This window comes from Microcaecilia unicolor, chromosome 7, assembly GCF_901765095.1.
Source record: "Microcaecilia unicolor chromosome 7, aMicUni1.1, whole genome shotgun sequence".
Classification (NCBI taxonomy): Eukaryota; Metazoa; Chordata; class Amphibia; order Gymnophiona; family Siphonopidae; genus Microcaecilia; species Microcaecilia unicolor.
Window position 1 is genome coordinate 95,409,701 of NC_044037.1, and position 72,089 is coordinate 95,481,789.

Sequence of the window (72,089 nt, forward strand, 5' to 3'; positions counted from 1 at the left end):
CAAATTACTGAAGTGGTAATTCAGGATTTGGACTCAAAATTTGATAAAATGTAGAACAAATGATGTCTCTTACTCAGTCTTTGAAGGACCTTGGAAATCAAACAGCCAAATTGGAACATTCAGAGTCAGCTCCCCAGAGGATATGGTTGGCGTAGTTATGGTGCATGGCGTAGTTATGGTGGTATGGCGTAGTTATGGTGCATGTTATGTTTAAATATATCTATTGGTCAATAAGAATTGGTCAGTACTAATTACAAATACCATTAAACACCCATAAAACTGCAATAACAACAATGAACAAAAGAAGTGCAAGAGCTGACCAAACTTTTAGTACAAAGAAACAACCCCACCCACCCACCCAATGTGACCAAGCAGTACACCATGACTCCAGAATAGAACCCTAAACCCATTAAAGATTCAATAAACTACTGCGAGCTACACGGGGAAAGAAAGTCCAAAAATGTTCCCAAATAGTGCAAAAAGCCTTCCTAGGTTTACAGTACAGGCTATCAAAAAATTGACATTCCATGAAACATAATTGAATCATATAACTTATCCGATGGGCATTGTTGGGAGCTTCTGCAGAGATCCAGTAAAACAGTACAGTCTTTTTGACAATTAAGATAGCACATTGAAGGAACCCTTTATATCCTTTAGGAGCTGGAGATGCATAAGGAGAGTGGGTCACAATACACAAGGATGTTTCCACATGTGGGTAATCTGGGCCAGGAGATGGTACTAAAACTGATGTACCTTAGAACAGGCCCAAAACATGTGTCCCAGCGAGACATCAGGATAGAACATTTGGGACAGCAATAATGTATAGCCATATCTGCCTTGTAAGCCCATCAGTGCACTATGTGCAATCTCATAAGTATTTTGTAATGCAGTTCCCACAGTGTCATGCTTTGAATCCACAGTTTACTAGTCTGCAAGCACTTCTTCAGCTGAGATCCAGTTAATGTGATGCCCAAATCGTGGGACCATTTAAGTGTCAAGGGACTGTAGTCAAAAGCAGGGATGTGTTTCTTCAGAAAAGCATGGCGAAACCATAGAAGCACAGGTAGTTGCGAATCCAAACAAAGTGGCCATTTTGCTAAGCCATGTAAGCATATACACATGACCAACATGCGCCAGAATGGAGTTACTACCTGGCTACTGTGTGGCTCTTGCATTTCATTTTTGGCACATGTCCAATACGTGCAGCTGAAAAATAATTTTTATTTTCGGATGTGCTTATCGGATGCACATCAACTAACATTTGACATGCGTATTAGATGTAGGTCATTACATCTCGTAGGTCATTACAGCCCGATTACCGTGTAAGACTATACCGCTAGGTTATTGGCTGGAGGTAAGGTCACAGACCCAAAATGGATGCGCAGCAATTTTGATTTTGCTGCACATCCATTTTCAGCAAAAATATTTTTAAAAGCCTTTTTTACAGGCGCGCAGAAAAATGAATTGGCATACACCTAGAACCCACACCTACACTACCGCAAGCCATTTTTCAGCACACCTTAGTAAAAGGACCCCAAAGTGCTACAACCAATGCATTTTTTTATTGTCAAAGTTAAGGCTGATTTGGACAGTGAGTGAACATAGTGTCGGAGTTGCCAATACACAAAAACATCTCAAGGAATCTCAAATTCTCTACATAAGGCATCCAGTGAAGACAGAGTTCCATCATCCATTAAAGCTTGGCAAAGGTAGATGAGACCCTTGAACGCCCACTGTTGAAAAGTAGAATCTGGTGGAAAGTCTCCATTGCCTCAAATAGGCAGAAAGAGTGTCATGAACAAGGGAACCTGGAGGAGAGAACACACCTTATACACCTCAAGACTTTTACACAGTACCAAGCCTCTGCATTGTCTGAAAATGGTCAGGTCTGTAAATGTCAGGTTCATGGTGCAGACCAGTACCTAAAATGTAGTGCCTTATGTAGTGTTTTAGCCCTACGCACATCATTACAGCATACGCTTAACGAGTTGTGCACCTAAATTCTAATCAGTGCTAGTTAGTTGGCATTATTGCTTGTTAAGTGCTGTTATCAGCGCTTATTAGCTTATTAAGCCAATTAAGTTGCACGCAGTGTTATATAATCCACACTGATTTCTGCTCGGATCTTTAGACGTGCTATAGGATTCGTGGAAAGCACCTGAAAGGGCTTTTAAGATGGGTATTGCCCAGAGTAATGTTTGTCTTAAATGTGGAGTAAGGGGGTGGGGTCGACTTGGGGCATTTGTTTTGGTCCTTTGCACCTATACATCTCTTTTGGTAGTTGGTGAATACTCACACTTATTACATTTTGCAATTACTTCTGTTGCTTACATCACAATTTTTTTGGTTCCATGATTTTTCCACTATTCACTCCTCTGTGACAGCTAATGTAAACAGTTTACTTTATCTGTTCTTGTTAGTAAAATAGAATATTCTGGTACAGTGGAGGCAGGAGCTTCCTCCTTCCACAATTCAGTGGCTGAATTTTGTTTATGCTATGATGGTTTTAGAACATTGTAGAGTGGGGTGACATTGCTGTGTCTGAGCTAAAGTTGACAAACACAACAAAAAGCACCAAGGGCCTTCAAAGAAAAGGGATCAAGTCTTTAATGGTATACGTTGATGAAACAATACTTAAATGGACCCGACAAGGTCCGTGTTTCGGCGCTTAGCGCCTGTGTCAGGGGTCTATATTAAACATAAAAACAAAAAAATTTTTTACAAACATAATATATACACATGCATATACATACATATGTAATAGGAACCATGATCATTGTGTTTTATTTGCTATTTCTCCGAGGACAAGCAGGCTGCTTGTTCTCACAACTGGGTTGACATCCACGGCAGCCCCCACCAATCGGAAGAAAACTTCACAGGCGGTCCCGCACGAAGGGAACGCCCACCGCACATACGCGGCCGTCTTCCCGCCCGTGTGCGACCGTTCCCTTTCAGTTTTTTTCTATTCCGCGCTGGAGAGAAACGTGTTACCGTCTCTCTCTCTGTCAGCCCCGGAAACCGGATAGTTTTTTCTACTTTCGAACGCGTTCGCGTACTTTTTTCTTCTGTAAAAAAAAAAAAAGAAAGAAAGAAAAAGTTTGTCCCCGTGTCATCCTTTAGCCACGGGGGCGACTCGTTGTGGCCTTGTGGCCGCGCGGTCGTTTCTTTTTCGGGTGTGCTTTTCACCGCCACCATCGACGACTTTGACTTTGCCGACGCGATTTTTCCGTCGATGTCCTCGAAGGTCCCGAGCGGATTCAAGAAGTGTGGTCGGTGCGGCCGGCAGATCTCGCAAACCGATACCCACGCTTGGTGCCTCCAGTGCCTTGGGCCGGAGCATAATACCAAGACGTGCACCTTGTGTCTCGGCTTGCGGAAGTGGACACAGGTGGCGAGGCAAGTTCTTCGGGACCGTCTTTTTGGAACTTGCGCCGGCCCGTCAACGTAGACGGCATCGGTGTCGACGGCCGGATCTTCGGTACTGGTACCGATGTCGACGAAATCGGCACCGACGATGGCACCGACCCCAGGAGTACAGGTACCGTTGGCCCGCTGGCCTGCCGTCGATGGCGGGGGTGAGCGGCTGCTCGGGCAATCGGCCCCGGCCACTCCCTCTAACCAGGGCCATTGGGACCGAACCTTGACAGACCCGATCCCTCGAGGCCGGGGGGGGGGGGTTCCACCTCCTCATCATCCCTGCCACCGAGCACCGATGATGGACACCGAAAGAAAACCAAAAAGCACCATCATCGGTCGCCCACGGCGCACGGGACTACGAGCTCCGGCGCCTCGAGAGAGGAGCATTAAACCTCGGTGGAAGAGGTATCGCTGAGTCAGTCCGTCGGTGCTTCGGTACCGTCTCCTGGACCCGAGCAGCTTCCGGCACCGACACCCACACCGGCCCCCCTGCCTTTTCCGACAGCGGGCCTTGACGAGTGCCTCCAAGCCATCCTTCCAGGGATTCTGGAAGGGCTGATGCACCATTTGCTGGTGTCGGGGGTGCTTGCGCCCCCGGCGCCGTTGATGGAGGCGCCGATGTGCTCTAGCCCGATGCCGAAGCCTCCGACGCCGCTTGCGGCACTGGTGTCGACCGCCACGCAGGTGGAATCCCCGTCGATGGAGGTTGCTTCATCCCCGCTGGCGCGGGAGTCCACCGCTCGACGCCATCATCGAGGACGTGGTTCCTCGCAGTCGAGACGGGCACGGTTCAGGTCTGAGCTGCAAGAGCTCATGTCCGACAACGAGGAAGAGGCCTCATGGGGGGAGGAGGAGGACCCCAGATATTTCTCCTCCGACCCCACTCCTTCACCGGAGAGGAAGCTCTCGCCACCTGAGAGCCTCTCCTTTGCCTCCTTCGTCAGGGACATATCTATTTGCATTCCCTTCCCCGTGGTCTCTGTGGATGAGCCGAGGGCTGAGATGCTCGAGGTCCTCGACTATCCATCACTACCTAGAGAGTCTTCCACGGTGCCGTTGCACAATGTCCTCAAAGAGACACTGCTTCAGAACTGGCTGAAGCCATTATCTAACCCCACCATCCCCAAGAAAGCGGAGTCCCAATACAGGATCCACTCTGACCCAGAGTTGATGCGGCCCCAATTGCCTCATGACTCGGCGGTCGTGGACTCTGTTCTCAAGAGAGCACAGAGTTTGAGGGATACCGCCTCGGCGCACCCGGGGCAGGAGTCTCGCACTCTGGACTCGTTTGGGAGGATGGCCTACCAATCGTCCATGCTCGTGACCCGCATCCAGTCATACCAGCTCTACACGAGCAATCACATGCAGAACAATGTGAAGCAACTGGTGGACCTGGTCGACAAGCTCCCTCTGGAGCAGTCCAGGCCCTTTCAGGAGGTGGTCAGGCAGCTGAAGGCGTGCAGAAAGTTCCTGTCCAGGGGTATCTATGACACCTGTGATGTGGCATCTCGAGCTGCGGCCCAAGGTATAGTGATGCGCAGACTCTCCTGGCTGCGTGCCTCTGACCTGGACAACCGCAGCCAGCAACGACTGGCGGATGTCCCTTGCCGGGGGGATAACATCTTTGGCTAGAAGGTCGAGTAGTTGGTGGACCAACTGTACCAGCGGGAAATCGCTCTCGACAAGCTCTCCCACCGGGCACCTTCAGCATCCACCTCAGCAGGTGGACGTTTTTCCCGGGCCAGGCAGGCTGCGCCCTACGCCTACAACAAGCGTAGGTACACCCAGCCGGCCTGAAGGCCTCCTCAGGCACAGGGACAGTCCCAGCGCGCTCATTCCTGTCAACAGCGTGTGCCTAAGCAGCCCCCTGCGCCTCCACAGCAAAAGCCGGGGACGGGCTTTTGACTGGATCCACGGGAACATAGCCGCCATCAAAGTGTCCATACCGGACGACCTGCCGGTCGGGGGGAGGTTGAAAGTTTTTCACCAAAGGTGGTCTCTGATAACCTCTGACCAGTGGGTTCTCCAAATACTGCAGTGCGGATACACCCTGAATTTGGCCTCCACTCCACCAAATTGCCCACCGGGAGCCCAATCCTTCAGCTCCCTTCACAGGCAGGTACTTGCAGAGGAACTCTCTGCCCTTCTCAGCGCCAATGCGGTCGAGCCCGTGCAACCCGGGCAGGAAGGGCAGGGATTCTATTCCAGGTACTTCCTTGTGGAAAAGAAAACAGGGGGGATGCGCCCCATCCTAGACCTGAGAGGCCTGAACAAATACCTGGTCAAAGAGAAGTTCAGGATGCTTTCCTTGGGCACCCTTCTACCAATGATTCAGAAAGATGATTGGCTATGTTCCCTGGATTTAAAGGACGCTTACACTCACATCCCGATACTGCCAGCTCACAGACAGTATCTCAGATTCCGTCTGGGGACACGGCACTTTCAGTATTGTGTGCTGCCCTTTGGGCTTGCCTCTGCCCCACAGGTGTTCACGAAGTGCCTCGTGGTGGTCGCGGCGTATCTACGCAAGCTGGGAGTGCACGTGTTCCCGTATCTCGATGATTGGCTGGTCAAGAACACCTCAGAGGCAGGGGCTCTCCGGTCCATGCAGTGCACTATTCACCTCCTGGAGCTGCTGGGGTTTGTGATAAATTACTCAAAGTCCCATCTCCAGCCAGTCCAATCTCTGGAATTCATAGGAGCTCTGCTGAATTCACAGACGGCTCAGGCCTTTCTTCCTGAAGTGAGGGTCCACAACCTCCTGTCCCTCGCTTCCCAGACCAGAGCGTCTCAGCAGGTCACAGCTCGGCAGATGTTGAGACTCCTGGGTCATATGGCCTCTACAGTTCATGTGACTCCCATGGCTCGTCTTCACATGAGATCTGCTCAATGGAACCTAGTTTCCCAGTGGTGCCAAGCCACTGGGAATCTAGATGATGTAATCCGCCTGTCCCTCAGTTGCCGCAATTCGCTGCACTGGTGGACACTTCGGACCAATTTGACCCTGGGACGTCCATTCCAAATTCCGCAGCCCACGAAGGTGCTGATGATGGATGCATCTCGCCTGGGATGGGGAGCTCATGTTGATGGGCTTCACACCCAGGGACTATGGTCCCTCCAGGAACAAGATCTTCAGATCAACCTCCTGGAGCTCCGAGCGGTCTGGAACGCACTGAAGGCCTTCAGAGTTCGGCTGTCCTACCAAATTATCCAAATTCGGACAGACAATCAGGTTGCAATGTATTACATCAACAAGCAGGGGGCACCAGATCTTGCCCCCTGTGTCAGGAAGCCGTCGGGATGTGGCGTTGGGCCTGCCAGTTTGGCATGCTTCTCCAAGCCACATACCTGGCAGGCGAAAACAACAGTCTGGCCGACAGACTGAGCAGAGTCATGCAACCGCACAAGTGGTCACTCCATTCCAGAGTGGTACGCAAGATCTTCCGAGAGTGGGGCACTCCCTCGGTGGACCTTTTCGCCTCTCAGACCAACCACAAGCTGCCTCTGTTTTGTTCCAGGCTACAGGCACACGGCAGACTAGCATCAGATGCCTTTCTCCTCCATTGGGGGAACGGCCTCCTGTATGCTTATCCTCCCATACCTTTGGTGGGGAAGACCTTACTGAAGCTCAAGCAAGACCATGGCACCATGATTCTGATAGCGCCTTTTTGGCCCCGTCAGATCTGGTTCCCTCTTCTTCTGGAGTTGTCCTCCGAAGAACCGTGGAGATTGGAGTGTTTTCCGACTCTCATTTTGCAGAACGACGGAGCGCTTCTGCACCCCAACCTTCAGTCTCTGGCTCTCACGGCCTGGATGTTGAGGGCGTAGATTTTGCTTTGTTGGGTTTGTCTGAGGGTGTCTCCCGAGTCTTGCTTGCCTCTAGAAGGGATTCCACTAAAAAGAGTTACTTTTTCAAGTGGAGGAGGTTTATCGTCTGGTGTGAGAGCAAGGCCCTAGAACCTCGTTCTTGCCCTGCACAGAACCTGCTTGAATACCTTCTGCACTTATCAGAGTCTGGCCTCAAGACCAACTCAGTAAGGAATCACCATAGTGCGATTAGTGCTTACCATCATCGTGTAGAGGGTAAAGTCATCTCTGGAGAGCCTTTAGATGTTCGATTTATGAGAGGCTTGCTTTTGTCAAGGCCCCCTGTCAAGCCTCCTGCGGTGTCATGGGATCTCAACGTCGTCCTCACCCAGCTGATGAAACCTCCTTTTGAGCCACTGAATTCATGCCATCTGAAGTACTTGACCTGGAAGGTCATTTTCTTGGTGGCAGTTACTTCAGCTCGTAGAGTCAGTGAGCTTCAAGCCCTGGTAGCTCATGCTCCTTATACCAAATTTCATCACAACAGAGTAATCCTCCACACTCACCCTAAGTTCCTGCCAAAGGTGGTGTCAGAGTTCCATCTTAACCAGTCAATTGTCTTGCCAACATTCTTTCCCAGACCACATACCCGCCCTGCTGAATGTCAGTTGCACACATTGGACTGCAAGCGAGCGTTGGCCTTCTATCTGGAGCGGACACAGCCCCACAGACAGTCCACCCAATTCTTTATTTCTTTCGACCCCAATAGGAAAGGGGTCGCTGTCGGGAAACGCACCATCTCCAATTGGCTAGCAGATTGCATTTCCTTCACTTACGCCCAGGCTGGGCTGGCTCTTGAGGGTCATGTCACGGCTCACAGAGCCATGGCAGCGTCAGTAGCCCACTTGAAGTCAGCCACTATTGAAGAGATTTGCAAGACTGCGACGTGGTCATCTGTCCACACATTCACATCACATTACTGCCTCCAGCAGGATACCCGACGCGACAGTCGGTTCGGGCAGTCGGTGCTGCAGAATCTGTTTGGGGTTTGAATCCAACTCCACCCTCCAGGACCCGATTTTATTCTGGTCAGGCTGCACTCTCAGTTAGTTGTTCTTTGTAGGTCAATTTCTGTTATGCCCTCGCCGTTGCGAGGTTCAATTGACCTGGGTTCGTGTTTTGAATGAGCCTGAGAGCTAGGGATACCCTGCTTGTCCTCGGAGAAAGCGAATGATACATATCTGTAGCAGGTGTTCTCCGAGGACAGCAGGCTGATTGTTCTCACCTACCCTCCCTCCTCCCCTTTGGAGTTGCGTTTTACTCATTCCTTTGCTTGTCATTCAACTGAGCAGGAACAGTCGTGCACGGGCGGGAAGACGGCCGCGCATGCGCGGTGGGCGTGCCCTGCGTGCGAGACTGCCCGCGAAGTTTTCTTCTGGTTGGTGGGGGCTGCCGTGGATGTCAACCCAGTAGTGAGAACAATCAGCCTGCTGTCCTCGGAGAACACCTGCTACAGGTATGTATCATTCGCTATATATGTATTTCATTCTCATATACAAAGAACCTAAAGAACATATACAAAACATATACATCTAATAGTTTCCAAAATTCATTTAATTGGAACCATAATGTGTACTGAAGTCAACCTCCTGGTTTATATCAGGATACATAAAATCAATATCACAAGGTGTATTAGATTGTAAGCTCTTTGAGCAGGGACTATCTTTCTTCTATGTTTGTGCAGCGCTGCATATGCCTTGTAGCGCTATAGAAATGCTAAATAGTAGTAGTAGTAGTAGTAGTAACGCTCAGACACCAGAGAGAGAGGGGGGGCTGAATGTGGCTGAAAGAGGGCATTGTACAGCATTCTGCCAGCTCTGACCTACTGCTCATCTGAGTACCAGGGAGACTCTTTGCCAGTGGGGCACAACCTCTGATCTGCAGTTAACTGTAAGTAAAGGTACTTATTCAAATAAAGGACGTTTTCAGCGAGATTAGTCTTCAGGTGTCAACTGGTGTGCCAATGTTATATAGCAGCAACAAGTCCTAGAGGCTGTATGCAGGTCCCTGGAGCCGTTTTAGTGGGTATCGCAGTGCACTTCAGCCAGGTGGACCCAGGTCTATCCCCCCCTACCTGTAACACTTGTGCTGGTAAATGGGAGGTCTCCAAAACCCACTATACCCACATGTAGGTGCCCCCTTCACCCCTAAGATCTATGGTAGTGTTGTACATTTGTGGGTAGTGGGTTTTGGGGAAGGGGGTTGTGTGCTCAGCAGCCGTGGTAAGGGAGCTATGCATGTGGGAGCTGTTTCTGAAGTCCACCGCACTGACCTCTAGGGTGCCCAGTTGGTGTCCTGGCATATCAGGGGGGCGAGTGTACTACGAATCGTGGCCCCTCCCATGACCAAATGGCTCGGATTAGGACATTTTTGAGCTGGGCGTTTTTTTTTCCATTATCGCTAAAAAAAAATAAACGCCCAGCTCAAAAATGTCCATTTTTTCGAAAATACGGTCTGTCCCGCCTCTTCACGTACCCATTTTCGGAGATAGACGCCCATGGAGATAGGCGTTCACGTTCGATTATGCCCCTCCACATGTGTTAATTGAATGTGCTGTTCAAATCATAATGGCAAATATCTATCTCTAGGTACAAATAATCAAACATATATAAGAAAAATATTAAATAACTCAAAACTTATAGAACACTTGTGTTTCTCACGAATCTAGATGCAAGTATTTATAGTAGCTCCTTGGCTGTGGTATGTGCTCATGGCTAATCGCATGCAGACACATATACCCTATGATGCTTGTATTCATACAAAAGAAAATAGGCACCCACTTTCCTTTATAGAATCTGCAATAGGATAGTCACTACTGATGGTGTGGATAACATGAGGAAGGTCTTAGTGAAGCTAAAGGAATGGTCTGGAATTTGGCAGCTTAAATTTAATATTAAAAAATGCAAGGTCATGCATTTGGGCTGCAAAACCCTGAGGGAATGATACAGTTTAGGGAGTGAAGAAGAACTTCTGTGCATGAAAAAGGAGCAAGACTTGGGTGTGATCATATGTGATGAGGCCAAACACGTAGAAAAAGTGACAATGAAAGCTAGAAGGATGTTTTAGTGCATAGGGAGAGAAATGACCAATAGGAAAAAGGAGGTGATGATGCCACTGTATAAGACCCTGGTAAGACCTCATTTAGAATATTGTGTACAATTCTGGAAAACGCATCTTCAAAAAGATATAAACAGGATGGAGCCAGTCCAGAGGGTGGCTACTAAAATGGTCAGTGGTCTTCGTCATAAATCATATGGGTATAGACTTAAAGATCTTGATTTCTTTACTTTGAAAGAAAGGTGGGAGAGGGAAGATATGATCAAGGCATTTAAATACCTATCCAGCTTATTTTCGAAAGTGATCGCCGGCCATTTCCTGAGATAAATCAGGAAATGGCCGGCGATTTCGGAAAAGCGGCGAAATCGGTATAATGGAAAGCGGCGTTTTTGACAGCATCGCTGCTTTCCCGTCGCTTCGCCGGCAAAAGTTCAAGGGGGCGTGTCGGTAGATTAGCGAAGGCGGGACATGGGCGGGCATGGGCGTGGCTACCAGATGGACGGCTTTTGCCGATAATGGAAAAAAAAAGCGGCGTTAAGCAGTATTTTGCCGGCTTTACTTGGTCCTTTTATTTTCACGACCAAGCCTCAAAAAGGTGCCCCAACTGACCACATGACCACTGGAGGGAATCGGGGATGACCTCCCCATACTCCCCCAGTGGTCAGCAACCCCCTTCCAAACTAAAAAAATAAAACTAAAAACCTTTCTTGCCAGCCTGTATGCCAGCCTCAAATGCCGTACCCACCTCCATGACAGCAGAATGTGTTTTATCCTCCGACAGCCTTTCCCTGGTTGCGATGTGGCTCTCGGGTGTGACACCTTTTCTGTTAGGTGCCCTGCAGAGTCACATTACCAATGCATTGTGTTGGGTGTAGGGTACTGGGCTCTACTCCCATGGTGCTTTTCCCCCCTGCCAACCAGGTCAGAGTGTGCCCTGTTTTGTTTCCTGTTGTAGTCCATGCGGTAGTGGCCATTTTTGTAAGCCAGTTTTAGTTCCCTTTCCTGTGTTACCCACGTTAGAGAACGTAGTTCTTATCTTGCATGGTGCTGAAAGAGGGCATTGTACACCATTGTGCCAGCTCTGACCTACTTCTAATCTTAGTACCAGAGGACTCTTTGCCAGTGGGGCACAACCTCTGATCTGCAGTTAACTGTGAGTAAACGTGCTTATTTCAAGAAAGGACTTTTTCAGAGAGATTAGTCTTCAGGTGTTAACTGGTGTGCCAAAGTTATACAGCAGCAATAAGTCCTAGAGGCTGTATGCAGGTCCCTGGAGCAATTTTAGTGGGTGCAGAACATTTGTGGGTAGTGGGTTTGGGGGGGGGGTTGGGGGGCTCAGCTCCCAAAGTAAGGGAGCTATGCACGAGGGAGCTTTTATGAAGTCCACCGCAGTGACCCCTAGGGTGGCTGGTTGGTATCCTGGCATGTCAGGGGGGCCAGTGCACTAAAAATGCTGGCTCCTCCCATGGCCAAATGCCTTGAATTTGGCCGGGGTTTGAGATGGCCGACATAACTTTCCATTATCTCTAAAAAACGAAGCCGGCCATCTCAAACCCCGGCCAAATCCAAGGCATTTGGCTGGCCGGAACCGTATTGTCAAAAAAAAGATGGCCGGCCATCTTTTTTGAAAATACGGGTCTGGCCAGCTGTTTGCGGCACCGCCAAAATACATCGCCGGCCATGTATTTCGCCGGCGCCGTTCGATTATGCCCCTCTATGTGACATAAATGCACAGGAGGCAAGTCTCTCTCAATTGAAAATAAGCTCTGGAACAAGGGGGCATAGGAGGAATGTGAAAGGTGATAGACTCAGAAGTAACCTGAGGAAATACTTCCTCATAGAAAGGGTAATGATTTAATGGAACAGAATCCCAGTGGAAGAGGTGAAGAGGAAAACAGTATCTGAATTCAAGAGTGCTTGAGACAAGTGCATAGGTTCTCTAGGGGAGTGATAGGGAGAATAGACGGCATGGATAGGCAGACTGGATAGGCAATATGGAGGGGCATAATCGAATGGGGATGACCATCTCTAAGGGTGCCCATCTCTAAGGACAGCGCCATGAAGGGGCGGGGCATCCACTATAATCGAAACAAGATGAACGTCCATCTTTTGTTTCGATAATACGGTCGGGGATGCCCAAATCTCAACATTTAGGTCGACCTAAGAGATGGTCGACCTAAATGTTGAGATTGTCACGCTTAGAGATGGGCGACCTCGGTTTTCGTTGATAATGGAAACCGAGGACACCCATCTCAAAAACGGCCAAATCCAAGGCATTTGGTTGTGGGAGGAGCCAGCATTCGTAGTGCACTGGTCCCCATCACATGCCAGGATACCAACCAGGCACCCTATGGGGCACTGCAGTGCACTTCACAAATTGCTCCCAGGTGCATAGCTCCCTTACCTTCGGTGCTGAGCCCCCCAACCCCCCCCCCCCAAAACCCACTTCCCACAACTGTACACAACTACCATAGCCCTAAGGGTGAAGGGGGCACCTACATGTGGGTACAGTGGGTTTCTGGTGGGTTTTGGAGGGCTCACATTTACCACCACAAGTGTAACAGGTAGGGGGGGGATGGGCCTGGGTCTGCCTGCCTAAAGTGCACTGCACCCACTAAAACTGTTCCAGGGACCTGCATACTGCTGTGATGGAGCTGGGTATGACATTTGAGACTGGCATAGAGGCTGGCAAAAAATGTTTAAAAAAATTTTTTGGGGGGTGGGAGGGGTTAGTGACCACTGGGGGAGTAAGGTGGGGTGATCCCCGATTCCCTCCTGTGGTCAACTGGTCAGTTCGGGCACCTTTTCAAGACGCGGTCCTGAAAAAAAAGGGACCAAGTAAATTGGACCCAGTGCTCATGAGGGACGCCCTTCTTTTTTCCAATATCTGCCGAGGATGCCCCTCTGTTGACCAGGCCCCCGTCCCTCCTTCGGTATGCTGCCAACATGCCCCCGGGAACTTTAGTTATCTCCATGAGGGGAAGTAGTTGAGGCCACCCAAAATCGGCTTTCAATTATGCCGGTTTGGGCGACCTTGGGAGAAGGACGCCCACCTCCCGATTTGTGTCGGAAGATGGGCACCCTTCTCCTTCGAAAATAAGCTAGATGGTCTTTATCTGCCACATTTTTCTCTGTTTCTCTGTCTCTTTTTCTAGGACATGGCGTAGTACCTTGTGGATCTTCCTGCTTCTCTTTATGCTGTTGCTGATGACTCCCTTACAGCCCGGTTTTGATTATTGGATTTGGGCGACCTTCTTTCACGGGGACGCCCATGTCCCATTTGTGTCGCTTTTTGGATGCCCTTTTCTTTCGAAAATACCCCTGATGGTCTTTATCTGTCACATTTTTCTCTGTTTCTCTGTCTCTTTTTCTAGGACATGGCCTAGTACCTTGTGGATCTTCCTGCTCCTCTGTCTGCTGTTGCCTCTTCCCTTCCTCTGGGTAAAAACAAAACAAAAAAAAGATCTCTTTTTTTGAACTTTTCATTTGTTATACAAACTCAGAGTACACACACATTTACACTTTCTTTGGATCAGGTGTACATGGTGCTAGAATATTTCTGCACTACTAGGGGTCATAGTAGGAGACTATGCTATAAATGTAAAGCTGATTCCAGGAGGGAGACTTTTTGGCAGGTCCCAAAGCAGTGTAATATTTGTAGTCCATGATTCTATCAATTGTAATCAGTGCTGCAGTTCCATAACAACCAGAATGAGGTTCTCAGAAATCCTGAACTGGACAAAAAGTCTCCCTCCAGGAATGGCAGCTCTGTAAACACAAACTTTTCTTACCTATGTAGACAGTTATGGAACGCATTGCCGTGCAACATAAAAACTACTTATGAACCAACTAACTTTCGCAAATCCCTGAAGACCCAACTCTTCAACAAGGCATACCAACTATAAACATACTATCTCACCACCTTATCTACTATCTGCACTGATATTGCTTATATCTGCTTATTTAACTTACGCTTACATTATTCTTCATGACATCCCCAACTACCTATTATAAGAACTGTTTTCTACTTATACCTATCTGTTCAATTTTGATTACGCTACTCTGTATACAACACTAACTGTTTTTTTCCAATCAATTTCTACTAATAATGATACATTGTAAGCCACATTGAGCCTGCAAAGAGGTGGGAAAATGTGGGATACAAATACAATAAATAAATAAATAAATTTGGGCACCTATGTTATCTTTATAAAACATGTAATAAGCATCCTTTTTGACATCTCCTATAAGCTGTATGAAATTAATACCCATACTCTTTACTCATCTTTGAAATGTTGCAAACAAATGCTGTGTGCAGCGTTTTACTAATTCAGGAAGAAAAATAGTTCTCCTGGTTGTTTTCCATAATGTTTCTTTCAGTTTCTTATTTCTCATGCTATAAATCAAAGGGTTGAGCAGTGGAATTGCAGTTATATACACTACAGTAAGCAATTTGTTAAGGTCCATTGAGTAAGAAGTCTGAGGTCTCAAATACACACCAACGGAAGTTCCATAAGATAATAGAACGACTATGAGGTGAGAGGAACAGGTAGAAAAGGTTTTTGTCTACTTGTAGCAGAGTGGATTTTTAATACAGCAGAAATAATATACACATATGATATAATTGTTAATATGAATGGGGACAAAGCTAAAAGTGAAGCTTCAATATAATTTATAGTTTCAATGACATAGGTCTCTGAACATGACAGAGTCATCAATGCTGTGATGTCACAGAAGAAATGATTAATTTCATTGGCGCTACAGAAAGATGATTGAGATATTAAAGTAACTTGAGGGACTAGATCTAGAAATCCAGTCATCCAGGAAACAATGACTAGAATTATGCAGACTTTCCTGTTCACAATCATAGCGTAATGCAAGGGATTGCAGATGGCAACATAGCGATCATAGGCCATGGCGGTGAGAATGTAGAACTCAGTAACCGTGCAGGCCAGAAACAGGTACATCTGCATCATACACTGCATGAAAGAGATGGTCTTATTCTGTGATATGAGCATTGCTAACAGTTTAGGCACTGTGACAGTCACGTAACAGATTTCTAGGAAGGACAAGTTGCTGAGAAAGAAGAACATGGGGCTGTTTAGATGGGAATTGGAGCAAACTGTGAATATAATAAGAAGATTTCCTGTGAAAGACATCAGATAGATAATCAAAAACACAAGGAAAAGGAGGGGCTGCATCTCAGGCAACTCAAAGAATCCCAGAATGATGAATTCTGTAACCTTGGTGTGATTCATTTTTTCTATTTCTCCCATTCTGATAGCTGTTGGAATAAGGCAAAACAGAAGATTCAAACTAATATATCTAAAGGCTTGACATTATAGCAGATATGAGTGGAGAGGTACTAAGAAGCTGCAGAATGAATACACTTGTCAGTCAATAAGAGGAATGTGAACTGTATGTGGAAATGGTTAGAGAACCAATGAAATGACTAGAGAAGAAGGCTAAAATGAGCAACACTTAAAAAAATTAAAAACAAAAAGTAAAAAGAAAAACATTAATTTAAAAATAATAATTACAAAAACATCTCCTTAATTAGCTCTACTGACACCTAGATTAGAAATGTATTTATTTGAAAGCTTTTGCAGTCTGTAGACAGAAAACAAGAGAACACTGAAGAATATCAAACAGGTACTAGGGTTGGGCAGCCAGAATGTTGTTTCTCGTGTCAATTACAGGAATCATTTTTTCTGAACATTTTGGTAATTTCCTATGATAGTGCATGCTCTTTAGAAATACTACACACCATGTGATAAGAGGGTGCACTCTTTTCCTAATTGAGCCTGCATGTGCAATCATTCATGTATGTGTTTTGGTTTCACTATTGGGAAACATTGTGGACTCTTTCTGAAATAGTGAACCCTCTTTCCATATATGTTCTAATTCTATATATGGTGCTGAAATTGCACGTGCAAATTTGGATATACACCCAATTTGTGTGCAACTTAATTGAAAAACAAGCCAATTAGCGCAGTTATGGGTAAGATATTCCACAAAACTGATCTTGCAAATGAACAAGCATATGGTCTTGTTTCTGCAGCAGTTTCATGCACTGCTTTCAATGGTGGTATAGCCTGGAGATTTGTGAGGATCATACAGCACATCAACTGCATAGACATCATCACAAGTTATAAAACATGCATCACAGTTCAATTCCAAAATTTAATTTACTTTCAAGAAAATATTAATGTAATCCCTGTTAGGTAACAGTAGGACATTTGATCATATAGTGCCCCATTTACAAAGCGGTGGTACCCGGCGGTAATCTTAGTGCTGGGTTAGCACTGGAGCCCTTACCGCCACCTCAATGAGTGTCAGTAAGGGCTCCCCCCCCCCCCCCCCCCCCCACACACACACTAAAATAGCTGTGCAGCAAGTGCTTCACTTGCTGCATGGCCATTTCTTAAAAAAAGAAAGACATTTTACCTGCTGCAGTGAAAGGGGGCCTCAGTGTGCATCAGAAATACACACCGATGCCAACGCAGGCCCCCTTTTGCCACAGCTTTGTAAAAGAATCTCATGATGCCTGTTTATTTGGAATACCATTGGTTACTGAGGATATATATAGGATAAAAGGCATATTATACATTACAGCCAGAGTATCCACATTCATTAACAATTGCATATATTCCCTTGCAGGCTTTAAGATCTTTACAGGATCATAGACAAGAAGTACCTTCTTTACGAAGTGCAAGGTTAAACTTAACCAGGTCTCGAGCTTTCTTTTATTTAGCTCCTTCTCAATGGAATCAACTTCCAAATTTTGTTAGCCAAGAGGAAATTTTTAGAACTCTTAAAATTTTTTAAAGAGGCTTTTATTATGGATAGTAATTTTAATGAACGAGTATATTACTATTTTTTATTTTATTTTTGTTACATTTGTACCCTGCGCTTTCCCACTCATGTGAAATATAAAACTTATGCACTTTATAATTTGAGTGAAAGTTGTCTATATGAATGAATAGAGGTCTTTCCTATCACATTATAGTTATTTTTAGTTTTTTGATATATGTTATTGTATTTAATTGTAAAACACTTTGGTCTGCTTAAGTTAGGTAGTACATTAAATTTTAAATAAATATAAACATAAACATTAGGTCCCACAGTTTCATAGCTGTACATGACTTTCCTGCTTATAATCGAAAGAGAAAAATGTCTATATTGCAACCCAAATCGGGAGATAGACGTTTATCTCCCAAAAATGAATAAATCGGTATAAGCCAAAGCCGATTTTGGACGTTTTCAACTGCACTCCGTCGCAGATGCGGACAAAGTTGATGGGGGTGTGTCAGAGGTGTGGCGAAGGCGGACCTGGGGCGTGGTTATCGGCTGAAGAGAGATGGGCGCCTTTCGCCGATAATGGAACAAAAGTATGCGTTTGTAGCTAGAATTTAGGGCACTTTTCCTGGACCCTGTTTTTTCACGAATAAGGCCCCAAAAAGTGCCCTAAATGATCAGATGACCACCGGAAGGAATCAGGGATGACCTCCCCTGACTCCCCCAGTGGTCACTAACCCCCTCCCACCACAAAAAATGATATTTCACAAGTTTTATTTTCACCCTCAAATGTCATACCCACCTCCCTGGCAGCAGTATGCAGGTCCCTGGAGCAGTTGTTAGGGGGTGCAGTGGACTTCAGGCAGGTGGACCCAGGCCCATCCCCCCCCACCTGTTACAATTGTGCTGCTTAATGCTTAGTCGTCCAACCCCCCCAAACCCACTGTACCCACATGTAGGTGCCCCCCTTCACCCCTTAGGGCTATAGTAATGGTGTAGACTTGTGGGCAGTGGGTTTTGAGGGGGATTTGGGGGGCTCAACACACAAGGGAAGGGTGCTATGCACCTGGGAGCTCTTTTACCTTTTTTTGTGTTTTTGTAAAAGTGCCCCCTAGGGTGCCCGGTTGGTGTCCTGGCATGTGAGGGGGACCAGTGCACTACGAATCCTGGCCCCTCCCACGAACAAATGCCTTGGATTTATTCGTTTTTGAGCTGGGCGCTTTCATTTTCCATTATCGCTGAAAAACAAAAACGCCCAGCTCACACATTGTCGAATAAAACATGGACGTCTATTCTTTTGCGAAAATACGGTTCGGTCCGCCCCTTCACGGACCCATTCTCGGAGATAAACGCCCATGGAGATAGACGTTTTCATTCGATTATGCCCCTCCATGTGTTCAAAATATAGACACGGAAAGATATACTCACTTTTTTGTAGTTAAGTTTGTTGCAAAGAATCTTTTCTTCTGATAGCAAGGACTTGGATCAGGCAGTTGTATTTAAGTGACTTCTGGGACCTATGAGACAAAAAGCCCTAAAGAATTTCTAGGCTTCAGGTGTGCAGCATAAACAAAAGTATAACAATTTAAAATGTATATGATGACAGCATTGCACAAAGATGTATTTTGCTGACAGAGCTTAAAATTGGCAAGGGGGCTTAATGAGTTACTGAATGGCTGAAGAAATTCTTAATGGACAGTGAAACTGAGGGGGGAAATTCATCAAGCAGCGTAAGGGCCTTAAGTTATGTTATTTGGGCCTAAATGTAATTTATATTGCCCTAATGCTGCTTGACCAAAAATACCACGGTGATATTTGAATTGCTGTGGATTAGGAAGTAATGAGATGTAAAATATGCAAATGCATATCATTACTAAGCACATGCCCTACTGCGACTTGCAGTGAAACACCACAAGTGTGTTATGGCTCAAAAAGCCTTCTGGTCATTTCATGAGGAAATCACCTCTTTCTTCACAACTAAAGTAGGGTAGAGGTCCCTGGTCACGGGGCTGGTAAGCAGCTGCAATAGCGTCTCTGGCACTATACAAATCCACATTAGAAGCCCACATTTTTAAGGCTGCTTTTAACTCACCTGATTAATATCCATTTTGCTTTATTCATTCCCATAATAAATGACGCTGAACCCCCCCCCCCCCCCCCCCCCCCACACACACACACACACACAAACTCAATTTCTTATTTATCCTGATTGTCTGCCTTGGATAGAAATGGTAAGTAGTAGAAGTAGTAGTAGATACTATCTTTCTTACAACCTAGGGTTCTCTAGCATTGACTGAGGTTAGTGAAAGGCAGTGGTGTATCAAGGGGGGGGGCAGTGGGGGCGGTCCGCCCCGGGTGCACGCCGCTGGGGGGGTGCCGCGCGCCTGTCTACTCTGCTCATTCCGTGCTCCCCCTGCCCCGTAACAGGTTTCTTCCTGTTCCGGGGCAGAGGGAGCATGGAACAAGCGAAGCAGACAGGCGAGCAGCACCCCCCCAGCAAGTAAAAATGCACCCGGGAGGGTGTCCTTTCGCCGGGGGTGAGGGAGTCGCGCTGCACCCAGGGGGGGGGGGGGGGCGCATCGGCGATCCACCCTGGGTGTCAGCCGCCCTAGGAACGCCACTGGTGAAAGGGGTCAACTACTTCCAGGGCAACCTCTAGAGTATGCTTTAGATGTTAACAATTGTGTTTTTAGCAAATTTCTGCGACATAGATATTGAATTTGGAGTTTTAAATCTGAGCAGCTGCTTCTGTTTCTTTTTTTGTCATTTGAGTTCTCTTGAAAATTTGATCACAGTCTACAAGTGCAGTCAACTCCTGATGAAGGCTTGAAAGCTGAAACATGGCCTATGTTGAGTGAATCTGTCTGGAACTGTGTCTCTGCACTCAATTTTGATCAAGACTGAATATACACCACCTTGGATCAACTTGGCACTTGCCATTTCTATTACTGAGGTTGGCGTACCCACTCATGCTTATTTTCGAAAGAGAAGGGCGCCCATCTTCTGACACAAATCGAGAGATTGACGTCCTTCTCTCAGGGTTGCCCAAATCGGCATAATCGAAAGCCAATTTTGGGCATCCTCAACTGCTTTCCGTCGTGGGGATGACCAAAGTTCCCGGGGGCGTGTTAGCAGTGTACCGAAGGTGGGATGGGGACGTGGCTAACAGATGGGCGTCCTCGGCCGATAATGGAAAAAAGAACGGCGTACATGATGAGCATTTGGCCGACTTTACTTGGTCCCTTTTTTTCAGGATCAAGTCTCAAAAAGGTGCTAGAACTGACCAGATGACCACCAGAGGGAATCGTGGATGACTTCCCCTTACTCCCCAGTGGTCACCAACCCCCTCCCACCCCCCAAAAAAATTTAAAAAACATTTTTTCCAAGCCTCTACGCCAACCTCAAATGTCATACCTAGCTCCATCACAGCAGTATGCAGGTCCCTGGAGCAGTTTTTAGTGTGTGCAGTGCACTTCAGGCAGGCGGACCCAAGCCCATCCCATCCTACCTGTTACACTTGTGATGGTAAATGTGAACCCTCCAAAACCCACCCGAAACCCACTGTACGCACATGTAGGTGCCCCCCTTCATCCCTAAGGGCTATGGTAGTGGTGTACAGTTGTGGGGAGTGGGTTTTGGGGGTTCACCACTCAAGGTAAAGGAGCTATGTACCTGGTAGCCATTTCTGAAGTCCACTGCAGTGCCCCCTAGGGTGCCCGGTTGGTATCCTGGCATGTAAGGGGGACCAGTGCACTACGAATGCTGGCTCCTCCCACGAGCAAATGCCTTGGATTTGGTCATTTTTGAGATGGGTGTCCTTGGTTTCCATTATCGCTGAAAACCGGAGATGACCATCTCTAAGGTCGACCTAAATGTTGAGATTTAGGCGTCCCCAACCGTATTATCGAAATGAAAGATGTACATCCATCTTGTTTTGATAATACGGGTTGCCCCGCCCCTTTGCAGCGCTGACCTTAGAGATGGGTGCCCTTAGAGATGGTCGACCCATTCAGTTATGCCCCTCACTGTCTCATAGTCAGATTTAAGCTATCCAGAAACTCTTCCATCTTCCCTTTCTTTTTCCACATAGTTATGGGGTTGAGAACAAACAAAACCCTAGCATCTCGGGCTCTATATTCTTCAGCTCCCTCTTTAACAGAGCAAGGATAAGCCATTTGGCCCTCAAAATTGTGGTAGTTGGTAGTCCTTCTGTGGGAAAATAGTATCCCATGACTTCCACAATGTGTGATAGTGTATATATTCCTTCATTCTGTAACCATAGCACCTAAATATAAGTACCATTTGTGTGCTAAGATCATAGAATACTAGTACATGTGTATGCTCAGCGATATTCTAGAATGTGAGTGTGCACGTTGCATACTGCATAAATGCAAGGGGGTGTTGACAGGATAGGGGCATGGGTGTGTTAAAATTGTGTAATTCCCCTGCTAGATTGAGTTTGGGAATTTCCCCATGGGATTACTAGAATTGGTGTAGAACACTCCAGATTCACTGGGGGGAGGGAGAACAGCATGAGTGGGAGGGTTAAGAGCCCAGACCAGAGGGAGGTTTAGGAGAGAATAAGTGACAAGGGATGCGTCACAATCACAGGCTTTGAACAAACAGGCATGAACTCTGGAACAACTTGAGCACTTGTTCTACTGTCGTCGAGCGGCAGCAGGAGGCAAACCTCCCCCAAGCAGGACTGTACAGGATTCAGGATGCACTTGGTTTAGCTGGAATCGGATTCAGGAACGGGCTTGGCTTGGCTGGAACCAAATGCTGGATCGGACTTGGCTTGGCTGGACTGGAACCAAATGCTAGAACAGACTTGGCTTGATTGGACTGGAACCAAATGCTGGAATGGACTTGGCTTGGCTGGAAAAGGATTCAGGAAACTTAGGCACAATTCAGTATTTACAAACAAGGTTGGCAGGAACAAGATTCAGGACACTCAGGCAGGATTCAGGATTTACAAACAAGCTTGGGAAGAACAGGATTCAGGATACTCAGGCAGGATTCAGGATTTACAAACAAGCTTGGCAGAAACAGGAGCTGAAAGCAAACAGGGCAGAGACAAGCAGGAAGGGGACTGGAGCTGAAGACAAACAGGGAGGACAAAAGCAGTATACAAAGCTGACCCACACAGACAAACAACAGAACTATGGCTGAAGCTAAGGAAGAGGGGCTAGAACAAGCAAGGCAGACTAGGCAGAACACAAAGCCAACCCACACAAACAACAGAACTAAGGCTAAAGGCAGAAGTGCGCACAGGCACGCAAATTAAGAAAACAAGACACAGAAGAGCCCGCAGACACACAGACTAGAATAAGGCAGAAGTGCTACACTGCACACAGACTAACCTGGGGACCTTTGGCATTGCAAAGGCACCGAATGAAAGTGCACCACTTCCTTACAACCAGGATAAAGACAGCAAATACACTGAACCCAAGGTGAGGCTTGAAACACACAGGAAGTAGAAACCCTACACACTGAACACCAAAGTGAGGCTTCGAACACACAGGACAAACACAACAATGCAGATAGAAGCCAGCTCATGAGCTGACCAGCAGAAATAAGGTGAGTCAAAAGAGGAGTCACGGCCACAATCGTAACAGTACCTCCCCCTCAAGGCACCCGTGTCCCCACGGGAAATTCAGGTTTCCAAGGGTAACTGTGGTGAAACCTACTGATGGATTTCAAAACACGAACATGGATTACTGGACTGGATGTAAAGTAGTGATTGGTATTTGTTAGTTTTCTCAAATTTACATCTGCTGTCTTTATATTTTGCACAGTACTAGGGGACATTTTCTGTTTCTGTGGTGTTGCATTGTATACAGAGTCTGGCATCTAGGGGGTTCAGTTTAATTTTTGTCTAAATAGAAAGTTTATGATTACTTATTCTACAGTGGATTAGGGTGTACCTGTGTTTGTGAAAAAGACATGGCTTTCAGTTGGCATTGACTGTACACGATCGACGATCTGTATTATTCTGTCTGGTTTCGTTTTACAAGAGGTGAATTGATGTTCTAGTGCTCACTGTAGTGTTTAAGATGCTTTCCTTTTCCTTGTGTGACTCTTAGACATTACTGCTTATGGTATGGTAGAATTGCTCTATAGGTCCTGAGTGTTGTATTTTCAGTATGCCCAGTACTTTATTTTGGAGGGAGGTGTTAAAAAATGACCAGCCCCGGGAGTCAACTACCCTAGGTATGCCACTGAGCTAAAGGAATGGTCTGGAATTTGGCAGCTTAAATTTAATATTAAAAAATGCAGGGTCATGCATTTGGGCTGCAAAACCCTGAGGGAATGGTGCAGTTTAGGGAGTGAAGAAGAACTTCTGTGCATGAAAAAGGAGCAAGACTTGGGTGTGATCATATGTGATGACCTTAAGGTGGCCAAACACATAGAAAAAAGTGACAATGAAATCTAGAAGGATGTTTGAGTGCATAGGGAGAGAAATGACCAATAGGAAAAAGGAGGTGATGATGCCACTGTATAAGACCCTGGTGAGACCTCATTTAGAATATTGTGTACAATTCTGGAAACCGCATCTTCAAAAAGATATAAACAGGATGGAGCCAGTCCAGAGGGTGGCTACTAAAATGGTCAGTGGTCTTCGTCATAAAGCATATGGGGATAGACTTAAAGATCTCGATTTCTGTACTTTGAAAGAAAGGTGGGAGAGGGGAGATATGATCAAGGCATTTAAATATACAGGAGGCAAGTCTCTCTCAATTGAAAGCAAGCTCTGGAACAAGGTGGCACATGATGATTATGATTATGAAAGGTGATAGACTCAGAAGTAACCTGAGGAAATACTTCCTTATGGAAAGGGTAATGAATTTATGGAACGGAATCCCAGTGGAAGAGGTGAAGAGGAAAACAGTATCTGAATTCAAGATTGCTTGAGACAAGTGCATAAGATCTCTAGGGGAGTGATAGGGAGAATAGACAGCATGGATAGGCAGACTGGATAGGCAATATGGAGGGGCATAATCAAATGGGGACGACCATCTCTAAGGGCGCCCATCATATAATCGAAACAAGATGGATGACCAAATCTCAACATTTAGGTTGCCCTAAGAGATGGTCTACCTAAATGTTGAGATTGTCAACCTTAGAGATGGGTGACCTCGAATTTTCACTGATAATGGAAACCGAGGACGCCCATCTCAAAAACGACCAAATCCAAGGCACTTGGTCATGGGAGGAGCCAGCATTCATAGTGCACTGATCCCCCTCACATGTCAGGATACCATCCAGGCACCCTAGGGGGCACTGCAGTGGACATCACAAATTGCTCTCAGGTGCACAGCTCCCTTACCTTCAGTGCTGAGCCCCCCACCCCCCCAACCCACTCCCCACAACTGTAAACAACTACCATAGCCCTTAGGGATGAAGGGGGGCACCTACATGTGCATACAGTGGGTTTCTGGTGGGTTTTGGAGAGCTCATATTTACCACCACAAGTGTAACAGGTAGGGGGGGATGGGCCTTGGTCCGTGTAGTACCTTGTGGATCTTCCTGCTCCTCTGTTTGCTGTTGCTGCTGCCTCTTCTCTTCCTCTGGGTAAAAACAAAACAAAAAAAAGATCACTTTTTTGGAACTTTTCATTTGTTTATACAAGCTCAGAGTACACACACATTTACACTTTCTTTGGATCAGGTGTACATTGTACAAGAGTATTTCTGCACTACTAGGGGTCATAGTAGGAGGCTATACTATAAATGTAAAGGATAGGGATAGGGAGAATAGACGGCGTGGATAGGCAGACTGGATAGGCAATGTGAAGGGGCATTTTGAAAAGTTTGTCCAAGTATGAATGAAGACACCCTCGCAAAGTCGGCCAAAATCAGGTAGGTATAATCGAAAAATAGTATGGACGTCCTTAGATATTCCATTATCGCAGTTCAAAACGCCCAAATCAGGTGCGCCCAAAGTATAGGAAAAATCCAGAACCACAACTTCCTTCGGCGGTTCTTCGAGAAAGATGTCCTTATTACTATACTTCGGACTTCTCTGATCTACCTGGTTGTTCCACAAGTGCAGCGCATGTAGTCGCACACATCCAGGTACGGGAAATATAAGGAACATTCATAAATGCAAAGTCCAATAACAAAGACGTGTTTATCACAGAACTGCAGAAGGACGTCCATCTTACTAGGCCTGCTGAAGGACGGCGGGCCTGTAAGAGGGACGTCCTTCGGCAGTTCTGTGAGAAACACGTCCTTTTTACTGGACTTTGCACTTATGAACGTTCCTTATATTTCCCTACCTGGATGTGCGCAACTACATGTGCTGTACTTACGAAACATGGAGCTATGGAAAATATAAGGAACATACATATTTTATTGTGTAAATATGAAGAGGTTCGCACACTTGATAATGATCCATATAAGGAAGGGTCTGCACGTGTGAATATGTACTCATCCAGGCTCCGCATGCGTAGCGATGGCCCATGCACGTCATGGACGTTCACTTGCTGACCCGTCCATATATGGGATTGTCATCCATATATGGAAGTGTACACATAGGGACGTCCATCACGCATGGGCATCTATATAAGGCAATGGACATTTTTCAACGGTTATTCACTGAGAAATATGTCTCTTAGACGCGAGCCAAACTTCACCATTGCTGAGAGTCTGCTCTTGGTGCAGCTGTGCCTGAGGCACCGTCGCAGGCTATTTATGTACCACCACCACCTGCCTCCCAGGACTGTCTCAATAAGAGCCTGGAGTCATATAAGAGACAGCTTACAAAGGTAACTGTTTGTTTCCTCCCCCCCCCCCCCCCCTAGTCCTGGTCTATCAGATTCCCCTCCTGTAGCTACACATATAAGAGCTCCCTCAGCAATGTAAGCACTAACTGTAGTCTGCATTCAAGGGTAATCAGTGATATGTGCACATGCACATTCATTAATAGAATCTATGTACTAGAAAGGAAAACCATTCCCACAGCCTTACAATACTGCACACAAACGGTAGTCTCTGCCCTCATGTCCACCTCAATGACATCACCTGTACCAATGTGAATTTGTGTTGTGAAGGCAAGCAGGGCCATCCCCTGACTCCTGGAGTACAAAATTATATCTTGCAGACATTTTGGTATGCGCAGGGATTTAGAGTCCCTGAGGTGGAGGTACCACCGGATACGGAGGGACAACCCTGGCCTTGTCCGGAGTGTGCGACGGCACCTCAGGGCTCGACGTAAGTATTATAAACGGGGCACCTGTAGTCCTTTGTAAATGAATTTATTGAATAATGCAAATATCATGTTCAGTTTCCATGTGGCTAATAGGCAACTAGTAAGTCATAACACCTCTGTCCCAGTTCAAGGCCTGAGGTTGCAGCTACCCTTCCATGAGTGTGGCTGTAACTTTCAACTAACCTCCTCTGAGATGCCTCACTTCTGTATCCCTCTTTCTGGGGTGGATATGGTTTCATGGCATTCTTGCCTGATGTCCTGCTCTTAGTGGATGTTATAGCATGATTTGAAAGTAATGTAAAGAAATAGCGCTTCCACCCCATCCTCCCCCCCCCAAAAAAAAAACAAAACAAATGGTCATCCTACCATAGACACAACTCAAAATGCTAACATGGTGCTGAGGAATGAGTGTTCCCTGCCAACACATCTTTTAGTGTATTCCTTTTTCAGATCAGCCTCCAGGGGTCCCTGTCATGTCATCTCATGCATCTCACATCCCATGTGTCTAGCCCAGGGCTCACCACTGACCCCACCTTTCCCCATTCCTGCCTCATGCCAGCCAGCTACTGCACTATGCAAGCCAGGTTGATTGTGCTGATCTCAAGGACAATCCTTTTACATACACAGGGCGCCAGCAGCAGGAGCAAGAGCAGGGGCAGGAGGAGGAGGCAGGACTGCCTGCTTCGGTGGTGGAGGAGGAGGAGCAGGAGGAGGAGGCTTGACTGCCTGCAGCAGTAGTCGAGCAGGAGGACCCCTGGCATTATATGCCTCCCCTCAAGGAGGAGGGTCCAACACCTTCATCCCTCTCTACACCATCCCCAGCACCAACCCCATCACCATCCCCAACCCCATCCCCAGCCCCAGCACTGCGCCTCCTGCAGCAACTGGTGAATAGCCAAAACCAGTTGCTGCAGGAGGTGTCAGCGATGAGGCTGGAGATGTCGGCAATGTGGCAGGCTAATGAGCAGCACTTCAGGACGCAGAGGCTGCTCCTGGTGCTGCTCGTTAGCCTGCTGCAAAGGGCCATGCAGGGAGGAGGACAAGGCCTCCCTTGAGAAACTTTGTAAAAAAACAAAAAAAAAAACCAAATTGTACATAGTTCTATTTTTTGGTTTGTTAAATATGTTTCATATTTTTGATATAACAGGGTGTGTGTCTCTACTTTGGCACTACATATTATCAAATGCTGGGGTTGATTTGAAAGGAGGCAGCAATCTGGGTTGCATGACAGGTGAACTGCGACAGAGAAACTTTAGTACATATATGTGATAAGTGTGGCCATACAGAAGGCCACCTGTTCCTTCCAAACTGCATGGCTGTATGGTAAGGGGGGGGGGGGCTGGGTGGGCATTTCTGTTGAGGAACACAAATGCCCATCCAGCCTCTCCCCCCCTTACCATAGAGCCCCACAGCACAGAGTTGTGTAAATAATTGGTATGTTGTCTAGCACTAATGATCTGCCAAGTAGAAACTTGGAGATAACCATAGGTAGCGCATAGACGATGTTTGCTCTCTGATCACCAGACACCCTTACCCACAACTAAACCACATTGGTGAGGGCCAGGAAAGAGCTACAAACAGCTTGGTCATCTTTTCACATTGAATGTATCAGCAATGGTATATAGTGCTGAGGAGAAAAGGGAAAACAACGGTAAAAGCATTAGATGGATGTTTACTTCATCACAATTGCAATATAATACATCAGGTACAGAAGAGCACGGCTAGGGGAATTATAGGCACCGGGCTGTAGCCACCTGCAGGTAATTTAGAATAGGAACTGTAGCCAGAACCCTTCTCCCTTACTATGACTTAAGGGCTCAAGGCCGTGGTAGGCACGCACCTGTGGCCACCTTGAAAATAGTTTGTAGGATAGAATTTAGAAATGTTGTTCCATAACTATATATGCTTCCCCCTCCTCCCCACCCCCAGCAACCTTGAGAATGGGTGGGCACTTCATAAAAGGTGACTGGGGTTCACCGCATAACAAAGGATGGAACCTAGCGGGGAGACACATGAGGTGGAAAGCAGGAGAAAAACTACCTGCTGCGGATACCCTCGAACCAGTTGAAAATAAAGGTAAGATTTGAATGCAGAGAACATAGAGAGAATGGGGAGCCCTTGACCATGAGGGATGTACGCATCCATTCTCAGGGCCTTTCCCCCTCCCCCACCCCACAGGCAGCCACAACTGTGTCCAATAGAGAACAAAACATCTGTACAATGAATTGGATAGAAACAATCATGGCTCTCAAAGTGCAATGTATTACTTGACCAGCTGTCCTGCAGGATGCAAGAAGTGTTTGTTTAACACCTACATAGCAGAAAGGGAAGAGGTGGCTGAGAGGTATGAGCTAACCTTGAACTTGTGGTACAAGATTCTTTGCATCGCATTGGTACAATGGCACCAAAGCAACCACCCACCCACAAGGGTAATTTCAGCGACCCTGAAATTGAACTGCTTGTTCAGGAAATCCAGAAGAGGCACATGCATCTCTTTGTTCCCGCGGGCCAGATGCTGGCTGCTACAAAGAAGCAGAGAGAAAGGGAGGCAGTAAGGGACCAGCTCAACCGGTCTTCCACTGTGGCAGGGATGTGGAAGACTGCAAACGGAAGTGGCGGTGATGTCAGGAGGAAGGCTGACGCCAACCCCCCCTCCAGCAGATGAGACAAAAAAAAAACAGGTGTACAAAAGCATACAGTGGTAAAAACAAGGTTACTAAAACTGAAGCTAAAACACTTTGAAATACCACCCCATAAAAAAAACCCCTCTAAAGTGCAAGCACAGAGAAAGCCGTTTTAAAGAGCCGCCAATAAAGGGAATGCAAACTTCCAAATGGGAAGAGCAGCTGCGGACGTTTATCATTATCACCCTTAATCGAAATGAGGACACCCAAAACACAGAACAACTGGGGACGCCCATAGTTTCCTACCTATAATCGAAATTAGGATGCCCAAAACACAGAGCAGCTGGGGACGCCCATAGTTCCCTACCTATAATCGAAAATAGGACGCCCAAATCACCAAAGCAGCTGGAGACATTTAGGGATTTTGTCGATAATCAAAATTAGGACGCTCATCTCAGGTACACCCATCTCATTCTCACATGGGCGTCCCTGAGAGAGCATTTAAGCGCCCTTCTCTGTATTTTCTATTCTTTGCATCGCATTGGTACAATGGCACCAAAGCAACCACCCACCCACAAGGGTAATTTCAGCGAACCTGAAATTGAACTGCTGGTTCAAGAAATCCAGAGGAGGCACATGCATCTCTTTGCTCCCATGGGCCGGAGGCTAGCTGCTACAATGAAGCAAAGAAAATGGGAGGCAGTAAGGGATCGGCTCAACGTGGTCTTCCACTGTGGCAGGGATGTGGAAGCCTGTGAACGGAAGTAGCGCCAGCTGAGGCGTGATGTCAGGAGGAAGGCTGGTGCCAACCCCCCAGCAGATGACACCGCTAACCTAACCCCCATTGAGCGAATCATTCATTGGCTCTTGCCCCAGGAGGGGATCCATGGCATTGGGTCCCTTGACATATCAGCACAGCCTGAGGGCTCAGGTAGGTTGACCATTAGGAAGCTGGGGTATCTGTTGTGCTGCACTACACAGATACCCCAGAAACTCCCAGTGGCCAGAAAATATAGAGAAGCAGGTGCACAGGGATGGGGTTGTTCCTATGGGTCCTGGGCTGCAGGAGGGGTTTGATCTGGTCACAATGGTGCTGAATGGCAGCCCTATCAAAGTGGTACCTAGTGAGACACTGCAGGTCAGTGAGGTCTAGGAAACTGCTATGCAGTGGTGTGCTGGAGCCGGCTCGCACCGGCTCGCAAGAGCTGGTTGTTAAATTTTTAAAGCTCTTGCAAGCCGGTTGTTGTGGCAGGCGAGCCGGCTCCCAGGGGCAGCGCAACCCGGCGGTAAGTGAGGTAAGCATGGCAGGAGGGCGCCACAAGCCATGCTTACCTCATCCCCCACCGTTCCGGGGGGTTTAAATTGATGATTTACTAATTACCTCCATCTCAGCAGACACAGTCAAACCCCCTCTCTAGCCTTAACTTCGTTCCCGTCAGTGTCCCGCCTTCTTCTGATGTCATTTCCTCTTTCTGTGAGGGCGGGACATTGACGGGAACGAAGTGAAGGTTAGAGACGGGCTTTCACTGCGGCTGCTGCGACGGAGGCAGGGGAGCAAGGAGAATCGTTGGGTGGGTATGGATGGCTGGAGGGGGACAGGGGAAAGGAGAGAATCGCTGGGTGGGTATGGATGGCTGGAGGAGGAGCAGGGGAGAGGAGAGAATCGCTGGGTGGGTATGGATGGCTAGAGGAGGGGCAGGGCAGCGCAGAGAATCGCTGGGTGGTTATGGATGGCTGGAGGGGGGCAGGGGAGAGGAGAGTTGCTGGACATGGATGGAGCAGAGGGAAGGGAGAGAGAAGAAATGCTGGACATGGATGGAGGAGAGGGAAGAGTGAGGAAGGAGATGAGGGAAAAGGAAGAGAGGAGAAAAACTGCACATGGATGAAGAAAATAGGCAGAAGCTGGATCCACTGGACAGTCAAGTCTGCGAAGGACCAGAAATGAAGAAGAAAGGAGGAAAGGAAAGAAATAAATGGAAAGGAAGCCATGACAACGGAGTTAAGAGGACCGATAGCAGCAGAATCGGATACTGGGCCAGCATGATAAGAAAAACAAAGTCACCAGACAACAAAGGTAAAAAAAAAATCATTTTATTTTCATTATAGTGTTTGGAATATGTCCATGTTGAGAATCAGGTGCTCAACATTAAAAGTTTATATTTATTTACTTATTTATGGCATTTTATCCCACATTAAACATGAATTAGATTGGAACCTGGGATCATAAAATATTTTTTTCCTGGAGCAATGCATTGCCCCCCCCCCCCCCCTCTAGGCTCTCTCCCCGGCTATAGCCAGCTCTGCAATTTAGGGGGAGGGGTACAGAGGTGGATGGGGGGGTGCAGAGGTAGACCGGGGAGAGAGCCTGTTGTTAAACATTTACCAGCACACCACTGCGTGCTATGGGACCTTAAAACTCTGGGGCATGAGTACCTCCTGTGGTGCCTCCCCTTTTCCTCCAACATGTAAGCCACCTGTGCATTTAGTGCCTCCATTTCCCCACACTACAGGTGCAATGCAGTGACACCAGTGCTCACCTCTCCCTACCAACTTGGTAAAAGACAGCAGCAACAAACAGCTGACACTCTCTCACCACAAACAATGCAGTCACACACTGCAAGCACTCTCTGACCCAGTACAAACTCTCCTGCCACACCCTCTAGCCACTCACTCTCCAAGCAGCAAATGACAGTCTTCACAAACAGGCTGCAGCAGTACACAGGACAAAGACAAACAGAGACTACAAACAGGTAAGGGAATGAATTATGAACTTGGGGACAGTGAATGGAGAGGGATAGGGAGAGGGGATGGGGGAGATAGAGGAAGGAGTAGTGGTATCTGGGTTTGGGGGCTAGAAGGGGTACGGAAAGCTGAAAAGGTAAAACACAAATGAATCAGGTGAGGGGGGTAAACGTTCCGGCGGCACACAGACAAAGGTAACAGATACTGAACAAACTGTCAGCTTTCTCTCTCAACAACGCTCTCGCCACTCTCCAACTACAAAAAATCGCTAATGGGTCTAAAGACGACTTCCCCCTTACTCTGGTCACTGTTATTTCAGGTCTAACTAAGGACACCCAGGTTCCGACCCATGCAAAACCATTTCGTAAGCCGTTGTACTCTGGGGGCGCCCATCTCGTAACACCGCCCATGACACGCCCCCTATGGGGAAGACCATAGATGGGCGTCCTCGCACTGAGGACACCCTTATGGCCCGGTTTTGATTATTGGATTTGGGTGACCTTTTTTCACGGGGACGCCCATGTGCCTTTTGTGTCGCTTTTTGAACGCCCTTTTCTTTAGAAAATGCCCCTGATGGTCTTTATGTGCCACATTTTTCTGTTTCTCTGTCTCTTTTTCTAGGACATGGCCTAGTACCTTGTGGATCTTCCTGCTCCTCTGTCTGCTGTTGCTGTTGCCTCTTCCGTTCCTCTGGGTAAAAACAACATAAAAAAAAGATCTCTTTTTTTGAACTTTTCATTTCTTTAAACAAGCTCAGAGTACACACACATTTACACTTTCTTTGGATCAGGTGTACATTGTGCAAGAGTATTTCTGCACTACTACGGGTCATAGTAAGAGACTATCTAGCTTATTTTCAAAGGAGCTCGCCGGCCATTTTCCGACACAAATCGAGAGATAGCCAGTGATCTCCTGAACCCGGCCAAATCGGTATAATCGAACGCCGATTTTGGCCAGCGAAAAACTGCTTTCCGTCGCGGAGATGGCCAAAGTTAAAAGGGGCGTGTCTATAGAGTAGCGAAGGCGGGACGAGGGCGGACAGGGGCGTGGTTGCAAGATGGCCAGCTTCGCCCAATAATTGAAAAAAGAAAGCCGGCCCCGACCAGCATTTGGCCGGCTTCACTTGGTCCCTTTTTGTTCACGACCAAGCCTCAAAAAGGTGCTAGACCTGACCAGATGACCACCGGAGGGAATCGGGGTGACCTCCCCTTACTCCCCCAGTGGTCACTAACCCCCTCTCACCATAAAAAAACACTTTCAAAATACTTTTTGCCAGCCTCTATGCCAGCCTCAAATGCCATACTCAGGTCCATCTCAGCAGTATACAGGTCCCTGGAGCAGTTGTAGTGGGTGCAGTGTATTTCAGGCAGGCAGACCCAAGCCCATCCCCCCCTGTTACACATGTGATGGTAAATGTGAGCCCTCCAAAAACCCCACAAACCCACTGTACCCACATGTAGGTGCCCCCCTTCATCCCTAAGGGCTATGGTAGTGGTGTAGAGTTGTGGGAAGTGGGTTTGTGGGGGGGGGGGGGTGGGGGGCTCAGCACACAAGGTAAGGGAAGTATGCACATCGGAGTTATTTTTGAAGCCCACTGCAGTGCCCCCTAGGGTGCCAGGTTGGTGTCCTGGCATGTGAGGAGGGGTAAATGCAATATGACTGCTGGCTCCTCCCATGACCAAATAGCTTGGGTTTGGCTGGATTTAAGATGGCCGGGCTCGGTTTCCATTATGGCCGGAAACCGAAGCTGGCGATCTCGTCTATATCCGACCATCTCTAAATCCGGCCATCTTTAAATCCTGCGATCTCAACATTTGATCTAAATGTTGAGATTTGGCCGTCCCCGACCGTATTATCGAAACAAAAGATGGCCAGCCATCTTTTTCGATAATACGGTTGGCTCTGCCCCTTTCTGGGGCTGGCCCTGGAGATGGCCGCCCATGGTAATGCCCCTCCATGTTATAAATCTAAAGCTGATTCCAGGAGGGAGACTTTTTGGCAGGTCACAAAGCAGTGTAATATTTGTAGTCCATGATTCTATCCATTGTAATCAGTGCTGCAGTTCCATAACACACCAGAATGAGGTTCTCAGAAATCCTGAACTGGTCAAAAAGTCTCCCTCCAGGAATGGCAGCTCTGTAAACACATATGGGCACCTATGTTATCTTTATAAAATATGTAATAAGCATCCATTTTGACATCTCCTATAAGCTGCTGCCTATGAAATTAACACCCATACTGTTTACTCATCTTTGAAATGTTGCAGCATTTTACTAATTCAGGAAGAAAAATAGTTCTCTTGGCTGTTTTCCATAATGTTTCTTTCAGTTTCTTATTTTTCAGGCTATAAATCAAAGGGTTGAGCAGTGAAATTGCAGATATATACACTACAGTAAGCGATTTGTTAAGGTCCATTGAGTAAGAAGTCTGAGGTCTCAAATACACACCAATAGAAGTCCCATAAAATAATAGAACAACTATGAGGTGAGAGGAACAGGTAGAAAAGGTTTTTTGTCTACTTGTAGCAGAGTGGATTTTTAATACAGCAGAAATAATATACACATATGATATAACTGTTAATATGAATGGGGTAAAGCCTACAAGTGGACCTTCGATATAATTTATAGTTTCAATGACATAGGTCTCTGAACATGACAGAGTCATCAATGCTGTGATGTCACAGAAGAAATGATTAATTTCATTGGAGCTACAGAAAGATGATTGAGATATTAAAGTAACTTGAGGGACTAGATCTAGAAATGCAATTATCCATGAAACAATGGCTAGAATAATGCAGACTTTCCTGTTCATGATGATGGTATAATGCAAGGGTTTGCAGATAGCAACATAGCGATCATAGGCCATGGCGGTGAGAATGTGGAACTCAATAACCGTGCAGGCTAGGAACAGGTACATCTGCATCATACACTGCATGAAAGAGATGGTCTTATTCTGTGCTATGAGCACTGCTAACAGTTTAGGCACTGTGACAGTCACGTAACAGATTTCTAGGAAGGACAAGTTGCTGAGGAAGAAGAACATGGGGCTATGCAGTTGGGAATTGGAGCAAACTGTGAATATAATAAGAAGGTTCCCTGTGAAAGACATCAGATAAATAATCAAAAACACAAGGAAAAGGAGGGTCTGCATCTCAGGCAACTCAAAGAATCCCAAAATGATGAATTCTGTAACCTTGGTGTGATTCATCTTTTCTATTTCTCCCATTCTGATAGCTGTTGGAATAAGGCAAAACAGAAGATTCAAACTAATATATCTAAAGGCTTGACATTATAGCAGATATGAGTGGAGAGGTACTAAGAAGCTGCAGAATGAATACACTTGTCAGTCAATAGGAGGAATGTGAGCTGTATGTGGAAATGGTTAGAGAGCCAATGAAATGACTAGAGGAGAAGGCTAAAATGAGCAACACTTAAAAAATTTAAAAACAAAAAGTAAAAAGAAAAGCAATAATTTAAAAATAATAATTACAAAAACATCTCCTTGTTTTAATTAGCTCTATTGACACCTATATTAGATATTTATTTATTTATTTATTTGAAAGCTTTTGCAGTCTGTAGACAGATAACAAGAGAAGAAGAATATCAAACAGGTACTAGGGTTGGGCAGCCAGAATGTTGTTTCTCATGTCAATTACAGGAATCATTTTTTCTGAACATTTTGGTCATTTCCTATGATAGTGCATGCTCTTTAGAAATACTACACACCATGTGATAAGAAGGTGCACTCTTTTCCTGATTGGGCCTGCATGTGCAATCCTTCATGCATGTGTTTTGATTTCTCTATTGGGAAACGTTGTGGACTCTTTCTGAAATAATGCACCCTCTTTCCATATATGTCCTAATTCTATATATATGGTGCTGAAATTGCATGTGCAAATTTGGATATACACCCAATTTGTGTGCAACTTAATTGGAAAACAAGCCAATTAGCGCCAGTTATGGGTAAGATAGTCCACAAAGCTGATCTTGCAAATGAACAAGCATATGGTCTTGTTTCTGCACCAGTTTCATGCACTGCTTTCAATGGTGGTATAGCCTGAAGATTTGTGAGGATCATACAGCACATCAACTGCACAGACATCATCATAAGTTATAAAACATACATTACAGTTCAATTCCAAACTTTAATTTAATGTAATCCCTTTTAGGTAACAGTAGGAAATTTGATCACATAATGCCCCATTTACAAAGCGGTGGCACCCGGTGGTAATCTTACTGCTGGGTTAGCACTGGAGCCCTTACCGCCACCTCAATGAGTGTCTGTAAGGGCTCTCCCCCCCCCCCCCCCCCCCTCCACTGAAATGGCTGCACAGCAAGTGCTTCACTTACTGCACGGCCATTTCTTAAAAAAAGAAAGACCTACATTTTACCTGCTGCAGTGAAAGGGGGCCTCAGTGTGCATCAGAAATACACACCGATGCCAACGCAGGCCCCCTTTTGCCACAGCTTTGTAAAAGAGGCCCATAATGCCTCTTTATTTGGAATGAAAATCATAAAATCTATATAACACTCCTGCTATACTATCTGTAGGTGAATGCACAACTATGATATATGCTATTATAGATTAAATAATTTATAAAGTAGCCTCAATGGCCCAGGGAACCATATTATTAGGACTCCACTGAAATGGCCAGCATCATGGGCTCCTCCTCCTTTCCGAAAAAACCACTAACACCAAAAAAACTCCCTGTCATGGGGAGAAAAAGGTTTAGTGGATAAAAAACGGAAAGAGGGGTATTATATTGAAGTATCAGTGTAAATGCATCACACTGCAGAGGGTATTAAACGGAAGTAAAGAATTTGTACAATTACTTCTTATACCTCGTTTATCGTGAGCACTAAAACAACATGCCACCACAGTCTACAAGTGTCTAAACCGGAATTTTTAACTAGAGAGAACCTGTAAATACAATTCTTCAAAACAAATTACTTATCTTGAAGCGTGCTTTATGTGGCCATTTCAAAGTTCAAATCGTCAGGTTCCTCATATATCTCTGTCCTTAGGTTTTAGACATAAATGTATACTTCACATTGTCTTCAGTCTCCAGTTATCTCGGTGTTGAAGTAAAAATATATCAACGTGGGTAGTATATGAAAAAGTCTTTATTTTCACTCGCAGAGTCTACCAAAATTATCTCAGTGGAGTCCTAATAATATGGTTCCCTGGGCCATTGAGGCTACTTTTTAAATTATTTAATCTATAATAGCATATATCATAGTTGTGCATTCACCTACAGATAGTATAGCAGGAGTGTTATATAGATTTTTTGATTTTCACTACGATATTACACTCTTGACAATTTGAGATTTTCCTATCTTTATTTGGAATGCCATTGGTTACTGAAGATATATATAGGATAAAAGGCATATTATACATTACAGCCAGAGTATCCACATTCATTAACAATTGCATATATTCCCTTGCAGGCTTTAAGATCTTTACAGGATCATAGACAAGAAGTACCTTCTTTACGAAGTGCAAGGTTAAACTTAACCAGGTCTCGAGCTTTCTTTTATTTAGCTCCTTCTCAATGGAATCAACTTCCAAATTTTGTTAGCCAAGAGGAAATTTTTAGAACTTTTAAAATCTTATTGAAGATGTTGTTTTTTAAAAGATGCTTTTATTATGGATAGTAATTTTAATGAAGGAGTATATTACTATTTCTGTGAAATATAAAACTTATGCACTTTATAATTTGAATGAAAGTTGTCTGTATGAATGAATAGAGGTCTTTGCTATCACATTATAGTTATTTTTAATTTTTAATATATGTGTATTGTATTTAATTGTAAAACACTTTGGTCTGCTTAAGTTAGGTGGTACATTAAATTTTAAATAAATATAAACATAAACATTAGGTCCCACAGTTTCATAGCTGTATATGACTTTGTGATCAAAATATAGACACGGAAAGATATACTCACTTTTTTGTAGTTATGTTTGTTGCAAAGAATCTTTTCTTCTGATAGCAAGGACTTGGATCAGGCAGTTGTATTTAAGGGCTTTCTGGGACCTATGAGACAAAAAGCCCTAAAGAATTTCTAGGCTTCAGGTGTGCAGCATAAACAAAAGTATAACAATTTAAAATGTGTATGATGACAGCATTGCACAAAGATGTATTTTGCTAACAGAGCGTGTAAGTAAGTAGATAGACAAGCTAAAACTGGCAAGGGGAGGGGAATTGCAAGGTTCAGTAGAAAAGATCCAAGCTGAACTTTCAGATAAAGTAAAAAGTTTACAGCAAGAATCAGAACAATTTTCCGAATTTAAGGCGTCTGTAGTAAAAGATAAACTTTTCATACATAACAAAATTGAACAAATTGAGAACTACAACAGACGCCTAAATTTAAAGGTTTTGAATTTTCCAAAACTTCCTGGGATTTCACCGCTGGACATGTTTAAAAGATATTCTACGGAGGTATTAAAGTTGCCACAGGAAGCTTTTCCCCCCTATAAATAAAATTTTTTATTTGCCTCAGAAGAAACAAAAGTTACCAGGTGAACCAGGTGAACCAGAAGTTATTGAAAATAAAATTTTGGACTTGGCGAATATATCGGAAATATTAGAACAAACACTGGATGCTGCTTCGCAGAGATTGACATTGTTAATTTCATTTATTTTTGAACAAGATCTTAATACAATACTGTGTTTATATTTCCGAAATTCATCTATTTATTTGCTGGTGCCAAGGTTTGGATGTTTCAAGATGTTACTAAAACAACTCAGCAGAGAAGAAAATTGTTCTTGGAGATGAAACAAAAAACTTTGGAAGTGGGAGGATCTTTTCTATTGGCCTACCCGTGTAAATGTATAATTCGCCTAGGTTTAACAAAATATGTTTTCTTCTCGCCTGACCATTTGAAAGTCTTCTTAGATTCCATGAAGCTTGATAATGTATGAGTTCGAGAGTTGCATGAAGCCTTACCTTGTTAAGACTATATTAAGATCTTCTCTAATATGTGAGAAACCCCCCCCCCTTTTTTTTTTTTTTTTGCTGGTCTAAGGAAGCAGAATAATTTAATACTTCTGAATTTTAGAATAATGGCTATAAATATTATTCTATGTTAATTCTTCTTGTTTCAATGCATCCATTATTTTATATATCTTTTTTTTCCCTATATGGTGCTGTGTTTCATTGACATTGTAATAAATTACTTGTCATTTAACTTCAAAATTCATAAATTAAAAAAAAACTGGCAAAGGGGCTTAATGAGTTACTGAATGGCTGGAGAAATTATTAATGGACAGTGAAACTGAGGGGGGAAATTCATCAAGCAGCGTAAGGGCCTTAAGTTATGTTGTTTGGGCCTAAATGTGACTTATATGGCCCTAATGCTGCTTGACCAAAACTACCACGGTGATATTTGAATAGCCATGGATTAGGTAGTAATGAGATGCAAAATATGCAAATGCATATTATTACTAAGCAAATGCCCTAATACGACTTGCAGTGAAACACCACAAGTGTGCTATGGCCCAAAAATCATGGTAAAATAACCCTTCTGGTCATTTCATGGGGAAATCACCTCTTTCCTCACAAGTAAAGCAGGGTAGAGATCCCTGGTCACGGGGCTGGTAAGCATATGGAATAGCGTCTCTGGCCCTATAAAAATCCACATTAGAAGCCCACATTTTTAGGGCTGCTTTTAACTCTTAACTCCTTACTCACCCGATTAATATCCATTTTGCTTTATTCATTCCCATAATAAATTACCCCAACCCCCCCCCCCCCCCCCCCCACACACACACACACATACACACACAAACTCAATTTCTTATTTATCCTGATTGTCTGCCTTGGATAGAAATGGTAAGTAGTAGAAGTAGTAGTAGATACTACCTTTCTTAAAACCTAGGGTTCTCTAGCATTGACTGAGCTTAGTGAAAGGGGTCAGCTACTTCCAGGGCAATCTCTAGAGTATGCTTTAGATGTTAACAATTGTTGTGTTTTTAGTACATTTCTGCAACATAGATATTGACTTTGGAGTTTTAAATCTGAACAGCTGCTTCTGTTTCTTTTTTTGTCATTTGAGTTCTCTTGAAAATTTGATCGCAATCTACAAGTGGAGTCAACTCCTGATAAAGGATTGAAAGCAGAAACATGGCCTATGTTGAGTGAATCTGTCTGGAACTGTGTCTCTGCACTCAATTTTGATCAAGACTGAATATACAGCTGTCAATAAAGAAATTGTTTTCACCACCTTGGATCATCTTGGCACTTTTCATTTCTATTCCTCAGGTTGGCATACCCACTTACACTTATGTTTGAAAGAGAAGGGCGCCCATCTTCCGACACAAATCGGGAGATGGCCATCCTTCTCTTAGGGTCACCCAAATTGGCAAAATGGAAAGCCGATTTTGGGCGTCCTCAACTGCTGTCATGGGGATGACCAAAGTTCCCGTAGGCGTTTCAGTAGTGTACTGAAGGCGGGACGGGGCGTGGTTAACAGAAGGGCGTCCTCGGCTGATAATGGAAAAAAGAAGGGTGTCCATGATGAGCATTTGGCCAACTTTACTTGGTCCCTTTTTTTCAGGACCAAGTCTCGAAAGGCTGCACGAACTGACCAGATGACCACCAGAGGGTATTGGGAATGACCTCCCATTACTCCCCAAGTGTTCACCAGCCCCCTCCCATCCTCCCCAAAAATTAAAAAAAACATTTTTTGCCAGCCTCAAATGTCATTCCCAGCTCCATCACAGCAGTATGCAGGTCCCTGGAGCAGTTTTTAGTGGGTTGCAGTGCACTTCAGGCAGGCGGACCCAGGCCCATCCCACCCTACCTGTTACACTTATGGTAGTAAATGTGAGCCCTCCAAAACCCACCCGAAACCCACAGTACCCACATGTGGGTGCCCCCCTTCATCCCTAAGGGCTATGGAGAGTGGTGTACAGTTGTGGGGAATGGGTTTTGGAGGGCTCACCACCCAAGGTAAGGGAGCTATGTACCTGGTAGCCATTTCTGAAGTCCACTGCAGTGCCCCCTAGGGTGCCTGGTTGGTGTCCTGGCATGTAAGGGGGACCAGTGCACTACAAATGCAGGCTCCTCCCACGACCAAATGCCTTGGATTTGGTCATTTTTGAGATGGGTGTCCTCGATTTCCATTATCGCTGAAAACCGGGGATGAACATCTCTAAGGTCGACCTAAATGTTGAGATTTGGGCGTCCCCAACCGTATTATTGAAACAAAAGATGTACATCCATCTTGTTTTGATAATACGGGTTGGCCCACCCCTTTGCAGCACTGACCTTAGAGACGGGCGCCCTTAGAGATGGTCGTCCCCGTTCAATTATGCCCCTCACTGTCTCATAGTCAGACTTAAGCTATCCAGAAACTCTTCCATCTTCCCTTTCTCTTTCCACAGAGCTATGGGGTTCAGAACAAACAAAACCCTAGCATTTCTGGCTCTATATTCTTCAGCTCCCTCTCTAACAGAGCAGGGATAAGCCCTTTGGCCCTCAAAATTGTGGTAGTCCTTCTGTGGGAAAATAGTATCCCATGACTTTCACAATGTGTGATAGTGTATATATTCCTTCATTCTGTAACCATAGCACCTAAATATAAGTACCATTCGTGTGCTAAGATCACAGAATACTAGTACTTATGTATGCTCAGCGATATTCTAGAATGTGAGTGTGCACGTTGCATACTGCATAAATGCAAGGGGGTGTTGACAGGATAGGGACATGGGTGTGTTAAAATTGTGTAATTCCCCTGGTAGACTGAGTTTGAGAATTTCCCCATGGGATTACTAGAACTGGTGTAGAACACTCCAGATTCACAGGGGGGAGGGAGAACAGCATGAGTGGGAGGGTGAAGAGCGCAGCCCAGCCCAGAGGGAGGTTTAGGAGAGAATAAGTGACAAGGGATAAGTCACGATCACAGGCTTTGAACAAACAGGCACGAACTCTGGAACAACGTGAGCACTTGGCCTACTGTCGTCAAGCGGCAGCAGGAGGCAACCCCCCCCCCCCCCCCCCCCCAAGCAGGACTGGACAGAATTCAGGATGCACTTGGCCTAGCTGGAATCGGATTCAGGAACGGGCTTGGCTTGGCTTGGTTGGAACCAAATGCTGAACCGGACTTGGCTTGGCTAGACTGGAACCAAATGCTGGAACGGACTTGGCTTGCTGGAACAGGATTCAGGAAACTTAGGCAGGATTCATTATTTACAAACAAGCTTGGCAGGAACAAGATTCAGGATACTTAGGCAGGATTCAGGATTTACAAACAAGCTTGGCAGGAACAGGATTTAGGATACTCAGGCAGGATTCAGGATTTACAAACAAGCTTGGCAGAAACAGGAGCTGAAAGCAAACAGGGCAGAGACAAGCAGGAAGGGGACTGGAGCTGAAGACAAACAAGGAGGACACAAGCAGGATACAAAGCTGACCCACGCAAATTAAGAAAACAAGACACAGAAGTGCCCACAGGCACACAGACTAGAACAAGGCAAAAAATCTAACCAGAAGAGCCCATGGGCACACAGACTAGAACAAGGCAGAAGTGCTACACTGCACATGGACTAACCTGGGGACCTTTGGCATTGCAAAGTCCCCAAATGAAAGTGCACCACTTCCTTATAACCACTTCCTTATAACCTCTCTTCAATAGTCCCTTTTCCCTATGTGTCCTATCTGTCTGTCCTTCCCTTATCCCTTATTTGTCCTGTCTGTCTGTCCTGATTTAGATTGTAAGCTCTTTTGAGCAAGGACTCTCTTTTCTTCATGTTCAATTGTGAAGCACTGCGTACGACTGGTAGCGCTATAGACAGTGCTTTTTTTGTAGAAAAAAAGGTGCCGGTACTCATTATGGGCGGGGTCACCACATATGGCTCCACCCCTATGATAGCCACACCCACATTAACCACACCCCCTATACCAGCCATGGCGCATATAAGCAGACATCATTGAAAATATTACAGTACTATAGGAGAAAAAAATAACGTGATTTGCTAAGTAGTAGTAGTAGTATACCCAGTGCAAAATAAGACAGCCAATGTAAATTCTCAAATTGGACATATTACAAACACTAAAATGAAAATAAAATGATTTTTTTCTACCTTTGTTGTCTGGTGACTGTTTTTCTTTCCATATTGGTCCCAGTCTGTGATTCTCCTTTCCTTTGTTTTCGCTTAACTCTTCTGTGCCATTTGTCACTTTTTTGTCTCCTTTTTCTTTGCTCTCTTCAATATTTTTCAGGCTCTCTCTCTGTCCAGATTTAATTCATTCTTACTATCCATTCTTTAATTTCCTTCATCTACCTGTGGCTTTTCATCTTTTCCTCACCCTTGTTCTCCCCATGCCCCTTCCTCTTATTCTCCAGTCTTTCTCTATTCCCTTTTTCCATCCAGCAGCTCTGCTTTCTCTCCCCATCCTTCCAGTGTCTCCCCTATTTCTTTCTGCATTCTTCCATCCAGCGTCTTCCCTCTTTCTCTCCCCATCCTTCCGTTTTCCCTCTCTCTCTCCCCATCCTTCCATCTGTTTTCCCCCCCTCTCTCTCCCCATCCTTCCATCTGTTTTCCCCCCTCTCTCTCCCCATCCTTCCATCTGTTTTCCCTCTCTCTCCCCATCCTTCCATCTGTTTTTCCCTCTCTCCCCAATCCTTCCATCTGTGTTTTCCCTCTCTCTCCCCATCCTTCCATCTATTTTTCCCCTCTCTCCCCAATCCTTCCATCTTTCCCTCTCTCTCCCCATCCTTCCCTCTGTTGGTTTCCCTCTCTCTCCCCAATCCTTTCCTGTTGGTTTCCCTCTCTCCCCAATCCTTCCCTCTGTTGGTTTCCCTCTTTCCCTCTCTCCCCAATCCTTCCCTCTGTTGTTTTCCCTCTCTTTCTCTCTGTCCCCAATCCTTTCCTTTGTTGTTTTCCCTCTCTCTCTCTCTCCCCAATCCTTTCCTGTTGGTTTCCCTCTCTCCCCAATCCTTCCCTCTGTTGGTTTCCCTCTTTCCCTCTCTCCCCAATCCTTCCCTCTGTTGTTTTCCCTCTCTTTCTCTCTGTCCCCAATCCTTTCCTTTGTTGTTTTCCCTCTCTCTCCCCCCCATCCTTCCATCTGTTTTCCCTCTCTCTCCCCATCCTTCCATCTGTTTTTCCCTCTCTCCCCAATCCTTCCATCTGTGTTTTCCCTCTCTCTCCCCATCCTTCCATCTGTTTTTCCCCTCTCTCCCCAATCCTTCCATCTTTTCCCTCTCTCTCCCCATCCTTCCCTCTGTTGGTTTCCCTCTCTCTCCCCAATCCTTTCCTGTTGGTTTCCCTCTCTCCCCAATCCTTCCATCTGTGTTTTCCCTCTCTCTCCCCATCCTTCCATCTGTTTTTCCCCTCTCTCCCCAATCCTTCCATCTTTTCCCTCTCTCTCCCCATCCTTCCCTCTGTTGGTTTCCCTCTCTCTCCCCAATCCTTTCCTGTTGGTTTCCCTCTCTCCCCAATCCTTCCCTCTGTTGGTTTCCCTCTTTCCCTCTCTCCCCAATCCTTCCCTCTGTTGTTTTCCCTCTCTCTCTCTCTCTCCCCAATCCTTCCCTCTGTTGTTTTCCCTCTTTCTCTCTCTCCCCAATCCTTCCCTCTGTTGGATTCCCTCTCCCTGCCAAGTTTGGCGCGAACGGCGCGAAGTCGCGACGCACGCGGCACCAGCCCCTATTTCCGGCCGCTGCTGCTTCTCCTGTTGAGCAGCAGCGGCCGCTACACAAAGAAAAAACTTCAAACCTGGCTGAAACGCGGCACCCCGGCACTGTAGACAGCCATTAGGCATTGGCTGTTGCCCCGCAGCCGCTCCTCCTCTTGCCTTACGTCACTGGGCTCCTCCGGGGTCTTCCTCCAGGGGCAGTGACGTAGAGGCAAGAGGAGGAGCGGCTGCGGGGCAACAGCCAATGCCTAATGGCTGTCTACAGTGCCGGGGTGCCGCTTTTCAGCCAGGTTTGAAGTTTTTTTTTAATCTTTTTCTTTGTGTAGCGGCCGCTGCTGCTCAACAGGAGAAGCAGCAGCGGCCGGAAATGGGGGCTGGCACTGCGTCCGTCACGGGGCGGGGGGAGCAAAAAAAAAAGGTGCCGGTACGCCGTACCGTTGCGTACCGGCACAAAAAAAGCACTGGCTATAGAAATGCTTGTAGTAGTAGTAGTAGCAGTGAGACAAAGACAGGAAATACAATGAACCCAAGGTGAGGCTTGGAACACACAGGACAAACACAACAATGCAGATAGAAGCCAGCTTATGAGCTGACCAGCAGAAATAAGGTGAGTCAAAAGAGGAGTCACGGCCACAATCGTGAAAGGATGTCATAGTTGGGATGGAGTTGGAAGGTTATAAAAGTGATAGGTTCAGTGAGAACATGGTCTTTGGTTGCCTTCACCCCCAATAGGACCCATGAGAAGAGGAGATATCCTGATCATGCCCAATAACCTGAGGCTGAATCAAGGAGTAATTGCTGTTAATAAAAACAGTAATTGTGATGAGTTCTCCAGGTGGGTAAAAATGGTTAACGCCCCCCCCCCCCCCCCCCCCCCCCCCCCACACACACACACACACACACGGAGCAGAACAGGAAAAGCCTGTTCGGTACCAGAGGCAACAGCTCATGGAAGTGCACCTCTGGAAGAAGGGCAGACAGGGAGTCCTGAGTGGGTCCATCAGCTGACTAAATGCCAAGTTGGACCACTTGCCACTGAAGAATTGGGAAGCCACAGCCTTAGATGGTTCTGCCAGAAAGATGGGAATTGGAGGACTGTTGAATGCTATACATATGTAATACACTAGGATTTGAAAATAAACTATTAATTTTGTAGTTGGAACTTTACACCAAAAGTAGTAGTAGTAATAGTAGTAATAGTATTGGACTGATACTCACGCACACATACACACACACACAACCTCTTTCAGCAAAGTGAACTTTTAAAACTGAAAAGTACTAAGTTTGGATTATCTGCCTGTTGCAGCATTCCAGTAAACCTGAGTTTTGCATTTAAAGCCTGAAGTTAAAGTGCAGTCAATTTACTCTAAGACTATCAAAGAAATAAGTAAAAGTATGACTTAAAACCCTATGGCCTACCAAAATTATTTTGGCCCTGACCTTTACCCAGCTCAGTGAACTAAAACTTTTGTTTGTGGCCCTGGTTCAGGATACAGACAGGGCAGATCTGGGAGTTACCAAGGTGCCACCAATATTCAGCAGCAATCTTTACTATCTGGGTACTTTTGCTGAATATCAGTGACACCTGGGTTCTCCTAGCAGCCACCCCAGGTATTCACCGTTGATACACAGCTAGGGGGCCAGCACTGGATATTGTGACAAGGCAAGCCCCAGAGATGCCCCAGTGAAGCAGTTGAGCCCAGAACTATGGGTCCCTGAAGTCCTTGCAAGAATGAGAGAAGAGAGTAGTCCTTAAAAGATGGAATGGATTCCCAGCCCCAGCAGGCAGGGCCGTGCCAACCCGGTAAGCGGGGTAAGCACGGCAGGGGGGCACCTGCCAATCAAGGGCGCCGCCGGCCGAGTGAGTGTAATATTAAAAATTTAAAAATAATTCGCGTTGGCGCATCGGCGCGTCGACGCCTATGCGCATGCGCTGCTCTGCTTCTGCTGCCTTCCCGTCCCGTGCGTAGCACTCACGCGCGCGCCTTCGATTGGAGCCTCGCTCGCCGTGGATGCGGAGGAGCACATTGCTTGCCAGGCAGGCGCACTCCGAGTCTCCGACCGCTGTCGTCGTCGAGTTATTTCGAGAGTGCTGAGAGGAGGGCAGAGAGGACAGAGGAGAGCTGCTGCTGCTTGGATTGGATCCAGATCCGCAATTAATTTTTTGCTGACATTGGTAAGACATCGCCTTCTTCTTTTGACAATCTGAATAATGTAGTGTTCATTAGTCATTGAATATATTCATTCTCCTTTCTGTGGTGGTGACCTAGTGGGACATTAATCTTGTACTTTAGGCCTTGGGTGGCTCCTTTCAAACTCTTGAAACAGGCGTTCACTTAAGGACATTTTTCTGGTGGTCATCTGTTTTTTTATATTGTCTCTCTGAACTACAGGCTTTGTCCTGTAGGAATACTTGATGTTTTTGGAGAATCTGGTTACCATGAGTGGTCCTGTACTTTTTTTTTCTTCCTTTGCCAAAGGTAGGTTAACATGGAAAGGAGGGGAAACTATCTGTTTCTCTGCCTTCAGTCAGGAAATTTGGAATGCCAAGGTAGCTTGTTTCAAAATAGAAGTATGTAAGTGTGGAAAAATAAACAAATACAGAGTTATCCTTGTTGGTTGTCTGCAGGATTCTGCTTCATTAATTGAAGGTGACTAATTTATTCGAGAAGTTGTTCAACTAATTTGTTGAAATACTTTTGTGGTGGGCAGTGGATGTCACAAAGGAGAAGTAGCCACAAAGACAACGATGTCCAAATGGATTAAAGAGGCAATCTGTATGATATGTGTCCCTGAGGGTTGCCCACCGCAGAATACTTGTGGGCTCACTCCACTAGACTGAGCACAGATCTGTTTCTCCTTAGTCGAGATCGGGTGGTAGAGCCGGTGGTGGGAGTCGGGGCTGGTGGTTGGGAGGCGGGGATAGTGCTGGGCAGACTTATACGGTCTGTGCCAGAGCTGGTGGTGGGAGGTGGGACTGGTGATTGGGAGGCGGGAATAGTGCTGGGCAGACTTATACGGTCTGTGCCAGAGCCGGTGGTGGGAGGCGGGGCTGGTGGTTGGGAGGCGGGGATAGTGCTGGGCAGATTTATACGGTCTGTGCCAGAGCCGGTGGTTGGGAGGTGGGGCTGGTGGTTGGGAGGCAGGGATAGTGCTGGGCAGACTTATATGGTGTGTGCCCTGAAGAGGACAGGTACAAATCAAAGTAGGGTATACACAAAAAGTAGCACATATGAGTTTATCTTGTTGGGCAGACTGGATGGACCGTGCAGGTCTTTTTCTGCCGTCATCTACTATGTTACTATGTTACTATGATTACTGAAATGGCCCTGGGCGGGCCTACTCATGGAGATAAAGAAAGTGCATTTGAATGATGATTTGGCCCTGCAGGTTGGGGGAACTGGGAGTGAACCAGCTGGGAAGAAAGGAACAAAGGCAAGGAAATTTCTGTGGGGGGGGGGGGGAGAGAACAAGCTAGAATCAGGAGGAAGGAGGGGAGACTACAAGGGCACAGGAAAGGAAAATCAGTGCTGATGGAACAGAAAGGCAAAGAGGCAGGCAGGAAAAACAAGGCAAGGAAATTTCGGGGGGGGGGGGGCGCCAACTGATAGTCTGCAGGGGGGCACCAGAGACCCTTGGCACGGCCCTGCCAGCAGGGGGAGCAATGGCTCGAGGCAGGGTGAGCCTGTTACTCCCTTCCCCACTAGAGGGAGAGGGAAGGATGAAGCTTAGTTTCCCTGGCTTCGCCATCAGTATATATATTTCCCCCCAGCTGTGAGAAAGGGGGAGCAGATTTCCCGGAAGCTCTTGGTCAACAAGGAGGAGGAGAAATGAAGGGAGAGAGAGATTCCATGGAATATGTGGAGGGACCCGGAACCCTTTTTCTTTCACAAAGTCCAGTTGGAGGGAGTCTCGGTAAGGGCACTTTTGGACTCTGGGGCTAACCAATCCATGTTATCCAGGTCCTTGTGGAATAGGATAAGGGGTAACATTAAAGAGGGTAAGGGGAGGTATTGTGGCACTATACGCATTAAGTGCATTCATGGGGCCGCTACCGCATACCCAATATTTAGAATAGGGCTCTGTTGTCCCCTCTTTAAGGGACAGTTGAATTTGGCCGTGTTACCAAAATTACCCTTTGACCTGATATTGGGAAGAGACTGGGGCCCTTTTACCCGATGTCTGAAGGAATTACACGGGTGGGTGACCACTCGGGCTCAGGAGGCCAAGGCAGAAGCAGACCCCACAGGCGGTGACTCCCTGGGGCAGATATTTCCCTTTCATGAAGAGTTGTTAGAGGCTCCGGGAGGGGGAGGAAAATGAAGGAAACCTGGCTCTTGGAGAGACAGGACCAAGCAAGGGCCATGAGGGAAATAGGTAAGGGGGAAGTCATGCCTTGGATCCCCGAGAAAGTGTTAAAAAGATTCCCTGCTTTTGCGCAAGAACAAAGAGAGGATCCTGTTCTAAAAAGGGCTTTTGAGCAAATGGCGGGAGGACCTGCTGGAGGTTTTCCACACTTTAGGCTAGAAAATGAGATATTGTATAGAGAGGTCCGGGAGCCCGTGGGAGGGACTATTAGGCAATAGCTAGTAATCCCCAGGGTTTTCCGGAGAATCATCCTTAGGGGAGTCCATGATCACCCCTTAGCAGGCCATAAGGAGGGGCATAATCAAACGAAAACGTCTTTCTCCATGGGCGTTTATCTCCGAGAACGGGTCCGTGAAGGGGCGGACCGAACTGTATTTTGGAAAAAAATAGACGTCCATGTTTTATTCGACAATGTGTGAGCTGGGCGTTTTTGTTTTTCAGCGATAATGGAAAATGAAAGCGCCCAGCTCAAAAACGAATAAATCCAAGGCATTTGTTCGTGGGAGGGGCCAGGAGTCGTAGTGCACTGGTCCCCCTCACATGCCAGGACACCAACCGGGCACCCTAGGGGGCACTTTTACAAAAACAAAAAAAAAGGTAAAAGAGCTCCCAGGTGCATAGCACCCTTCCCTTGTGTGTTGAGCCCCCCAAATCCCCCTCAAAACTCACCGCCCACAAGTCTACACCATTACTATAGCCCTAAGGGGTGAAGGGGGGGCACCTACATGTGGGTACAGTGGGTTTGGGGGGGTTGGATGACTAATAAGCATTAAGCAGCACAATTGTAACAGGTAGGGGGGATGGGCCTGGGTCCACCTGCCTGAAGTCCACTGCACCCCCTAACAACTGCTCCAGTGACCTGCATACTGCTGCCAGGGAGGTGGGTATGACATTTGAGGGTGAAAATAAAAAGTTGTGAAACTTCATTTTTTGTGGTGGGAGGGGGTTAGTGACCACTGGGGGAGTCAGGGGAGGTCATCCCCGATTCCCTCCAGTGGTCATCTGGTCATTTAGGGCACTTTTTGGGGCCTTATTCGTGAAAAAACAGGGTCCAGGAAAAGTGTCCTAAATTCTAGCTAAAAACGCATACTTTTTTCCCATTATCGGTGAAATGCGCCCATCTCTGTTCGGCAGATAACCACGCCCCAGTTCCGCCTTCGCCACACCTCTGACACGCCCCCATCAACTTTGTCCGCATCCGCAACGGAGTGCAGTTGAAAACGTCCAAAATCGGCTTTCGATTATACCGCTTTATTCGTTTTTGTGAGATAAACGTCCATCTCCCGATTTAGGTCGGAACTTGGGCGTTTTTCTCGTTCGATTATAAGCAGGAAGGGCTCCCAAAATATATTGAAGCAAGTACTGGAATGTTTTTATTGGCCAGGGGTACATCGGGAAGTGTAGGACTATTGTCAGAGCTGTCCCCAATGCCAGAAATTTGCAGACCTGTTTCCCTCAAAGGCCCCTCTGTTACCCTTGCCCATCATAAAGGAACCCATGTCTAGCATGGCCAAGGACATCATTGGACACCTTATTAGAACCCCGAGAGGATTCCTATACATTTTGGTCATTATGGATAGGGCTAAGCGGTTCCCCTGGGCCATACCCCTACATAATACAAAAGCTAACGGGATTGCCGGTGAGTTAGTGAAACTATTCTTTGAGGTGGGCTTCCCAAGGGAGGTCCTCACGGACCAGGAGTCTAATTTAAAATCATACTGGTTAAAACAGCTTTGGGAGGCCTTTGGAATTCGGCACATTACCACCTCAGCTTACCACCCCCAGTCTAATGGGATGGTGGAGCAGTTTAACAAGACCCTCAAGGGTATGTTAAGCAGGGGATTGAACCGTCAATGTGAGGATTGGGATCAGTTACTCCTGTTCGCTCTATATGCCAGCAGGGAGAACATTCAGTCTTTATTGGGGGTGTCCCCATTCGAATTAGTGTATGGGCGATTACGCCGGGGAATTCTTGATATTATACAAGAGCAGTGGGTGGAAAAAGTAGATGACCCCCGGACTGTAAGCACATATTTAAAGGAGTTGCGGGCTAGGTTACACTGCCTCTCTGATTATGCACAGGGCACGGGCGTAGCCAGACACCCAATTTTGGGTGGGCCTGGGCCCAAGATGGGTGGGCAGAAGAACTCCGCCTTGTCCCACAAGTAATTTGGTCTCTCTCTCTCTCTCTTGCCTGCATCCTGCTCCCCTGCATACCTTTTAAATAGCAGATTTTCACTGGCAACGATCAGCAACTAATACACACTGCTCATGTTGGCCCCACAGCCTTCCCTCTGATGCAACTTCTTGTTTCTGCATAAGCAGAAATATATCAGAGGGAAGGTTGTGGGGCCAGTGCGAACAGTATGTATCAGTCTTTGCTTGTAGCAGGCAAAGATCTGCTATTTAAAAGGTATGCAGAAGGGATAGTTGGGAGCTTTCGGCTTGTGGGGCTTGGGAATCCCTGCCAGCCACATTAGAGATGTGCTGCTATTAGGTGGGCCTGAACCCAAAGTGGATGGGCCTGGGCCCACCCGGGCCCACCCTTGGCTACGCCACTGGCACAGGGTAATCTAGGGAAGTGCCAGGAGACACATAAGGGATACCACGACCAGGGTACTAAGGTCCAGAATTTTCAGGTAGGGAATAGAGTCCTAGTAATGATTCCCTCAGACCCCCATAAGTTTACCTCCCAATGGAAGGGTCCTTTTGTGATAAAAGAGAAGGAAGGTCCCTGGTCATATGGAGTTAAGAAGGAGAAAGGGAAACAGGACTTTAACACTCTTCAAAATATCTTATGTAAGGAACCCGTTTTGAAAGGGGTAGATTTTGGGAAACCCTTTCTCCTACAGACGGATGCCTCCGAAATGGGGCTGGGGGCAGTTTTATCCCAGGAGTTTGAGCAGGAGGAACACCCGGTCTTGTTTTTAAGTAGAAAATGAACACCCGCAGAACAACACTATGCAGTAATAGAGAAGGAGTGCTTAGCTGTTAAGTGGGCAGTGGAAGCCTTGAAGTATTATTTTTTGCAGGGCCGTCCATTTACCCTTATTACAGATCATTTCCCTTTAAAATGGATGCAGCAGATGCGGGGGCACAACAGCCGCCTTACTAGGTGGTATCTAGCTCTACAGGCCTTTTCTTTTACCGTACAGCACCGGTCAGGGAGGCTCCATGGGAATGCTGATGCCCTATCGCGAATTGCAGACTCTACAGAAAAGCCGTTTTGGGCTTCCGAGAGTCGCAATTTCTTGAGGGAGGGGGTGTGTGACAAGGCATGCCCCAGAGATGCCCCAGTGAAGCAACTGAGCCCAGAACTACAGGTCCCAGAAGTCCTTGCAAGAATGAGAGAAGAGAGTAGTCCAAAAAGATGGAATGGATTCCCAGACCCAACAGGAGGAGCAATGGCTCGAGGCAGGTTGAGCCTGTTACTCCCTTCCCCACTAGAGGGAGGGGGAAGGATGAAGCTCAGTTTCCCTGGCTTCGCCATCAGTATATAAGTCCCCCCAGCTGTGAGAAAGGGGGAGCAGATTTCCTGGAGGTTCTCGGTCACCAGGGAGGAGGAGAAATGAAGGGAGAGAGAGAGATTCCATGGAGTATGTGGAGGAAGGAAGTAGCCTGCCACTAGAGCTGCCCAAGGGAGAGGAGTCAACTACCATGGAGTGGGAGAATTCAAAGGTTGCCCTGCCCAGCACATGAAGGCAGTGGAGGAGGTCACACCGGGCGTGGTGCTAAGAGGTGGGAGAAACTGCCAACCCTGCTCATTACAGGGTTCTCTCTGTGCTGTGAAAAGGCAGGTGATTTGTGGTATTGGTTTGATGTGCAAAGACTGTCCATGAAGATTTGTTCTGAACTGTTGTGCTATATTGGAAGTGTGCTGAACTCTTACTAAACCCTTCTGAAGGAGGGGGAAGGGAAAGCTAATGCCCTAGTAGAGGACCTGAGGTCTTGAGGAGCTGGGCATTTGCTGAGGGATTTTGAGACCTGGACTGTACCTTTTTCTTTTGAAGATTATCCTATGAGGACTGTACCTCTTCTTGTGAAGACTATATTAAGAAGACTGTACCTTATTGTTTTGAAGAATATATTTTGATTTTTGGTATGAAATTGCCTTGATAATAAAATACTTTGGCCCTGAGTACCAGTATCAGCCATATTCTGTCCAGGGATCCTGGGAGCCCCACAAGCTTGCCGGCTCCACCCAAGAGGAGGAAGTGGACCCCCTTTACAATATCCAGGTTTAATTTTAAAGAGACACTGACTGCCACTGGTTGAATTTTGCCCCTATCAATTTCAAGTTAGAGTTCAGAGGGAAAAGGACACCTTTAAGACTGCAAGCAAACCAGAATATTTGTTGACTTAAACTTAGAGAGAAATCTTTCAAGCTACCTCATGCTGACATTAAAGATTCTACTGTACCCATCTCTATTCTCTGACATTGCTATTCCTTCCTAATGTTCATTACACATTACCCCAGTCATCCACCACCCCCATTCTCCCATTGGTTTAAATCCTTTGTGCATTCTATATAGTTAGCTACTGGCCTCTGGCTCTAATGGATTCATATTCTCATTAAAGTTCATGTCTTATTCACAAGAGTGATTCTGCAATTCCTTACAATGATGATGAAATGTCAATGGTTACATTCGGGGCCGTGCCAACCGGTTTGGCACAAGATGCAAAGGAAATAGGAGCTGAAAGATGGAGTGCATCTTTGTGGGATTGCTGAACAAATAAAGGGTTTACAACCACTTAGCTTTATGTTTCAACATTTTTTATTGATGAGGAAATAAACATGGTATAACAGATACCATAAAATATAAAACTTCAACAGTACAATGGAACATCACATATAAGTATTGAACAGACCATCATCAAATTTTTATACTTTCCCCCACTCCTCCCTACCCTGTCTTCCACCCTCCCTCTCCCTTCCCTCTGTGTGTGCCAACCAATATTGGGGATAGTGGGTTTAAACTTCAGACCGTGTGTACTTCCAAGGCAACTCACAATAGGTTAAGGAGCAAACTTCGCCCCCGTGGACTAAGTCCTTGTATATATCAGCCCCATATTGACATGAACTGTTTTTTTCTTTTCGGGGATCCCTTACAACCACTTAGTTTTTCGTGCTTTCATGTTCACAAAATTAGTAATTAAATCTTTGATATCTAACTGGGCACATATATCATTCTCAATAGCAATCATGGCAAGGCTTACAAGCCTTTCTTGTGAAATACTTGATCACAAATAATTTTTTATGATTTTTAACTGTGAAAATGATCGCTCACCACTTGCCACACTGACAGGAATTGTCAGCAATATTCTTAGAATGATGCTCACATTTGGGAATGGGAGGCTATTTGATAGAACAAATTTTTAGAGTTTCAAAAGGAGTATGAAAACGGCACAATTCAGTCTTAAACAGATCTTTAAAGGCACATAGTTCATCATACAGTGATGTCCTTATTATTGCCATCTGATAAATGAAGTTGCAAATCATTGCAATACTGTTGGAGCTGTTCATGATCTGTTTCGGCAAGTTTATTTATGTTGTACAGCTATTTGAATTGATATTAGTGTTGTTGTAACTGATCAAATCTTTCACTGAGAGAAGTCATTGCAACATCCAAAATTGTAAAGAAAAAATTTACACGAAATTTATTCTCAGGTGATTGAGGCAATTTATCTTCTTGTTCATACTGGAACTGTTTAGTCTTCCTCTGACGGATTTGAGCAGTGGCTTTGAACTCCGGTTACCCCTCAACTTCATGACAAATTTGCCGAGCAGTTTGAAGCAATGACTCATAACTGGAATCAGTACGGTAGTTAGAAATAAACGTTTTTAAGTTGTTAATGGCTGTCAAAGCAGTTGCAGCATTTTCACTTTTACTCTGAAGAATCTTACTGACTGGATTGATATGATTCAACAACAGGTCATGCCACAGGATGAGGGAACACAAGAACTGGAAATCCTTCAACTTGGTGCTCAAAATATGCGCTTCATATTTTGATTCGTTGTCATATTTCTCATCACTAAGAATCTCATACAGAGCATCATAGATTTCTCCAATTGTGTGCCTGAGTGGCTGCAGAGCATTTATGCGACTTTCCCAACGAGTTTCTGAAAGAGGTTTCGATGTCAGAGAGGGAACATGCTTCCTGAGAACTGCCCAGCGCTTCGTTGATGATGAGAAAAACTTATATAACTCTTGAACTGTTCCAAAGAAGCCAATGGTCTCATGATTCACTTTGGCAGCATCATTTACAACTAAGTTCATGCTGTGAGCTTCACATGGATTGTAGGAAGCACGAGGGTTCATGTTTAAAATCAGCCTCTGCAGCCCATTTCTTTTCCCTCTCATATTGGCTCCGTTGTCGTAGCCTTGACCCCTTATATCACCAATATTAAGATTCCAGGTATGCAGTTGATTGATAACAGTGTCACATAGACCCCCTCCAGTTGAGTCATGAACTTCTAGGAAGCCTAGGAAATGTTCTTCAATGTCTACATTTCCTTCTTTGCAGTTAACAAAGCGAATAATAACAGTCATCTGCTCAGTGTAACTGACATCTGGTGTACAGTCCAATATTATAGAATAGTACTTTGCTGTATTGATTTCAGATAAGATCTTCTCAGTGATGGCATTGCCCAAAAGCGTAATAATTTGATTTTGTATGCAATTGCTCAAATAATGGATTTTGGATTCCTCTTTTATAGCCCTCCTTATATGTGCTGCCATGACAGAATCAAACTTTCCAAACAGTTCAACCAGTTTAAGAAAGTTGCCGTTATTTCTTTCAAACAGCTTTTCAGATGTGCCTCGTAGAGTCAGACATTGAAATCCAAGAAATTTGATTATTTCGATGAGCCTTTCAATTACATCTGATCAATGTTTTTTTTCTAGCTCATACAGTCTTTGATGCTGTGAATCAAGTGTAGTTTTGTTTTTCAGATCCTTTCTGAAGTCGATCCACATTTTTGAATGTTTTATATGAGCTAGACTTGTTTCATGTGTATGCAGTGCTTTGGATACACTCCTCCAGTTGTTGTAGCCAGTCGATATAAAACTACTGGATGATTCACTTGGATCTGTTGGTGAAAACAGTTTGCAGCAGAAACAGAACACGTGATCTGTGGAAACTGAGTACAGTAACCATGGCTTGGCAGTAGTTCACCATTTTCCATTTTTCAGTTGTAGTATACATCGCTGAACTTGCGTCCACTAGAGTTTGCGGGATACAAAATGCCTTTCTTTTGAACAGGTCCTGATTCTGTGAGAATAATTCTTATTTTGTCAGTGAGTTTTGGCCATTTTGCTGGATCAGATAGCTCAAGTGCCAATGAATCTGAAGTTGATGAAGCTAATGATGACTCTGGCATAAGCTGTTCTTCCTCAAAGGTATCTAAACTGCATGGCGACCCACTTTGCTTTTCCATGTTCATTGCTGCTCCTTTTGAACAATCATCATCAGTGAGAGTAAATGAACCGGAATCTTCTGATTGTTGGTTGGCAATGACTTTCTTCGATGGGCTTGATCCAGAGGTACTTGCACCTGGTTGGGGGACTTTCTCCTCCTCCTCCTGAGAGTACTCACCAGTCACTATTAATCGTTTGACAAAGCTATATATTGCTCCTGCTTGCCTCTGGATGGCTTCTTCTTTTGCTGCTTTTCTTTTTCTGTTTTGCCAACCTGACAGTTTCTTTTTAGTTGCCATCACAACCACGATCAATTTGTGTGAACACTCAAAAGCTCTTTGACATTTTTACTAAAAACAAACCAACAACAACAACAAAAAACATTGTCAGTTTGCAGCATGAATGTGTCTGTATAACACAGAGTGTGTGTGTCTCACAGACAGAGCGTGTGTGTGTGTGTGAAAGTAAGGGTAGTGGGGTTGTTTTTGACATCTGGTTGTTGTGTTGTAGCGGATGGTGTGGGCGTCGGTCGGGTTTCCTCTTACCTCTTGTGCTGTTCTGATGGATGTTCAGAGCGCAGGGCAGGGTTGGCCCTGTTTCATGGGCAGCAGGCGGGGTGGGATTGGCAGTCTTCCCAATGTGTATCACTTTGCGCTTGCCAACATTAAATCTCATCTGCTATTAGGATTCCCAGTCTTCCAACTTCCTAAGGTCTTCCTGCAATTTTTTACAATCCGCATGCATTTTAACAGATTTTAATTGTTTTGTGTCATCTGCAAATTTAATTTCCTCACTCGTCATTCCCATTTGTAGATCAGTACAATATAGCACCGGTCCCTTTACAGATCTAGAATAACACAGCTTTAGAATTTCAATATGACATTTAAATGAACTTTAGTTGGTGCCAGTCAAGTAAGGTGTAAAAGTACCTACATTCAATCTACATAATAAATATAAAGAGCCTGATTATAACAGGGTGCCTATGTGGAAAGTTAACAAAAAAGGTTCATATTTTATTTCAAGGCTGGGTAAAATAAATTACATAAATTATGAAATATTAAACATATTGCTCCTGGTGAAATAACAAGTGACAGTAGTGGGAGTCATAATTAGGGCTTTAGGTCACACAGCTCCTTGTGATTAACAGTTGGCCATTACTCAAATAGGGTATTAGTGAACAATTATAAGCCTAAATACTAACGGATCAATGTTCAACCAGGGTGGCCAGCATTTTATTTGGCACTGGCTGCTATCCAGATGGAAAAATAGTAAAAAAAAAAATGCTGCTTTATCTAGATATTCAATTAGCTGATTGAATAGTGCTGTTTGCCAGATAATTCATTCACTGCCCTGCCCAAGCTCCACCTTGACACTATCCAGGTAGTACCAAGGTGATGTGTAAAGATATTTGTCAGCATTATCTAAATAATGCCACAGAACATCCACAGAAGCCATGATCTGGATAAATGGCTTTAACTATTGCCCCATAGGTATCCTGCTTATTGCATTCATAGATAACTGCTCTGCTGCTTATTTGGGGGGGGGGGGGGGGGGGGGGGAGAAGATCTTTCATTTTGGGACTAGCACCATAGGTAAACAGCAGACTAATTAGGAATATTATATAAATAATATTGAGATGTGCTGCCAAGTGTTCAAATGAATACAACTTGTCTAAAATTGGAAAAGGAACAAGCATTCAGCATTTTAGAAGTGAATCATGTAAATGCAATAAGCTTGAAAATAACAGGACTTCAGCATGTTGTGAGGAAAAATTAAAATGTTTACTAAGGTGCTGGTCTTCCTCAAGAAACCACAGCCATTGGCCAAATACATGCAGAGTTGCTTTCTCTGCAGCCTGCAGGCTATAAGAATAGGCCTATATTGGCCAACCAAGTCTATCCCATCAGATAATGACCCCTGGCCTGCTGCTGGAACCATTGAATTTGGCCTGTTGCGGTCAATTATCTTAAAAAATATGCCAGCAGAGGATTATCAGTTGTACATCTCACTGAGGGATAGTTTGTATCAGATATGATGGATTCACTACAGTTTAGGCAAGGCATACATCAGAATATTCTCCATAAAAACTGGTGCCTTTGCAGATCATCATCTCAGAAAGCATAAACAATATTAGCAGCCCCAGGTCCTATGAGTAGGAAAACAACAAGGCGATGTCTTTTTCTTACCAATATGATGTCCACAGCCAGTCTCAGCAAAAACAAACTTAATAGGAGCGGGCAGGACAGCGGATCATCATCCAAGCAGCGGCGCCGGCTCTCCTCTCCTCTCAACAGCACTCTAACACGGCGTCGACGGCAACACCTGGTCCTCGTGGAAGAGCTGGCTGGGGGCGGTGCCAAACAGACGAACGAGTGCTGTGCACGGGAAGGCAGCAGCGCATGCGCATAGGCGCCAATGCGGTAGGTACAGAGAGGTTTATTTTTTAATTTTAACACTGACTCGGCCAGCGGCGGCAGCGCCCTTGAAGGCAGGCGCCCCCCCCCTGCCGTGCTTACACCACTTACTGGGTTGGCACGGCCCAGGTTACATTGGTAATTTTGACAGTCTTGAATATCTTTCTACTAGTCTTCTTGCTGCCTTGCTTTCCAATCAGTGTCTTTGAGAGCAGATGCCAGTCTTCTTCCTGTGTCTGCTTTGCATCTTTCCTGATACAATAGGTGTTTATTTTACTGTTGAGTATACTGCTTTACCACTTTAGTGAAGCCTTCGCGTATTCTTCTGAGTACCTGAAATTAAACATGACCAAAACCGAGCTTCTCATTTTTCCCCCCAAACCCACCTCCCCACTCCCCCCGTTTTCTATTGCTCCCTCATTCTCCCTGTCTCCTCAGCTCGAAACCTTGGGGTCATCTTTGACTCTTCTCTCTCCTTCTCTGCTCATATCCAGCAGATCGCCAAGACCTGTCGTTTCTTTCTTTACAACATCCATAAAATCCGCCCCTTTCTTTCCGAGCACTCTACCAGAACCCTCATCCACACCCTTGTCACCTCTCGTTTAGACTACTACAATCTGCTTCTTGCTGGCCTCCCACTTAGTCACCTCTCCCCTCTCCAATCGGTTCAAAACTCTGCTGCCTGTCTCGTCTTCCGCCAGAGTCGCTTTACTACCCCTCTCCTCAAGTCGCTTCACTGGCTCCCTATCCGTTTTTGCATCCTGTTCAAACTTCTTCTACTAACCTATAAATGTACTCACTCTGCTGCTCCCCAGTATCTCTCCACACTCGTCCTTCCCTACACCCCTTCCCGTGCATTCCGCTCCATGGATAAATCCTTCTTATCTAATCCCTTCGCCACTACTGCCAACTCCAGACTTCGCGCCTTCTGTCTCGCTGCACCCTACGCCTGGAATAAACTTCCTGAGCCCCTACGTCTTGCCCCATCCTTGGCCACCTTTAAATCTAGACTGAAAGCCCACCTCTTTAACATTACTTTTAACTCGTAACCACTTGTAACCACTCGCCTCCACCTACCCTCCTCTCCTCCTTCCTGTACACATTAATTGATTTGGTTTGCTTACTTTATTTTTTGTCTATTAGATTGTAAGCTCTTTGAGCAGGGATTGTCTTTCTTCTATGTTTGTGCAGCGCTGCGTACGCCTTGTAGCGCTATAGAAATGCTAAATAGTAGTAGTAGTAGTAGTAGTACGTAAAGGAATCACTGGCACACCTCTTAGCCCCTTGTAACCAACTGCCCTCCACTGTAATGGACAGGGTGTTCTTTCCAGTTTAACCTCTAAACACCCCAAACCCAAGGGGCCCTTTTACAAAAGCATGCTGAAAAATGTATTTTTAAAATTTGTGCGGCAAAATGAAAATTGCCATGCGTCCAGACCTTACCTCCACCCATTGACCTAGTGGAAAAGTCTCATACGGTAACCGGGTGGTAATGTCCTACGCGCATTAAATGCCACTTGCCCAATATGCGCGTCCAAAAATAAAAAATAATTTTGGACGCGTGTTAGCGGACACACGCCAAAAATGACATTACCGCAAGAGTCACGTAGTAGCCAGGCGGTAACTCCGTTTTGGCGCATGTTGGGCCCAAGTAGACCTTACGCGGCTTAGTAAAAGGGCCTCCTAGTGCCCTTAAGATATCATTTCATGGATTAACAAATTTCATGCGCCCAAGTACCTATTTACTGCCTTTTTGAAGAAATTCACCAAAGGTATTGCAAGAACAGTCTGGACATAGGTAATAGACAATTTCAGCAGAAAAAATAATCAAACAGGAGTACATATTATGGCATAGTATGCCACTTACAATGTCAACACAACACACAATAAATCATCTTCAAAGACAGCATAGGGTGTTATACAGATAGATAAGGCAGAAAACACAGGGACTAAATTAAAGAAATTAGTGCTCTGGTAGTAAGCCTAGTTCCCCCCCCCCCCCCCCCCCCCCCCCCCCCAGAAACCAATGAATATACCAAAATAGTTTCAAAGTTCACTCAGAGGGGCATAATCGAAGGGGACGCCCAAGTTTTGCCGAGGACGTCCTCGCAAAACGTCCCGGCGAAGGGGCGGGGAAACCCATATTATCGAAAAAAGATGGGCGTCCATCTTTCATTTTCATAATACGGTCTGGGATGCCCAAATCTTGACATTTAGGTCGTCCCTAGACTTGGTTGTTTCTGATTTTTGGCGATAATGGAAACTAAAGATGCCCATCTCAAAAACGCCCAAATCCAAGCCCATTGGTCGTGGGAGGAGCCAGCATTTGTAGTGCACTGGTTCCCCTGACATGCCAGGACATCAACCGGGCACCCTAGGGGGCACTGCAGTGGACTTCAGAAATTGCTCCCAGGTACATAGCTCCCTTACTGTGTGTGCCGAGCCCCCCAAAACCACTACCCCCAACTGTACACCACTACCATAGCCCTTATGGGTGAAGGGGGGCACCTAGATGTGGGTACAGTGGGTTTCGGGTGGGTTTTGGAGGGCTCACATTTACCACCACAAGTGTAACAGGTAGGGGGTGGGCCTGGGTCCACCTGCCTGAAGTGCAATGCGCCCACTAAAACTGCTCCAGGTACCTGCATACTGCTGCGATGGACCTGAGTATGACATTTGAGCCTGGCATAGAGGCTGGCACAAAATATTTTTAAAGTTGTTTTTTGAGGGTGGAAGGGGGTTAGTGACCACTGGGGGAGTAAGGGGAGGTCATCCCCGATTCTCTCCAGTGGTCATCTGGTCAGTTCGGGCATCTTTTGTGACATCTCATATAGGCACCCTTTTATGAGCTTACCACTTGACTTACTGTTGAAATGCGGCAGACAAATGCCGAGTGCAGCATTTTATAGTTTTCCTGGTTGCTTTCCATAAAGTTCTTTTCAGCTCTTTATTTCTCAGACTATAAATCAAGGGGTTGAGAAGTGGAATTGCAGATATATACAGTACAGTAAGCAGTTTGTTAAGATCCATGGAATAAGCAGGCTTGGGTATCAAGTACACACCAAAAGAGGTCCCTTAAAATAATAGAACGACTGTGAGGTGAGAGGAACAGGTAGAAAAGGCCTTTTGTCTACCCTTAGCAGAACAGATTTTCAAGATGGCAGAAATAATGTACACATATGATGTAATTGTTAGTATGAGTGGGATAAAACCTAAAATTCCACCTTCAATATAAGTTATGGTTTCAATGACAGAGGTCCCTGAACAAGACAGAGTCATCAATGCTGTGATGTCACAGAAGAAATGGTTAATTTCATTGGAGCTACAGAAAGATAATTGTGACATTAAAGTAACATGAGGAACTGGTTCTAGAAATCCAATCATCCAGGAAACAATGACTAGAATTATGCAGACCTTCCTGTTCACAATCATAACGTAATGCAAAGGATTGCAGATGGCAACATAGCGATCATAGGCCATGGCGGTGAGAAGGTAGAACTCAGCAGCCGTGCAGGCCAGAAACAGGTACATCTGCATCATACACTGCATGAAAGAGATGGTCTTATTCTGTGCTATGAGCACTGCTAACAATTTAGGCATTGTGACAGTCATGGAACAGATTTCTAGAAAGGACAAGTTGCTGAGAAAGAAGAACATGGGGCTATGCAGATGGGAATCAGAGCTAACTGTGACTACAATAAGAAGATTCCCTGTCAAGCACATCAGATAAATAATCAAAAACAGAAGAAAAAGGAGGGGTTGCAACTCAGGAAGCTCAAAGAATCCCAGAATAATGAAGTCGGTAATCTTGGTATAATTCTTCTTTTCCATTTCACCCATTCTGATTAGCTGTGGAATAAAAAAAAAGGACAAAACAGAAAATTAAAATAAATGTATCTAAAGGCTTAGCGTTATCACATGACACCTATGTAGGAAGTCCAAAATGTTGCCACCACCCGGAAAGATTATCCTGCATTTAGCTATTATAACCTTCCTGTATAGAAAACAAAATCACTACACATGTAACTTTATCTGTATTATGAAGAGGCATTTCTAAATATGAGTTTGCCTTAATGTGCATAATTTTGCATTTTCAACAGTACGGATTTATTTTAAATCACAAGAAGCCCAAATTTGTTTAAGTCAAGTACGTCTGGAAAGATGTCTAAGTCCTGTTCCCTAACATGTACCATGTATTTTACAAAGGGATTACTGAACATGAGGCCATTGTACAATATGTGTGTTTCCACCTCTTAAAGAATATGTACAGAAAAAGAAAAGATGGTAGTGAAAATTACCTGTTCAATATTCAACATATAATAGTTGCAGGTGTTTAAAGCACAGACTGTTGCTGGCTAAATTAGACCTGGATTTTCAGTGGTCTGGGCACCAGCTTTGAATATCTGATTATGATGGACATATGCTGGCCATCTGCACTTATATGGGTTCTGTCTGAAAATTGGCTGGGACCCGGATGAGATGGTTTCAATCCAACTTCCCCCTCCCTTGCATTTCCTCTCACCCCAATTCCAACCTTCACCCAATCCAATCTCACCATCTAATCAACCTAAATTTGGTGTACCCCCTCCCATTTCAATCCCATTCTTTGCTCCTATCCCCACCATCCAGTCCCTCCTCCCTTCTGATCCCCCTCCCCTGATTCAGTGCTGGATTCTGCATTTTGATTCCATCTCCAGTTTTGATCCCTTCAATTCTAAGGTCCTCCCCTCTATATCCAAGCCCAGATCTTCCTCCCCCACCCCTCTCCATTCAGTACTGGTCTCCGTATCTCAAAAAAGATATAGTAGAATTGGAAAAGGTACAGCGAAGGGCGACGAAAATGATAGTGGGGATGGGACGACTTTCCTATGAAGAGAGGCTGAGAAGGCTAGGGCTTTTCAGCTTGGAGAAGAGACGGCTGAGGGGAGATATGATAGAAGTGTATAAAATAATGAGTGGAATGGATCGGGTGGATGTGAAGCGACTGTTCACGCTATCCAAAAATACTAGGACTAGAGGGCATGAGTTGAAGCTACAGTGTGGTAAATTTAAAACGAATCGGAGAAAATTTTTCTTCACCCAATGTGTAATTAGACTCTGGAATTCGTTGCCAGAAAACGTGGTACGGGCGGTTAGCTTGACGGAGTTTAAAAAGGGGTTAGATAGATTCCTAAAGGACAAGTCCATAGACCGCTATTAAATGGACTTGGAAAAATTCCGCATTTTTAGGTATAACTTGTCTGGAATGTTTTTACGTTTGGGGAGCGTGCCAGGTGCCCTTGACCTGGATTGGCCACTGTCGGTGACAGGATGCTGGGCTAGATGGACCTTTGGTTTTTCCCAGTATGGCACTACTTATGTACTTATGTACTGCCTTGTCAGTTCCGGGTTTCAAACTGGTGGCACAATTTTGCTGTTATATAGAAGGAGGACCCCCTAGCAGTACCACTGCAACACTAACATTAGGAGTCATCACCTCCAATTTGAATCCTGGAGCTATTGATGAAGGATCAGAAAGGTGACCATTCCAGCTGCATCCTTCCAAACACCAGGGATCACCTCCAGATAAGTTCTAGGGGTGCCTAGGGGTCTGGGAGATGATGGAAGGGGGACATGGGCTTAGATGGAGAGAGGTATCTGAGAAGGGGGATCTCGAGGATCAGAACCATCAGTGGGATAAGAATAGGAGGATTGGATGAGTGGGAGCGGAAAAGGAAATGGATGTTGGGGATTGTAACTAGGGAGGTTGGAATGGCTGCAGATGAACTGGCAGGGGGATTGATGAGGGAAATGAAACTTGGGGGATCGGAAGAAGGAGACGGATTTAGCATTCGGAGCTGAGGTGGTGTTGGTACTGGTGGTATTGGTGGCAACCTGGAAGCTATGCAGAGGCTGGCACCTTCATAGCTAGCAACCAAAGATAGGATAGCCTTTTATGTGGTCCTATCTGGCCACTTAGATAAGTGAGCACTGGAACTGAATAAGGCCTATGCCCCCATAAGTGCTGGCTCATCCATTACTCCACCTTCAGACCACCCTTTACTGACCACTTGGATTGACTGGTTAGAACCAATATTCAGCAGAACTGTCCAGTTAAATGCCACTGAATATCGGCGGTGGGCCTGCTAAATATCAATCCCTACATATGTAAGTAGCAGAAATTACAGTTCTGACAGGTATAGATGGCTTTTTAGTCTAGCACCACATATGAGTGCAATTTGTGCAGTGTCAGGAGGAAACTGCCTATAGGTGACAGCCAAATTGTGTAGAATGCAGCATATCATATACAATGTCACACATCTTTGGATGAACTGTATAGAAGCTCTCCATCCTATCAGTGTTGCTACGGTTCCCTAGTGTTTGGTTATGTGTTACCAGTGTCAGTTGAGATCCTTCAGTGAAAAGAGCAATGATAAGGTGTTGTAGGGGATTATATATATGTTTTTGTAAGAGGCCAATTTCCTACCTATGTACTCGCTTATGTCTAGGGGGCGTGGCCTCTGCCCAACATTAGCTGCATGGAAAATAACGGACAGACCAATGGAATATATTAGTTTATTTATACAGCGTTATATACAAAAATATAGAAAACTCTTATCAGCTTATAGCATCAGCAATTCCTGATTGCACACACAATGATACCCAAAAATATAGAGAATAACTATGATTATCCTATGGCTAAAATCTGTAATGACAGATAAACACAATACCAAGATCCTAATGATTACCACACAAATCTTATACTAGGCTAACAGCAACTAGAGATCATAAATCCTGACGTCACACATCTGATGGGTCCGAGCCCAGACTAATTACCTAACCCAGCCTGAAGGAAGTAAACTATGATCTCACCGTCCCGGTTTCCAGATCAGATTCCTTCCAATGCCTCAGCCGAAGGTCTCAGCGAGGTCCCACAAGCTCAGGTGATGCACTTGTCTTGATCAGCCACAGATGATACAGACGCAGTATAGATCCTGTAGACAGCTGTAACCTGGGGAAAAGCTTTGCCAGGTATTATCAGTAAGTCTCTCAGGTAAAATCAGGTGCTTGCAGATATGCAAGTGTTCTCCTCTTCTGTTCTTCTTCCTAGTTCTTCTCTCTTCTCTCTTCTCTCAGGAACTAGTCCTTCTGTTCCCGCTTCTCAGATCAATCCCTTTTCTGGGAGCCAATCAGAAATAATTCCCCCATGTACTCCCAGCATCTGTATGAAGCTTCCTTTGTCCGTCTTATCTCGTAAGCTCTCTCCCTGGGACAGGCCTTCTCCCCCGATGCAGAGTGACCTTGGAGGTGGTGCAGGCTTCAGTAAATCTCTTACAAGCTGAAATGCTGCCTTCTGCACAGTGGGTAGCCAGACATATAGGTGAAAGGTTGCAGCGTCCATTTTGTCTGTAAAGGTGCTCTCATATGCACACAGGGTGGGTGAGATCACAGCAAATACTCCTACAGATTCCCCCCCTTGGAGATGGAAATTACTACAAAGGAGTAAAGGCCTTCTCCAACCTAACTACAAAAATAAGCCAGACAGTTCAGTCAGGATTCAGGTACAAACTTCATGGTCAAAACTACAAAAAGTTTCAAAGTAAATCTCAACTAATGCAAACTAACACTCTCCAAACAGTTCAATTAAGCAAAATAATGTTCACAAGGAAATTAAAAATGCTAATACAGCAAAATACTGAATAATAGAACCTGCATGTGCAGTTAGTTAAAAAGTCTTAACACATGAAATTAATCAAACAAATCATGAACCATAATCACATAGATCATGAAAATCACATCATGCAAAGCAAAGCATAATAGTACAGAAAAGTGAAACGGAATAAATTGTTGGCAAAACTCTGGTTAAAGGTAACTACATAAAGTCTTGCAATCTCATTGCCGTAGGTGACAAAGTGTTTACGCGATAGCGTAAATGACGAAGGTCTCTCCAAAACACTACAGCACACAGGAGCATGATGACCCACGAGATGGTCAAAAGTGGGATGACAACGTGAGTGGACATGTGGAACTGGGTGACATCAGATGAACGACGTTTGTAATCTGCAACCTCGAGAGTCTCATGGTCAACAGATAATTCAACAGTGTGAGAGTCTTTGGACTGTAAAAATGGTATAAGGTCCATAGCAAAGTCAATAGGATGTCCACGAAATACATCAAGCACTTCCAATTCAGAACCAACCGGGTCTGTGTCAAGATAAAACAGGGAAACTCCTCCTACATGGGCAACAGCATACTTGGGTACAGCGATCACACAAACATTGCAAGGAAGAGTGTAACGGTTGATTACATCATGCTTCTGAAAGGTGACAGTAAGTTCAGTACTAGGTGTGCTAACTAACCATACCGTATCCAGTACAGCTACAGTGGTATCAGAAAAATCGTCATATTTTGATACGGTAACCTTACACTTCTCTTGGACATTCTCTGTGGACAATCCACAAAGAGCTTCTGTTGTGTCTTTCAGGAAAGGTTTACCAGGGCATAGCCAATTAACATCTTTAGTTTTGTGGCAAAGGTCTAAGTTAGGGACCAAATAATGTTGCGGAGCATCCTGTTGGTAAGCAACATACTTAGGTGTATCAACATTAAGGTACAAATTCTCATGCCAGGTACCTACATTTACAACTTGTTTAAGCTGGTATACATTCTCAGGCATAATAAATGGCAAATTAAGGATGAAGGCAATTTCCATACGCTCCATATCCAAATAAAGGGGAAGGGCAGTACCTAAATGAAATGCAATTTGAATTTGAACCGGTTCAATAGACAAACGGGTAACTTTGGCAAAGGCATCTTTAACAACCTCAGATGGTATTAGGTACGTAGGTATCTGTCCCTGCATTAGCTTACTAACACTAGTATCTACTTCCCTAAATAAATCCTGAATAAGGTCCTTAACAGGTTGTATAAACACACGGTCTTCATTCATGGTACCTTTAATTGTCAACAAATCAGCTGTGTTAGCACTAATTTTATGTGTATGTAAATTCACAAGAGTGACCGTATCAGCAATAGTTTTACCCTGGGCAACAAGTTGGCTCTGTTGGACTACCAACTTGGTCTCAATGGCTTTCAAGTCTGCTTGGATGGCATGTATATTGGCCTGCAGCTTTTGGACAGAAACTACGTTGGCAACAGACATGGAAATACCAAAAAGTGAACCAATGGCAGAAAAAATCAAACCACCGGCCATACCAAGAAAACGCTTAGATCTGGACCTGGAATTATAAGGTTGCATAGGTTGTACCATGACTTTGTCCAGTTGATGCAAAATGTTCTTCACTTGTGCACGGGCATTTTGCATATAATTGTGAAACCAGGCATGGGTAGCAGCAGGCAGAGATAAGTTACTCATATTGAAATGTTTCAGTAGTACATGCATTGGGTCAAGGGACACAACTACTTTCTGTGGAACAATCTGGGACTGGGTAATCAGGAAGCCAGGGGTATCTTGCAGAACAACTCCAGACATGGGACCAGGTTCGATCATCTTGGACCACGATCCCAGCAGCACGGAGATCAGGAACACGATCATCAGGGTTCTTTTCTGCATCTGCAAGGTACAAAGAAAACAGACTATGCTGTTGGGGTGTTAGTACAGTTCGTTTCATCAACACATACGTCTGGAACCAAATGACTTGGATGACGTGGTCTCAACTGATTGATGTGGACCCATTTAAGGGTGTCTTCACCCTTAGTATTTTTCTTGAGGCAAATTTGGTAAGCCACAGGTGAAGCTTTTTCCACTATTGGGAATGGACCACGCCAACTAGGCAGAAACTTCCTTTCTTTAACCTTGTTTCTGGCAAAATTGAAGTAGAATACCTTGTCGCCAATTTGGTATTCTTTAGAGGTAGTCCCTTGATCATAATAGGCTTTTCTACCTCTAGCGCTACTTTCCAAGTTTTTCTGAGCAAAGGCAAAGGCACTTTGCAAATGCTTACGCAAATGGGTGACATATTCATGAGTGGAGGTAGCACTGGACAAGTTCACATCATTAGTCCTGTACAACAAATGAATTGGTAATGTCATTTCCCTACCTGTCATCATCTCTGTGTGGGTAGTACAAGCATCAGCCTGTTCCACTTGCTCTTTCACCATAGCATCAAACTCTGAGAAAGGTTGGTTGGATGAAATTTCCACCTGTTCTTCAATGTCCTCCTGCAAGGTTGAGGTTTCCACAGAATTCACCCTTCGAGGCTTCTGAGGTACAGACATTTCCCTGGACAGAAACAAGAAGTCATCTTCCACCTGTACCTGAGCACACGTCGCATCATAGGGCCAAACAAACTCGAGAGATATGAGGCCCCTGGGAGAGGTAAACCAACTGTCAGTCTCCCCCCCCTGGCAGGTGTCCCAAGAAGAAGGCAGCCTGCCAAGGATAGGCAAACTTACCTCGACATCATGGAAGGACTGGCCAACCAGAAAGCCAAAAGAATCTCCAGCCGATAGCTCAACTTCAGCAGACTGTGGATTGGTGACCAACAGGTATAAGGTGGTACCGGTGATCTCCAAACATGGCAGAACACCAATTGTCAATCCAAGGTCTCGAAAGTGGGCATGTGGGTTAAAGAACACTACATCATCCAGCAGACGTTGTCCTTGAGCGAGGCGAAGCTTGAGGGAAAAATCCCGAACTCTTCCTGGAATGGTTACATCCTTGTCACAGACTACCTCACAGACCTGGGGAATGGTCTGTCCAGACTTCAAACAAACAGCCGTAGGTTCAAGTTCCACTGGGTTGTTCTGCATTCTACTCCACAGGACAAGATTCACCAGGTCCACATAAACTCCCAGTCGTACAAGGCAATCTGACCCCAAACATAAGGGTTCCCTCAAGCCCCGGACAATAGAGAAGTGGTGAGTGAATGTCTTCTTTCCCACAGTCAAGGGAAGGCCACATATTCCGTCAAGCGGCTTGGAGCCTTGTCCCGGTACCTGTACCGAAGTAGAGGAACATCTGCTGGAGGGAAGTTGTACAGACTTACGAATTTGGCTGTACAACGAGTCACTGATGTAGGAGAGATCACTAGTGAACAGTAAAGTAGCTTGAAGCAATTGGGTGTTAGCCACTTGAACTGGTATGGTGAATTCATCACCTTTCCGGGTGATGACAGTCACCTTGCAAGGATGAGCAAAATCAGGACCAGAGATAGGAGATGATTTTTCAAGTAATGCTGGAGACACAGTATCTGTTAAGTCATCCGTCTTGGCTGAGTCCTGTGAAACAATCTCTAGTTGGTCCGCTTGTTGCACCAGCTCTTCATGCTTCTGACCCCCTTTTGGTGCATCTGTCAAAGGAGGCTCCCGCATGGGCGGATCCGCGGAACACCGGAGATCAGTCCGCAGGGGAGTGTCCTGTAGCTCCACAGAGTTGGCATCACTGACTGTACGCCAGTATCTCCCTCGCACATATTTAGGGGGTCGAGTGACTTTAGACCAGATCGTTTCCTCGTCATAATCCAAAACAGGCCGAAATCTCTTCAAAAGGTCATTTCCAATCAGAAATTCTTCACCCTCACTGGTAGTGATGATGGCTGGGTGCCTGACGGTCATCTGTCCAAGCTGTAAAGATAGCCAAACCTGTCCCACAGTTCCAATACTTTGATTGCCATAGGCCACCAGTGACAAGTCGCACGGTGTGACATGTAGCACATCCTGACCCCCCCCCTAGAGATGCCTCTAGTTTCTGAAACAGGCCCTGGGTGACCAAAGTCACCTCTGAGGCTGTATCCAGGAGACCTTCACAGGAAAGTACTTGTTGAATCAACAACTCCACGGTATATCTGTAACCTTTAGATATAAGCTTACCCAGAAAATACCTGACTTCCTGGGATGAGTCTTTTGAAAGAGGCCCTTCCGGGTTCGAGGGCTGAGACGCAGCATGGTTCACGGGGGACTCCTCACTGATGGGCGACAACGCATCCACGTGGACAGTGGGGACGCTTGCGGTAACAGGTTTGGTGGACACGTCTAGTCATGCTTGTTCTTCTTCCGAAGAGGATGGCTGTTCCACCTCAACAGATTTAACACTAAGCCCCGGAGGGGTCGGCGGTCTAGAAGACTGGTCCTTCTGCTTCTGGAATTTGACCTTCTTATGAGATGGAGGTGTCTTAGGTACATTGCTAGACTCCGCGATTGAACATCTTGCCATCAATTGGTCCAGCTGAGCTTGCATAGCGCGGATCTTCTCTGCATTCCACTTCTTCTGATTAAACCGCTTCTTTTTAGGTTGTTGCTGTCCCTCCTGTGCAATAGGGGGCGCTGCATCCCGCGGCAGGGCCTGAGAGCCCGGCGGCGTAGTTGGTCTCGGCGCTTTGTTTTCCAGAGAAAGCGTGGAAGTGACCGCACAAACGGCGGGTGGTATCACCCTGTTGCGACTCTTGGACGCCGGTTTCAGAGTCTCTGCGATGGGCTTGGCGCGGCAGATTTCAAAAATTCCTTCAGCCTGCTTGAGAAGGCTGGAATAGGGTTCTGCGTTTTTTCCTGCCAAGGGAATCTTTATCGGATCAGGCAGACCCTGTATAAAAAGTTCCCTGAAATCACCAAATTCAAGATCTTTAGAATCGGGCGGGACCCCCCCTTGGTAAAATGCACGCTTCAAGCGATGGGCCCACTCCCGCGGACTCTCCTCCGGCTTACAACTAATAGTATACGCTGCACGCTTAGCTTCCAGAGAGTTGGCAAAGAGACCGTAGCGCTTCGCTAAGGCTTGCTCCACTGACCGTAAATCAGGGTTATCGGACATGATCAAATCTAGAACTTCATGGCACTCGGTACTAAAGGTCCATTTGAGGAGGGCTCTGATATCATTCTCAGAAGAGACGTGCATGGTTTGCAGGAGTTCATGCACTGCCTTAAGATGGGTTTCTATGGATACCAAGGCAGACTCTTTAAAAGGCGCTATTACGGTGCGTAGCATCTTTATAACATATGCCTGCCTCTCCATAGACATTCCTTTATTGGGTTCCGGCTTGACATGCCGCTGATCCCTACCAGGTGTAGAGAACCTCGGGGCAGGTGCGTTGCTAAAACTGGGTGGATCTGCCGAAGGCTGAGGCCCTGAGCTAGGCACCTGACCAAGTGAGCTGATGATTTCAGCAGGCAGTCCCTGGGCCCGTGCCCCCAATGGGTGTGGCACTGTCTCGGGTCTGCTGCTTCGGTCACCAGCCACTATGGGGCTGAATTGTACAGAGGGGCGGGAAAGAGCCGGAGCCATGCCCCCAATGGGTGTGTTTAACTCGGGTCCCTCCCGGCTCACGTAACGGTTCATTTCGGGAGCTGGGCTTGGGTGACCCACAGCAAAACTGTCGGGGAATTCTAAGGTATACGGCACTTCTTCCTGCGCCATGTGCGTAAGCTCTTGCTGCATTGTGGAAATCTTTACAGTGCACTCATCTAATGCTTTAGACAATGAATCCCTGTCCTTCACTGTACATTGTAATTGCAGTGAGACTGTCTCCTGCTTTTCTTTTACCTCCGCTAACTCTAGCTTGGCTGCGTGCCAATCTTGAAACACAGACACAGATTGTTCTT

At 45.7% G+C, this 72,089-nt stretch overlaps 1 protein-coding gene and 2 pseudogenes across 1 annotated transcript; all 3 read right to left on the reverse strand.

The window, feature by feature from the left end:
• Positions 1-14,622: 14,622 nt before the first annotated feature.
• On the reverse strand, positions 14,623-15,617 carry LOC115475041 (annotated as a pseudogene).
• A 790-nt stretch (positions 15,618-16,407) lies between these two features.
• LOC115475042 (olfactory receptor 6C3-like) lies at positions 16,408-34,943 on the reverse strand. The gene is made up of 3 exons (XM_030210780.1): positions 34,166-34,943; positions 32,355-32,408; positions 16,408-16,469 (listed from the first exon to the last, which is right to left on the reverse strand). The coding sequence occupies exons 1-3, from the start codon at positions 34,941-34,943 to the stop codon at positions 16,408-16,410; spliced, it is 894 nt and encodes a 297-aa protein (XP_030066640.1).
• A 26,472-nt stretch (positions 34,944-61,415) lies between these two features.
• On the reverse strand, positions 61,416-62,393 carry LOC115475043 (annotated as a pseudogene).
• Between the last annotated feature and the right edge of the window lie 9,696 nt (positions 62,394-72,089).

What these genes read in the sequence shown, in the direction of transcription:
- LOC115475042 (XM_030210780.1), bottom strand. Translation starts at nt 34,943, where the DNA reads ATGGGAGAAATAGAAAAGATGAATCACACCAAGGTTACAGAATTCATC. An exon ending in ATTTTATGGGACTTCTATTG is followed by an intron (nt 32,409 to 34,165) that starts GTGTGTATTTGA and finishes GTTTTTACCCAG; the next exon opens with AGGAACGGAAGAGGCAACAG. An exon ending in GGAGCAGGAAGATCCACAAG is followed by an intron (nt 16,470 to 32,354) that starts GTACTAGGCCAT and finishes ATGTCTATGCAG; the next exon opens with TTGATGTGCTGTATGATCCT.